Here is a 70,858-nt window from a genome sequence, read left to right as displayed (position 1 = left end):
AGCCTTCAAATAGATGAGCTATGGCGGCTGTTTTCATTTGGATCACCACAGTGAGTTACATAGCAACATGAGCCTCAGAACTTCACAGTTATTCAGTGCTCTGTAATCACTGTCCAAAGCAAGCTGCAAGACATTGCTGTCACCCGAGGAAGGCCTTGTTCTTTGTTCCTCTTTTGAAAGACTCGCCACCTTCTGATTGTTCTCACTATAGGGCAGTGCAGCTGATTGCTGAACCACATGGGCATAGACTCACAGGCTATGTATGCTCTTTCACATCTGCCTTGTCCCCTGTGAGGTATTGTTTGCTTTTGAGCTGAAATCCACATGGCATAAAAGTAATCATTAGCCAGGCATGGCGATTGATCCACACCTACGATATCAGTGCTCCGGAGGCAGAGGCCTGGAGGACCTCTAGTTCAAGGCCATAGCCTGGACTACATAATGAGATTCTGCCTATCTCAAAGAAACGCAGGGCTGGGGGTGTAGCTCACTGGGAGACCCAGCACACACAAGGCCCTGGCTTTGATCTCTGGTACCACTGCCACCAAAAAGAAACCATCTTAAAGTATGTGGTTAATGGCATTTAGCTCACAATGTTGGATAACCAGTGCCTCTGTCTAGCTTGAAAAAAATGTCCACACACCCCTGCTAGGAAAGAGTTTTATAGGCGGCCCCAGGCTGGGACTGGACACTTGCAATGGACCCAACAGGTCCAACTAGTACAGACTTTAGCTGGAGTAGTTGACTCTTTTTGGTTGCAGGAGGCTGGGTAGAGAATAAGCTACTAAAGCTGTAAACAATTAACTAGTTGAGCAATAACCAATTGAATGGACAAAGTGGACAGATGGTAGCCAACTCGTTCATTGTTTTCTCAGCTCTGGTTTTCTCCTCCTCCCTCCCTGTCCCCCCTCTCTCTGTCCCTCCCTCCTTCCTTCCATCCTTTGCAGTCCTGGGGATGGAACGCCCCCACCCCCACCCCACCCTTCCTGGCACATGCTAGTGAGCTCTCTACCACTGAGCCACATCCCCAGGTCACGTTGCCTCCGTTTTATTCTATAAAAGCTGTGGGCTGGGATTCTCAGAACCTGCTCTGATTCCAAGAACTGTTCAATTCATTTTGTTTTGTGCTTTGCTCAAATAAATTCTCCTGAATTTTCCCTTTGGCTCCCAGAGGAGACACCCCACCTGTTAACTGGGTCTTCCCCCTCACCCCTGCCCAGCACCTGGCAACCCAGACCCTGCTTTCAGCCTAGCCCTTCCTTTTTATGCTCTGTCAGTTTTCTACCTGATAAAAACTACACAAGAAGAGAAGAAACACTTAGGGCTTCAGGGCTCCCAGGAAGGAGAGTCAGACAAAACCAACATGAAGTCAAGGAAAACGTGTTAGCTGCTTCAGCCCAGAAGAAAACATCCCTTAAGTTAACTGTGGGAGGCTGCTCTTCATCTTGGGTGCAAGATCCCTCCTTGTCCCGGACTTGAAGGTTGCCCTGGTGCCATTGATGACAGCATGTTTATTTTCTTATCAACCAAGTAAAAGTCAGAGGCCAGGCTGAAAGAGAAAAGTCACCACAGCTGGCATTGACATAAAGACCAAAGTAAATGTCAACATCCTGGAAACACCGGCAGGTGTTTCAAATGCAGGAAAGGCCACGGGCCACCTGTTGAACTGCATCTACCCGGAATTTATCTAAACACTCATAAAATGTGCTGCTATTTCATTTTTAGGGTTTTCTGTTGTTTGTTTGCTTTGTGTTGTTTTTAGAGCTAGGGTCTCATATAGCCCAGGCTGGCCTCTACCTTGTTGTGTAGCAGGGGATAACCTTGAACTCATGATCTCTTGACTGCACTTCCCAAGTGCCTGGAGGGAGGGTGTTCATCATCACACTGGGGTTCACTCAGTGCTGGGGACTGAACTAGGGCTTTGTGCAGGCTAGTCAAACACTCGACCAGCTGAGTCCCAGCTCAGCTCTGGCCCTAGCCCTCAGCAAAGCTGAAAGGAAAAAAGAGAAAGAATGATAGAAAGAAAAGAAGGAACAAAGGAAAAAAAGAGAGAAAGAAAGAAAGAAAAGAAAAAGAGAGAAAGAAAGGGAGGAAGAAAAATGTCTGGGTCTGGAGAAATAGTTCAGTTGGGGAAGTGCCTGCCTCACAATCATGAAACTTGAATTCAGTCCTCAAGACGCATGTGCAAATTCCAGACATAGTGCTGAGAGCTGAGAAAATAACCACTGAGCGCCCAAGAGGACCACACAGGACACCTTATACACAAATGGTTAATCCTCACAATTACTCTTGAGAGTATCATGATGCTACATGTGTGTGTGTGTGTGTGTGTGTGTGTGTGTGTGTGTGTGTGTGTGAGAGAGAGAGAGAGAGAGAGAGGCATATATATTTGGGTGCATCTGTGTTTACGGTCTCGTATGTGCATGCATGTGTGGAGGGCAGAGGCCAATCGCCGGTATCTTTCTCTGTCGCTCCCCATGTTAGATTCTGACACAGGGTTTCTCACTGAACCTGGTAGCACTTCTGCTAGACTGGCCTGCCTTTGAGCTCTTACACCAGCCTGTTGTACTCTCCCAGCATGTGGGGTTACAGACACGTGCAGCCACATCCAGCTTTTATGTGGGTGCTGGGGATCCAAACAGACTGAAGACTTTATCCACAACCATCTCCCCAGTCCACAACAACAATCTAAAAATATTTGTTTTTATTTTATTTTATTTATGCATATAGGTATTTTCTGCATGTATGTAGATGCACCGTGTATCTGCAGTACCCTCAAAGGCCAGAGGGAGCTGGAGTTACACCTAGTTGTGAGCTACCATGTGGGTGCTGGGACTTGAACTCAGGTCCTCTGTAAGACTAGCTCTTAACCACTGAGTCATCTCTCTAGCCTCAAAATGTGTATGTGTGTGTGTGTGTGTGTGTGTGTTTTGGAGGGTTTTTGTTTGTTTATTTGTTTGTTTTTTTTCAAGACAGAGCTTCTCAGTATAACAGCCCTACCTGTCCTGGAACTCCCTTTGTAGACCTGGGTGGACTCAAACAAATAGAGATCCACCTGCCTGTGCCTCCCAAGTGCTAGGATTAAAGGCATGTGCCATCACCCCTGTCCAAAATGCCAATGTTTAAAGTTACATCTGTATTGTGTTGAGGGGCTTGTGTGTGGAGGTCAGAAGTCAACTTGTAGGAGTCAGGTCTCTTTTACTACATAGGTTTTGGGAATTGAACTCAGGCTGTGATGCCTGGCAGTTACCTTGACTTGCAGAGGTATCTCACCAGCCCACAATGCCATTAAATTAATTAATTAATTAACTAATTAATTAATTAATTTATTATCATTTTAGAAATGCTTCTTCAACATGTAATTTCTCTCGGGCTGGGGCCATAGCTCAGCAGGTAAAGCGCTTGCTCTGCAAGCGTGCAGGCCTGAATTTGAACCTCAGAACCTACATAGAGCAGGGCACAATGGTCAGTGTGGCCCCAGGGCCTCGGTGTAGAGCTGGGCGGCAGAGATAAGGATCAGCTAGCCTGGCCTTAGCCTCAGTGAATAACAGACCCTGTTTCCAACAACATGGAAGGTGAGGACCAACGCCCAAAGGTGTCTTCTCACCTCCACACATGGGTACCTGTATTCACACACATCATGCATACACGCACTCACACGAGTTTTTTTTTTTTTTTTTTTTTTTTTAAGAAAAGATACTATCAAGCCGGGCGGTGGTGGCGCACGCCTTTAATCCCAGCACTTGGGAGGCAGAGCCAGGCGGATCTCTGTGAGTTCGAGGCCAGCCTGGGCTACCAAGTGAGTTCCAGGAAAAAGGCGCAAAGCTACACAGAGAAACCCTGTCTCGAAAAACCAAAAAAAAAAAAAAAAAAGAAAAGAAAAGAAAAGATACTATCTTTGGGTTATTGAAGTTTGTTCTTTTGTTGTTATTTAAATTCACCCCTGTGAGTCTCACCCCTGCAGGACAGAAGGTGCTACCACCATGCCTCCAATACAGTTTTTAGGACCAGGAAGAAAAATGCCTGGTCATCTCCTGAACACCTGTGTGTGTGTTGGGTGGGGCGATCGCGGGGTCTCAAGGGTCCCCCCATGCTTACACTCTGCTTTCACCACTGGGGGTGGGGGAAATAAAGGAGGCCTGGGATGGTGCGGGGAGAGGAAGAGGAACTAGAGTGTCTTCCTGCCTGCTGCCTGAGGACCAGAACCCCAGCCGGTGGGGTGGATGTCTAGAGCGGCTGAGGTTAATTCCAGGCAATCAGCTTGGGTCAGAGAATCTGAGGAGGGGCAGCAGACCGGCATGGTAGAGCCAGACCCTGGGTGGATGCCTGCATTGCAGCCACCTCCTCCTTACCCCCTCTCTCCTCTTTCTCCTCTTCCTCTCTCTCCTTATCTCAGTTCTACCCCAGGCCTTTCCTGGCTGACAGAGGCCTGCCTAGGTCACCTGCTTTACCTGAGTTGACTGATGGTAGATAGGAGCCACATCCCCAGGACGGTTCACAGCAACACTAGGTTCGTGTTCAGTGGACAGCCTTGCACACGCCAGGTTGGTTCCCAAACAGGAGGGAAAGTACTTGGAGGGGTTGTGTGAACTGCCTGACACTGTTTTGAAGTTCACACTACACAGGGGTCTCAACCTACTCCATGTGTCTTGCTGTGAGTGGGTCTCTGGGGCAGGCACGTAGTCTCAGTGCAGGTTCCTGATGGGTGACTCACTCTGTGTGATCATCATCCTATGATGATCATCCTCCTGCACTGTGTTGTGTGTCTGTCTGCCATTGCATGCAGTGCCCTTGGAGACCAGCAGAGGGCGACTAACTGGAGTTACAGTTGGTGGAGTGTGAGTGCTGGGAATCAAACCTGGGTCCTCTGGAAGGGCAGCCAGTGCTCTTAACTGCTGCTGCTGTCTTCCCATCCCTGACTGTGCACTCTTCAAGACAAGTCCACAAGTCTTGTATCCCATGTCAGGCACTCAGCATACATTTAAAGAGTTAGAAGTTCTTTTAAGTAAGGGGCAGAGCTAGGGATTGAACCCGGGGTCTTATCCACAGGAGGCAGATGCTCTGCTCCTAAATTATACCTCAGACCTTGAAATCACTGGTAACTCTTAAGACAGAGAGTTCTCAACGTCTTTCTCCTGAATAAAGCTTCACTTTCTTACTGCTGTTTTGAAACAGTTCTCAAAGAAACTAGGCTGGTTTTCGTTGGTTTTAAATGTGGCACTTATTACCGTGCGAGAAAGGTCACGAGGCACAACAAACCCAGTATCAGAGCTTTAGGGGGGGGGGGCAGAAGAGAGTGACCAGGCCTATGAAAGACACACGCAGAGGGGGGAGGAGGAGAGAGCAGGAGGGAGGAGTCTCTGACCGGCTTTTTAAGGATTTCCCTGCACATGCGCATGTGGGTTTAAAGAGCAACGCTATGCGTGTGCAGATTGTGTGACCTGGCTGCACACGGATGTAAGAAGACAGACCCGCTACTGAACTGCGCATGTGCGGCCATGCAGCTGGAGGAGTGGCAGGATCCTAACAGTTTTCAACTCAACTGCAAAGCCAACGATGACTTTGAATTTATAATTCTCCTGCCTCTACCTCTGAAGTGTTGGGATTATGGATATGTGCCAACCCCCCCCCCCCCCCCCCCCCCCCCCCCCCCCCCCCCCCCCGCCTTGTGACAGCCTCCTTATATAATCCAGGCTGCCTTGGCCCGAAACTCACTATGTGTCGAGGATGGTCTTGAACTCATAGTGGTCCTCCTGCCTGAGCCTCCCAAGTGCTGTGATTACAGGCCTAAGCCGTGCACCTGACTCTAAGCTTTAACTTTTAAATGTTGCCTTTTTTTTTTCCTTTTTAATTTGTCATTTGTTTTAACTGGCTCTCGACTTCACCATTAGAAAAGAAAAAAGGGGTGGGAATCAAAAGAAAAGACCTGTGTGACAGTATGTTCTAGAATTCTATGAGTACTGCCCTGGAACTAGGCTGGCCCTGAACTCACAGAGATCCGCCTGCCCCTGCCTCCCGAGTGCTGGGATTAAAGGTGTGTGCCGCCGCCGCCGCCGCCGCCGCCACCACCACCCGGCTCCACGAGTGCTTTGAACTCTACTTGCCAACCCTAGGCAAGTCCTTCTGTCAGCCCTTGACGAGAAAACAGAGGTCTTGGAAAGCCAAGACAGTCGTGGGTCACAGCGTGTGGGCCTGAAGGTGCTTGAACCCAGCAATTAGAGTCTACCCTGGATCTAATGATCACGCTTCCACGTCCAATTGTGGCCTCTGTAGCCCATGAACTCACCTATCAACCAGCTGGTACCCTCCCCTTTGGAGATGAGCAGCACACAGGGGTGCTGGTTAGTCATAGCAGAACTAGAGATGCAGCTCAGTTGGCAGGGTGCTTGTCTAGCATGCAGGAAGCACAGAATTTGATTCCCAACACAGCACCAAGCCGGTGTGGAGGTGTAGTCCTGCTATCCCAGCCCAGCCGTGCCACACACAAGAACTTTTGTTTTTTTTCTTAAAGCAACGCTGGACCCTCCTGAACTCTTAGAAGACTTTGGGCACATTCTCTTGGTCAGCTCTCTAAGCCAGGCCAAGCCTGAGAGCTGGTAAGCCCTTCTGTGGCCTCCATATGCTGTTTGCTCAGCTGGGTGTGGACTCTGCCTGCTTCTGAACGTTTGTGTACTCTGCAAATGTCACCTGGGCCCCACCAGTCTATCTTTGCAACCAAAGAATGGGACCGAAGACTGAGAGGAGCCTTCTCTTGCTTGTTTCAGACCCCCTCGCTCGGTTTTCAGTTTCTGTCTAGCGGCATGCAAAGCAGGGGCTGGCCAAGGAGCCCAGGGGTAGACTGCCAGCCTGCTGAGCACGCATGGGACCCCGGGTCGGCTCCGTTCCTAGACCCCAAAGCCGGGGCCATTCGAGAAGTGTTGCCACCAAAAAGCAGTGGGACAGGCCCTAGTTCCTTCCATGTCCATGTAACCTGCAGGACTCTGCACAAAATCTACAGTTGCTGGGACCCGGGTTCCTTTGTGGACAGCTGGGGTGACTTGGTGTTTAACCCCTCAGAACCTCATTTTTCTCCTTTGAAAAGCATAGCCCAGGCTGGCAGCATCCCTGAGGGACAGGACTTTTGCCTAGCACGGACATGGCTTGGCCTTGCAGGAATAACAGGAAACAAGAATGCCAATGGCTCACGGTGCATGGCCTGTGTCCATATGTCTTAGACATTGCTCCTGACACCGACCTATTTCACACAGCCTCCTGCCTGCTTCTCTGCAAATGAAGACGCTTTAGAGTAAAGCGAGAAGAAACGGGGCTTCTCGCTCTTCGCCCCTGCTTCCTACTAGTCTCCTTTCCCTGGAGAAAGCTTCCAAGAACTGTCAGCCATGGGAAGTAAGCAAGCAAGGGAGATATGAATCTGTTAAAAACAACAGATTCCCTCTTTCTCGGGCAGTTGGGAACAAACCCACTGCTTGGTAACTCCCCCCCTGTTCAATGTCCAACCCAAGCTTCCTGTTCTGAACTGGTAAACAAGGCCCCTTACTGGAAGCCAGGCTTCCAGGCCTTCGGGATTTCGTCAGCTGCTCCCTCTCCCAGGAGAACCAGAACACCTGTCAAGCCTGCCGTCGGGTCCAGAAGGCAAGTCTGCACGTCTCCAGGTCCACCTGGCCGCTCCTCTTCGGCGGCGGTGGCATTTGTAATTCAAGTGTGGCCCATTTGAAAAAGACACCTGCACTGTTGCCAAGCCAAATGAGGCTTGGAAAGAAAACCCGAGCCTGAAGGTCAGCAGGCTCATTGTGAAAGAGAGGAGGGGGGAAGCCGAGGGTGGGGGCTGCCATCCCTCAGAGCCTGGGGCGCACAGTAGCCTCGCCTAACCCCAAAGGCCAGAGCCCCTGCAGGGATAAGGGAGGGTGAGGAGCTGGAGGCCAAAAGGAAGAGGTGGGGAGATTCTCTCTCTCATCCTTACTTCTGTTCATGCATTCATTTATTATTGAATCTCATGAAGTCTAGGCTAACCTCCAACTCTGTGTCATGGGGATGGTCCTTGAACCTCTGATCCCACTGACCCCACCTCCCAAGTGCTGGGACTCCAGGCACGGGCCTACACCTGGCTACTTACCCACTTTAAAAAGTTGCTGAGAAAAAGGAAGGCTGGGCCATGGTGTCCTGTACCTTCCTCGGAATCCTAGCACTGAGGCTGGGGCAGGAGGATTATGAGTTCCAGGCAAGCCTAGGCTGCTTAGTGATTTCAAGTCCATCTTGAGCGAGACCCTCCCTACTCGGGTCTCTCTTTATCCATTTATTCTGATCTGTCTACGGTTGAACCTTGAATGGTCTGTGGGTGAAATGCGGAAGGAGTTCATAGACGGACAAGGAGTCTCCTTGTGCTCTCTCGGGGACAGTGGCAGGTGTGAAGGTCTGCACCTGTCACTCTTTTGTCAGTTTCAAGTCACTTTTGGGACCAGATGAGCATTATTACTTCCTTTTCGAGATGCTGTCTTGGGTTCCAGATGGCATTGAGCTTCCTTACCAGGGAGAAGCCGAGCAGGAGGAAGAGCAAAGCTAAACCTGTGCAAACCCCTACCCATCCTTCAAAGCCCATTCGAATATGCCCTTCTTTACGAAGCCTTCCTTGATAGTCTGGGAATTTGGACCTTGTTCCCAGGCTTCTCGAGGGGCCTTTTACAATCATATGCTGCAAGAGAACTGGGCAGCGTCACACACGTGTGTGACAGTTACTCTGAAGGCTGAGGCAGGGGGATCACAAGTTCGGAGCCTGGTTGGACTACAGAGTGAGTCCAAGGCCTGTAACACGAACCCTAAATCATCTTATAATAAAGACCTGGAGCCAGATATTGGGGTAAGTGCTGAAAGATCAGAGAGACAAAGGAACAAGCCGCTAGAAAAACTTCTCACCACTACCAAATCCTGAGGCCAATGGAAGGTAGATTCTAACTCCACGAATCCTCTGACTGAAAGCCTCTGAGTCCTCAGCCAAAAGGGGCTCTAGTTCCTGTCTCCTCACACCTTAGATACCTTTCTCTGCCCAGCCATTTCACTTCCTTCCTAGTGCTGGGATTAAAAGCATGTGTGCTTCCCAAATACTGGTAGCAAAGGCATGAGATTTCAAGTGCTGGGATTAAAGGCGTGTGACTCATAAGTACTGGGATTAAAAGTGTGTGCCACTACTGCCTGGCTCTGTTTCTTTCCTAAACTGAATCAATCTAATGTAGTCTAGGGTGGTTTTGAACTCACAGAGATCCCACTGGATCTCTGCCTCCTGAATACTAGGATTAAAGGTGTGTGCCACCACTGCCTGGCTCCTATGTTTAATCTAGTGGCTTGTTCTGTCCTTGATCCTCAGACAAGCTTTATTTGATACACTATATATCACAACATTTCCCCTTTTTTGTCTAAAATAATAAAATTATAACTAAGACAAGAAAAACTATATACAATAAGGACAATAAGTATATACAATATATACAGTCAAGAATTACATTTACAGTGTCTAGTCCATTAACATTTGACAGATTCAGAGAAAATACTCCATTATTTATCCTATTTTGGTGAGTCCAAAATGTTGTACCTAATTTACTTTCTATCCTAACTTGTATTACCAACAAAAAACTATCTTTTGATGTCTTTCAAACTTATACACTTTACATCTCTTTAGTGAGTTTCTTTTCTGAATTTGTTAACAAGGAAACTATAACTATCTAATCTTCAACTCCCCCAAATACCCAAGAAGGAAATAATATTACCTAAGTGAACAGAAAGTATAAACAAGTGACTTCCAAAAAATGTGAGAAATGACAGAAATAGCTGGCTGCCTGGACAGTCACCCAAGGTTCTTTTGCAACGCTGGGACGTCCATCTTTGGCCTACAGGCCTATCATGTCTGATAGACTCATCTGTGAAGCAGGATTTTCTCAAGAGCCTTCTTGGTGGTAGAGTATGGGGGTGGTGTATGTGTGTGTGTGTGTGTGTGTGTGTGTGTGTGTGTGTGTGTGTGTGTGTGGTGGAGTATGGGGGTGGAGGTGGTGTGTGTGTGTGTGTGTGTGTGTGTGTGTGTGTGTGTGTGTGTGTTGGGGTGGGGGCTGGTGTGTCTCTCAGTTGTAGAGCATTTGTCTGGTCTGCACAAGGCCTTGGGATCGATCCTCAGTACAGAGGGGAAAACAGCCAGGTGTGGCTGCAGCTGTTCCCTCGCTGCTGGAGGTAAAGACACATCAAAGGCCATCGGCAGGTTCTGCGGAGGGACGTGACCATTGCAGAGGCGACAGGAAAGACTGAGTGAGTGAGAGTGATGGGGCTACTGAGGAATTCCTTCACTCATCCTGTCACTAGCTGCTTGGCCCCTGGAAGGATCTGCCCTTGGCTCAGGGTCTAAGACTCCGAGTTAGCATGTACCAAACCCCGCCCACGTGACCCTGTCTGACCCCGTGAGAAGGGGTCTCACAAAGGGTTTGCTCCATCACCTCTTTCATTGATTTATTCTTGGATTGTTTGTTTGTTTGTTCGTTTTGAGACAGGGTCTCATCTGTTTTAGGCTCCCTTCAGACTTCCTCCATAGCCAAGGATGGCTTGCCAATGGGACCCTTCTGCCTTCACCACCCAAGCTGGGATTAAAGTGGTGTGACACTGTGCCTGGGTGTGCCTGTGTGTGTGTGTGTGTGTGTGTGTGTGTGTGTGTGTGTGTGTGCATTTCCTTCTTTCCTTTCTTTTGAGACGGGATCTCCAGGGTCTTACTCTGTAGACCAGGCTGGCCCAACACTCATGACAAGTCTCACGCCTCAGCCTCTTGAATGCTGGGTTCACGGGTGTGAAGCACCATGCCAAGTTTGTTTGTTTTTAGTCTTATTTATTTGGGAGTGCTAGGTGTTAAGCCCACAGTCTAGGCACAAGGTCACAGTTTAATTTTAACTTTTTAAGATGGGGCCTCGCTGTGTAGCCCAGGCGGGTCTTCAATTCTCAGTCTTCCTCCTTTAACTTGGATTCCGGAGCTGGGACCATAGGGCTGCACCACCTTGCCCACCTGGAGGTCACACTGAAAATTACAGCTTCTGTCTTCATCATTCCCAGACCTGACCACCTCTGGTTTTTTTGGCATAGGACAGCTGTCAGAAGCCACCCACGACCGGCCATGGTGCAACCTCAGGTCTTGCGCTGGACTTCCCTGAAGGCTACGATCTGTGTGCTCGGCAAGTGTTTGTAGTCCTCTGTTGGACATTTTGTTTCAGGTCACACTACTGGGACAAATAAAGGGCAGCCTGGGAGCAGGAATGCCCCCACAAAGGGTGAGCAGACCTTTGAATCCCACACTGTGGGAGGGAGCAATTAGAGAAGAGCCACTGGTGCGTACCTCCTCTGTGCCGTGACCGATGATCAAGTTTTGTAGATATGGAGCTGGAGGGCTGGCTCAGTGATTAAGAGCACTGGCTGCTCCTCTTAGAGGACCCGGGGCCAATTCTCAGCACACTCACAAACATCTGTAACTCCTGTTCCAGGGGATCTGACTCTTCTTCTGGCCTCCTTGGGCACAAGTGGCACACAGGCATGTATGCAGGCAACACACATACACATACAACAAAAATAAACTTAAACATTTCATAGTCATGTTTCTCTTTTTAAAGAGGTAGATTCAGATGGGAGAGTTGGCTCACCGGTTATGAGCACTACCATTCTCACAGAGGACCTGGGTTCCCAGCACCTACATGGTGGTTCACAAACATCTCTAACTCCAGTTTCAGGAGATCTGACACATTTTCTGATCTCCTCAGGCTCCTGCATGCCCTTGGAGTACATGCAAACACTCAGGCACACACACATACCCAATAAATGAGCAAATCTTAAAGAAGCAGGGTGCGGGGATGTATCTAAGTTGGGGGTGCTGTTCTAGTACATGCCGGCCAGGGTTTCATACACAACGCTGCCCATGGGTGGTAGAGCAAGCTTGTAATTTCAGTATTCAGGAACTGGGGGCAGGAGGGTCAGAAACGCAAAGTTATCTTCAGTACACAGTACATTCAAGGCCAGCCTGGGTTACATGAGACCATCTCAAAATGCAGGGGAAGAAGATAGCTTAGGAGTAAAATGTTCTGCCTCACAAGCACCCATGAGAAAAGCAGGGCATGCTGGCACAAACTTGTATCCCTGGGCTGGAGAGGCAGAGACAGGCAGAACCCTGGGCTCCCTGGCTGGCCAGCCTGCTCTAATTGTCAAGCTCCGGGTCCCAGTGAGAGACCTTGTCTCATAAAAGAAGGGGAGGGGGTGTCCTGGAGAGAAGGTTCAGTGGTTAAGAGCACGGGCTGCTCTTCCAGAGGACCCGGTTTCATTCCCAGCACCCACATGGCAGCTCACAAACTGTCTGTGCTTCTGGCCTCTATAGGTATTGCATGTATGTGGTACACAGACATACAGGCAGGCGAACATCAGTACACATAAAAGTAAATGAATGAATAAGTCAATTTTTGAAGAATTGGCTATGGCATGTTCCCTCGGCCTACTGGGAAGCGCTCTATTTCTTGGCTACCTTCTACCTCCAGGATAGATGTGGAGGAGGTACAGCCGGAGTGCAGTGTTCTGCCCTGTGAGTACCAGGCCCGGATTCCATCTTTGGCCTCTGCCCAAGGACTAGAAAGAAAGAGGAAACCAAATACCAAAAGAGGGAGGAAAGGCTGGGATTGATGGGAGTCTGAGGAGAGGCGGGGATGCCTGTCGGCTGCAGGGGAACTGCTGTTGGTAATAACAGTAATTTACATGATTCCATGCTTTCTCTGACACACTCTGGGTGGAATGCACTCGCTTACGCAATCTCATTTTAGAGACAAGGAAACCAAGCTTGGAGAGAGTAAGGAACTTGTCCAAGCTTACTCAACCAGTATATGTGGGAGGCCTGACTTCCCGCCCTGTGTCTCCATTTCACAAGCCGACGCCCCACTGTTCCTGGGAGTGGAAGCCGAGTGGTTTCTCTCCCAGCGCCCTCTGAAGCAAAAGGAATTCTTCCTCCTCCAGGCCTGAAGCTTTTCCCTCTTCTCCCATCTCCTTTCTTCACCAAACCAGAGTTTGTTGCTTTCAAAGTCTAGAGTCCCTAGAACATTCTCAGGAAGTCTGGACTCCAGGAGGATCCTGACACCCCCCAAAGGCAGCAGCATCTTTGTCTTTGAAGGTGAACTTGAGTCGGTTTAACTGTCCACATCAATATGGTTTACCGGGATCAGTCCACATCCCACATCCCGCCAGGTGCATGTGCTTACTTAGCAGTCAGAGCCGATGCCTGGACTGGAGAAGGCTCATGACAGAGCTCTGGGGATGGTGGGGGGTCGGGCTGGATGGCAGAGAGCCTGGGTCAACAAACAAAGCAGGACCCCCAACAAGAGCCATTGAGAACAACGGCTCAAACCCACCTCAAGTCCAGTTCATTGAGCAGCAGTGTCCTGTTGCTTTCCTAGTTTAGGACGACTGGATCAAAATGATGCAAGCTGACAACAGTAAGGGGAACTGAGGCTGAAGAAGAATGATTACCAGACACAAGAGTTTAACACTAGCATGGGAAGCACACTGAGACCCTGTCTCAAAAACTTAAAAAGCTGCTAGGTGTGGCAGCGCACACTTTCAATTCCAGCACTTGGGAGGCAGGGGCAGGTGGATCTCTGCGAGTTTGAGGCCAGTCTGATTTTCAGAGTGAGGGCTACACAGTGAGACCCTGTCTCAAACAAACAAACAAACAAACAAACAAACAAATTTAAAAAGTCATTACTCCCATCCAACTTTGCCTTTCTGCCTATTTATATATATATAATATATATATATAATATATATATATATATGTTTTTGTTGTCTGAGAATTTCATACATGTTTATATAATGTGTTTGATTGAGTCTGCTTCCCATTCCCTCCCTTCTGATCCCTCGTCTATCCACTGTGATGGTTTGAACGAGAAGGGTCCCCATAGACGCATATACTTGAATGCTTGGTCCCAGTTGATGAAACTGTTTGGGAAGGATCAGGAGGTGTGGCCTTGTTGGGGGAGGGGTGTTACTGGGGGGAGGGCTTTGGGGTTGTAAAAGACTTTTGAGATTCCAAGTTTCTCTCTTTGCTTCAGGGTTGTGGATCAAGATATGGGCGGTGGTGGCGCATGCCTTTAGTCCCAGCACTGGGGAGGCAGAGGCAGGCCGATCTCTGTGAGTTCAAGGCCAGCCTGGTCTCCAAAGTGAGTTCCAGGACAGGCGCAAAGCTACACAGAGAAACCCTCAAAGAAACCAGAAAAAAAAAAAAAAAAAATATATATATATATATATATATATATATATATATATATATATGAGCTCTCAGCTACTGCTCCAGAATCATGCCTGCTGGCCTGCTGCCATGCTGCCCACCGTGATGGTCGTGGATCTAATCCTTTGAAACTGTAAACAAGCCCCTTGTAGGCTCTTTCTATATAAGACTTGCCTTGGTCATGGTGTTTTATCATGGCAATAGGAAAGAAACTAAGACGCCCACTGCCACTATTCTCCTCCAATTTCATGTGCTCTTTCTTTTTTCTTCAATAACACTGAGTGTGCTCGGTGCTGCCTGTTAGTGTCCGGTATAGGGCCTCCCAGGGCTGCTTCCCCAGAGAAAATGGGCCCTCCCTCTCCCAGTAGTCATTAATTGCCACTAGTTTCTCAGCTAGGGGTGGGACTTCATGCCCTCGGTGCCACTCCATGCTGGATTTTGATGTCTTGATCTAATGAATCCCTTGATCTCGCAGCTGCTATGAGTTCACAGATGTAACTGCCCTGCTGTGCCCTTGTGGTCACCCACTGCCTCTGGCTCGTGCAGTCTTTCCTCCCCTTCTTCCATGATGGTGTCTGAGCCTTGGGAGGACTGGGTATGATACAGAGGTCCCGTTAAGGGCTGGGCACTCTTTAGTCTCTGGTCCTCTGCACATGAACCAGCTGTGGCTCTTTGTGGAATTGACATAGATTGCAAACAGAAGCTTCTCTCATGCAGGCTGGGATGTGTCTAACCTTGGGTACAAGGATGAGTCTTTCGGAGCCAATTTACTATGTCCTATGTCTGTTAAGCAGAATATTGGTGGTAGGGTCTCGTGTGTGTGTGTGTGTGTGTGTGTGTGTGTGTGTGTGTGCGCGCGCGCGCATCATGTAGAACTCGGAGTAAATAACTTGCTGAAGTTTGTTCTGTCTTTCCACCAGGTCCCTGTGGGTCTTGGGTGTGGAACTCAAGCCATAAGGCCTGGGAGAGAGAGCTCCTGCTCCCTGAGCCACCCTGGCCCACCCCTCTGCCTACTAGCCAGCTCCTCTCCATTCTAGCTTTACAATTGTTGTTTTGATCAAATAAAAAAAATCAAATTAGGTTTTGCCTTTTTATCTGTAGTGTACCTACATGTATGTGTCTTGTCCTCCTGAAGGTCAGAAGAGGACATTAGATCCCTTGATTCTAGAGTTACAGGTGGGATGGTTGTGAACCACCATGTGGGTGCTGGGACTCCAACCTGGGTCCTCTGCAAGAGCAACCAGTGCTCTTAACCATGGAGCCATCTCTCTAGACCTTTTTGGGTAAAATTTAAATAACATCAAAACAAAAGATTTAAGAAATTTCAATGCTAGCAGAGTGACTTTTATGTCTTCCTAGTGATGAAGGAGGCCCATGATTGTTAAACTTCTTTCAAGAAAATAAAACTGGTTTTCCCTGATACTTTTGAACCTCGGAGTCCAGAATACTTAAGGATAATAGATAGCTTGTGATTTAAAAAAAAAAAAAAAAAAAAAAAAAAAAGGCAGAAATCCAATCTGGAGCCATCCTTTGTGTAGGTGGCAGCGTGTGACTGACACTGTCTTTTTCTTTAACTGCCCTTCCAGCCCCTGTACAGTTGCCTGGGAAAACCGATCGTAGCGTTCTGCAAACCCAACCTCCCGAAGGAGGGCTGAGCTTCTTGGAACCCTTAAATACACACATCAACTTCAGGAAGTAATGCAACTCTTTCCAGAAAGAGGCCCGTGGTCACAGAGTCAAAGGAAACACTTACGCCGTGACCCGGGACTTCCTGCCCCCACACACGCAGCATCTCAAAAGAAGTTCAAACGGCTCACGAATGGTCAGCCACCTGACATACCAGGAGTGTAGCTCAGTGGAGAGTACTTGCCTCACCTGGGAGAGACTCTGGCTTCTATCTCCAGGCCTGCAAAGGAAAAAAAAAATGAAATGAAGATGAAGCAGGCTAGAAAGACAGAGACTTTAAGGAGTCTGAGAAGAAGGAACTGCTTGCCCTGGGATCTGGTTTGTGGTTCCCAATGACCCAGAGTCCAAGGACTTCAACACAACGGGCCAAACCAAGATCGCCAGCAGAGACAGTGCGTGCTTTCCTGAGGACATCAAACAAGAATGCTGTAAACAAGAAATGAATGTACAGATGTGCTTACTCAGGACCAGAAGTCCCTGACTTCCAGTTCCACTGTATTAGTATTCCTCATTAGTTCACCTCATAAAACCAGTTACCCTACAATTTCATTTAAAAAAAAAAAAAAACCTCGGTTAGCAAGATGGCTCAGTGGTAAGGGTCCTTGTCACCAAGCCTGACGACCTGAGTTTAATTCCCTGGACCTACAAGCTGTCCTCTGACCAAATGTCAATAATTCTAAGGTGGAAACACTGACTAAAATGGAAAGAGGAAATGGGATTTGTGAGCAAAACCAGAGGGAAGGAGTGGTTGGAAAGACAGCTCAGCTGCTACCGTGGTTGCCACACGAGCACGGGGACCCCAGTTTAGATCTCCAGCCCCCGAGTAAGAAGCTAGGCACGCTGGCACACACCTGTGTGCACTGGGGAGGAGGGGGCAGAAGGGTCCCTAGGTTCGCTGGGGAGCAGTCTAGCCACAGTGTGTCAGTGAGAGACCCTGAGTCTAAAAATAAGGTGGAGAGTGATAGACGAGACCAGATGCCAGCCCCTGGCCTTCCAGCATATACTCCTGCACACACACTTGAGTGCATACACATGTGAAACCACACACATACACACACACAAACATACACACACCACTACCACCACCACACACACCATCACACACACACTTGAATGCATACACAGGTGAAAACACACACACACACTAAACACCCCCCCACACACATACACACCATCACACACACACACCACACATACACACACACACACACACCATCACATACACACACAGACATTTGAATGCATACATGCGTGAAACCCCACACAAACTTGAGTGCATACACACATGAAACCACACCCACACAATAATACCACAGCCACACAAAACACCACCCACAGAGAGACACACACACAGATACAGACAGACAGACACACACACACACAGAGGTGTCTTGGAACATGACAGGACTGCAGCTGGGACAGGGATAAATGGGAAAAGTCATCAGTAGTTCTAAGATGATTGCCTCTTCTCTTTCTTCTCACCCATAAGAGTGAGTCCTGATGAATGACTCATCTCCGTCCCTGGTATCAGAAAACAGGCTCCTGTCTCGGGCCACCTACTTTCAGATGGCCTGCTTAGGTGTAGTTCCTCTCAGTGCCGGTGACCCACCCATGAGAACGACAAAGACGCAGTGTTCAGAGACGCCATCACGGGCAGTGTGAAAAACAAGGACTGTGTTTTATGGCATGTCACGAGAACCCAGCTTCCCTGGTATTTACAGTTCTTACGTAACTGCGGCTGTGGGAGTGCTCAGTCCTTGGTGGATGGCCATGCTGCGAAGCCTTGAGGCATCCGGGCCCCCTCTCGAATCTTTAACATGCACGAACTTTCTTTCCTCACACTTGCAAAATGGCTGTTGAACCCTCTCACTTTACGGAACTAGGTCAGCATTCCAGGCAGGATGGAAAGGGAAGGAGGTGAAGCCAATAGGCAAGAGGTGAAAGGCTCCCGGTGAAGTCCTTGTCACTGAATACACTTCCTGGAATCCTCCGTGCTTCTGAACGTCTACTGACACATTGGCTCAAACTGTACTACTCAGCTATCTTTAGTTTCACAGGAATCTGGAAGTTGGGTGTTTTCAAACAGGCTCCTTGAACAAAATAGATTTGGCTGTCAGACAAGAAAGTAGACAAGAAAGTAGAATAGATACTCCATTGGCTCTGAGAAGGCTGTCAGGATGCCGTAGAGCGAGCGTATGCAGCGTTTTGTGTCCATGATGAGTCAGCCTGAGGCTGAATTCTGCCTTCATGAGAATGGTATGATGCACCAGTCTTCCGGGTGATTTAAAGAAGGTTCTCTCATTTAGAGTATATTGTAGGCTGGGTACAGTGGAACATGCCTGAAATCCCTGCCCTGGCAGGCAAAGGCAAAAGGATCGTCAGTTTGAGGTCAGTGACAGTATGGACCTCAAAGAAATGAATGGATGAGAGAAAGGAAAAGGGGAGGAAGGCAGGAAGGCTCTTCTAGGAAATCTGTAGGTCAGTCATCATCCAACCGGCTGGTGGTTGAGTGTGTGCTTAGGATGTGCATGGCCCTGGGTTGGTGCCCAAGTACCACGATGATGATGGTGATGATGATGGTGATGATGGTGATGATGGTGATGATGATGGTGATGATGGTGATGATGGTGATGATGATGGTGATGATGATGGTGATGATGGTGATGATGATGGTGATGATGGTGATGATGATGGTAATGATTATGGTGATAATGATGCAATCACTCAAAACTATTAATTCCCTACTGGGTGAGGAGATGCAAACCTGCAGTTCCAACCTCTTAGGAGGTTGAGGCAGAAGTCTTTGAGAGCAGACTAAACAATACAGCAAGCTGTCATCTCCAAACAAAACAACTCCTTTCCCCGAAAACTTGGTGTTTATTGGATGCCTAGGGGCACTCGGTACTACAATTATATATAATATATAATAAACTCTCTTCTAAGAAGAAACTATAATTCATCCACTTTTTATTCTTCTTCTAACTTTGTTTTATTTATTATTAGTGTGTGTGAGTGTGTGTGTAAGTGTGTAAATGTGTGTGATGGGGTACGTCTGTTTCATGTGTAGAGATCAGAACACAACTTTGTGGAGTCAGTTCTTAGTTCTCTCCTTTTCCTGTGGGTTCCAAGGATCAGACTGGGGTCATCAGGAATGCATGGCAATCACCTCTATCTACTAAAGCTGTTTTTGTTTTGTTTTGGTTTGGTTTTTTGAGTCAGGGTTTCTCTGTGTAGCCCTGGCTGTCTTGGAACTCACTTTGTAGACCAAGCTGGCCTCGAACTCAGAGATCTGTCTCCCGAGTACTGGGATTAAAGGTGTGTGCCACCACTGCCCGGCTTGTTTTGTTTTTTTAACACAGGGTCTCATATAGCCCAGACTGGCTTTGAAGTTATAACATATCAAGGATGGCCTTGAACTCCTGATCTCCCTGATTCCACCTCCTGATTACTAGGATCGTAGGCATTGTGCCACCACACCATATTATTCATGTTTGTTTTCTTTTTTGTTATTTTTATTTTATGTGGATGAATGTTTTGTCTTCATGTATGTCTGAACACCACTGGGTGCCTGGTACCCATGGAGGACAGAAGATGGTCTCAGATCCTCTGATAGTGGGGTTAAAGACAGTAGTGAGCTGCCATGTGTGTGCCGGGAATCAAACCCAAGACCTCTGAAAGAGCAGCCAGTGCTTTTAACCGCTAAGCCATAGCTCCAAGCCTCGCACTTATTTTAAAATATCGATGTATTTGGATTTATGTTTGCCAATTTATTTCGTGTTTCTAGTTATTCATTTCTTGTGGTTATTCTTTCTTTCTTTCTTTTTCTTTTTTTGTGGTACTGGGAATGGGGCTTAGAGCCTTGAGTTTAACTAAGCCCTCTTCGGCCAAGGTACACCTTTGCCCTCTCTTCCCTCTTTTTTTTTTTTTTTTTTTAAAGATTTATTTATTTATTTATTATGTATACAGCATGTATGCCTGCAGGCCAGAAGAGGGCACCAGATCTCATTACAGATGGTTGTGAGCCACCATGTGGTTGCTGGGAATTGAACTCAGGACCTCTGGAAGAGCAGTCGGTGCTCCTAACCTCTGAGCCATCTCTCCAGCCCCTCTCTCTTCCCTTTTACCTCCATTTGTGTAACAGTTTTTGTTGTTCTCGGTCTTCCAGTGTCTGACTCTTTCATTTCTGTTATCTTTCTTTCTCATAGCGTCTGGCTCCTGCTTTTCTAGTACAGCGCTCTCAAATGGTTTTGTTCTCATACTCACTAAGACAGTGTAGCAACACAGTGTACCCCTGACAAAGAGCCTTTGCTTGGTCCTTCCTCTAGGTCTAGTGTGCGGTTTTATGGAATGAAGAACACCTGTCTGTCACTTTATCGGGAACCCATGACTTGGATATCTGCTCACTGTCAACATGCCGTCAGCTCCTCTGCCTTCACTGTGTCGTGTCCAGCCTGTCCGGGCCATCTCCGTGTCCACCCCCACCCCCCACGGTCATGGCTGACTACCTGACCTGCCTGCACACACACATCCTGTTAGGTCGGTTTAGCCAGGATCTCCTTCACCTTTGAAGTTTCCTCTTTGTAATTTTCCATCCTCTGGCTTCCACCCTGCTCTTGAGCTGAAAAGCCCCACCTGGCCATGCTGTGTTTGGATTTGGACCCAATCTCTCTCCCCAGCTTCAGAATCCATTTCTCAACCCCTACATTGATAGTAAATAAAGTCTGTCTAGATGTCTTTAACAAATAGCCTGGGGTATGTTTTCTTGAACACCCCTATAGATTTTTAATTTGATAACTAAAATGTCTTGCCACAAATGTAAATATTTGCAAAGGATGTTGTTTTGTTTTTTGAATTAAAAAAAAAAAATGGCAGTGCTAGGATCCAAGCCGGAGCATGAACATGTCGAGTGCATACATTCTCAGGCCCAGTCTAGCAGGCCTTTTCCTCCTCCTCCTCTTCTTTCTCTCTCCCTCTCTCTGTCTCTCTCCCTCCCTCTCTCTCTTTTCTTTTTCTTTTCCTTTTTTTTGACACATAGGCTAGCCTCAAACTTGCTATGTATCTGAGGATGACCTTGAACTCTCGATCTTCTAGTTTCCACTTTCTAGATGTTAAGATTTACAGGCATGTGCCACCCAGGGCAGCTTCTGTGGGACTGAGACTTGAACCCACTAAGGCAGCCCTCTCACTACTGAATTCTCACTACCGGCACCTTTGTGCCACTCAATAGCAAACTCGGGGCCTCGAGGGTGGTACTAGTATTCCATAACTAAGTTTTGGAATATATAATAAACCCCAGGTTTATTATATAACTCAAAACACTGACCCTTTTTTTTTTTAATTTGAACCCAGGGACTCACTATGTAGACTCGGCTAGCCGCAAGTAGAGATCCCCCTGCCTCTACCTCCTGAGTGCTGGGGTTAAAGACATTCACCTCCATGTATGGCTTTATTTATCTTTAAACCTTGCTTGCTTGTAACTTTTCTTAATCTTTAAACCTTGCGGTGAGTGCATCCTCTGAGGGATCCAGCTGAGAAAGCCACAGGATCACATATGTAACCAACGTAAAAGCTCTCTGGAGCAGCCACACTCAGGTTTTTCATAATAAACTCACTGACTTCGCCTTGCTCCAGCTCCCCCTGAAATTCTTTTCCACAGCTGGCCAAGGATTTCCTTGAGTGGAGGCCCCGAAGAGGGGGGATCTCCTCAGGCTGGGAGGGGCCATGTTGGACTGTCTTCCTGCTACTGCTGACAAAAAGTTACTAATAAAACGAAACAAAAACCTGAGAACCTCGAGCCCTAGGAAACCAAAAGGCCTCCATCCGTTTCTAGAAGGTCAGAAACCCATATGCAGCCAGATGCTTTCTTAGCTGGAACCGATGAACCCTAATTTAGACTTTTTTTTTTTTTTTTCATTTGAGACAGGGTCTTACTGTGTAGACCTAGCTGGCTCAGAACTCATTACATCAACTAGATTGGCCTCAAATAGCCACCTCCCTCTGCCTCCTAAATGCTGAGGTCAAAGGCAACACCTCCACACCCGGCTGGTATCATTTTTTTTTTTAAGGTATATTTTTAGGGGCTCAGGGGTTAAGAGCCCTTGCCGCTCTTGCGGATGACAGGAGTTCAGCGCCAGCACCCACAGCTCACAACCATCTGTACCTCCAGTTCCAGGGGTTCTGACACCTTCTTCCCAGCAAACATGTGGTGCACTTACATACATACATACATGCAGGCAAACATCCATACACATAAAATATCTGAAAAATACGGAACAAAAGTATTTGTTTTATTGTTATTTATGTGCATGCCTGTGTGTCAGTGTGGGGATGTGCACATGGGTGCTCATGGAGACCAGAAGAGGCTCAGATCCTCCAAAGCTGAAGCTTTAGGGAGTTGGGAGCCACCGGATAAACTCCAAGAGAGCAGCAGGTGCTCTTCACACTGAGCCAACTCTCCAGCCCCCACTGTGACATCTTAATATAAAACTTCGGGGCTGGAGATGTAAGTGGCAGAGCATGTGTTTGGTATGTACAATGTCCTGGATTTATGCTCTAGCAACTAACTAACTAACTAACTAACTAACTAACTGTCTACCCAAGTAACTACCTAACACCAGTGAGATGGCTCAGTGGGTAAAGGCACTTGCCTCCAAGTCTGAGGACCTGAGTTCAATCCCTGGAATCCACATCATGAAAGGAGGGAACTGATGGCCACACATTGTCCTCTGACTTCTGCATGCATGTTGTGGCATGCTTCACACACCCCGATTTAAATGAATAAAATGTAATAAAATTTAAAAACAATTAAAACTGTTTACTATTCTTTTAAACCTGTTCAATGAAATGTAAGAACTGGAGAAGGTAAATGAGACCTCACCACCATCCATTTAAAATAGCTGGAGATTTATGGACTGAGTCTCATTTATGGACTGGGCTGAGGGTTTGCTGAGTCTGGTCGTAGTGGTACCTGCAATCCAAGCACTGGGCGTGGGGTCGGGCAGAGACAGGCAGCTCTCATAGCCCAGTGGCCAGCCAGCCTAGGGGTGAGCTCCAGGTTCAGTGAGAGACCCTGTCTCAAAAACTAGGGTGACAGGTGACAGAGGAAGACCCCTGACATCAATCTCTACGTCTGTATACATGCAAATGGGCATGTGCACCTACCCACATGCACATGTATGAATTGGTATGCACACTGTCACCCACACATATATACGTGTGTGTGTTTTCACACATTCTGAGGCTAAGATTGAACTCTCTCTTGATAATAGATTACATACATGTACAAACATAAGACTATTTAGCAAGTACATTAAAGTTAATGAGAGCTCTCCTGTCTTCCTTCTCCCCTCCCTCTCTCCCTCCCTCCCTGACAGAATTCCTGCCCCCTCCCCCCAGTACCCAGCTGCCTTTGTATATTTCCTGCCTTGGTCTCCCACCCCTTGAGATAACTGGCCTAAGGCACCACACTCAGCTGGAAGTATGCTCTCACTGTTAGAGAACAGTCACGAACATGAAAGGACAGGGAGCTGGAGAGGATGCTTACAGTTAAGAGGATGCACTGCTCTTGCAGAGTTTGGTCCGCAGCACCCAGGTCTGGCAGCTCACAACTGCCTGTAACTCCAGGTCCAGGAGATCCTAAGCCTCTGGCCTCTAGTGCACCAACATTTGCATGCTTGTGCCCAAACACATAAACATAACTGAAAATCAAAATCAAAATCTTTAGAAAGAGGACATGAAGGGAGAAAAGGTGAAAATATATCTTTTAGGTTGGCATAGTGGTGCACGCCTTTAGTTCCCAGCACTTGGGAGGAAGGGGCAGGCAGATCTCTGTGAGTTCGAGGCCAGGATAGCCAGTGCTACACAGTAAGACCCTGCCTCAAAAAAGAAAGAAAGAAAGAAAGAAAGAAAGAAAGAAAGAAAGAAAGAAAGAAAGGAAGGAAGAAAGAAAGAAAGAAAGAAAGAAAGAAAGAAAGAAAGAAAAAGAATGTAACTTTTGGTGTCGGGTTAGAATTGGAGCTCTTGGAGTGAACTCAGAGTTTTTAATATACAATGCTGACCAACACAGAAGTATAGCTATCTACATTGACATCTTGTTATATCTGTTGGCATGCAGCTAGTACATGTGCATTTATTTTTGAATCTGTCTACTAATTGAAGGTAGAAACAGTGGCATCCCACCAGCACTGTCAAATAAATGAGTAAATAAAATAAACAATAAACAGAAGCAATAAACTCTAGCAGCAACAAGCACACTGAGTGCTAGATCTTTCTCACTAAATAAGTCTCCGTTTTGTTTTAAACAGGGAAAAGAACATACACATTTTATAGTATGCCGAAGGCATTGGAGTATGAGGTCACACTCTCTGTTAAAGGCCGGAGGTTTAATACCCAGCACTGCCAAAAAGAAAAACAGACAAAAAAACAAAACAGGGAGCCGGGTGGTGGTGGTGGTGGCGGCGGCGGCGGCGGCGGCGGCGGCGGCAGCGCACGCCTTTAATCCCGGCACTCGGGACACAGAGGCAAGCAGATTTCCATGAGTTCGAGGTCAGCCTGGGCTAAAGAGTGAGTTCCAGGAAAGGCTCCAAAGCTACACAGAGAAACCCTGTCTCGAAAAACAAACCAAAACAGGATGGTGGTGCGTGCCTGTGATCCCAGTGAAGGAGAGGCCGAGGCAGGAGAATTGGTACAGGTTTGAAGCCAGCCTGTTCTACACATTGAGCTCCAGACCAGCCTGGGTCACATAGCAAAATCTTGTCTCATAAAGACAGCAAAAGGGCCTGGAGAGATGGCCCAGTGGTTAAGAGAACTGACTGCGGGCGCAGAGGACCTGGGTTCACTTCCCATCACCCACACAGCTGCTCACACCATCTGTAACTCAAGTTCTAGGGGGTCTGACGCTCCCTTTGGGCCTCTACGGTCGCCAGACAGGCACATGCTGTACAGATGCACATGCAGGAAGAACACCCCTCTAAGTTAAATAATAAAAGAAGTAAGACGGGAGGAAAGGAGGAGGGGAGGACCTTTTGGGTTCGGGTGTCCCTCGGCAGCAGAGAGCTTGTCTGGGATGTGCTCAGCCCTGTGTCCCATCCCCAGAGCTTGCACAACGGCTGATTACAGGCTAGGTCTGGACCAAGAACAGCCACTCCGGCGGGCATGGTTCAGTGGGTGAGAGCACTGGCTGCTCTGGCAGATGATCTGCACCCAGTTCCCACCTACAACTGTCTCTGACTCCAGTTCCAGGGGAGCTGTTGCGTTCTGGCCTTGGAAGGCAACGGGAACACATGTAGTGGACATACATGCAGACAAGACACCCGTATACATAAATAATTAAAAAAGGATTTTTTTAAAAAGATTTCCTGAAAAAACAAATATATTAAAAAATAATAATAATAAATGGTCAAAAAATGATGGAGGCAGCGGGAGTTGTGATTCCACAGTACAACAACTGCCAAGTATGTACAAGGCCCTGGGTCTCATCCCAGCACAGGGGTGGGAGAGTTATAGGACAGGTCAACAAGAATTCGTTAGGTCTGGAAAGATGGTTCAGTGGTTAAGCGCACTTCCGAGTCTTCCAGGGGACATTCAGTTTCCAACACACGTAGGACTGCTCACAACCACCTGTAACGCTAGCTCCAGCAGATACGATGCCTCTTCTAGCCTCCTCTGCATTGTATGCATGTGGCGAACATACTTACAAGCAGGCCAAAATCTCATACACATAAAATAAAAGTAACAACTGAGAGTCGTGATCTTAATATCAGCACTGGGGGGGGGGGGGGGGAGAGGAGGCAGGGGGATTTCTGTGAGTTTGAGGCCAGGTGGGTCTCCATAGCTAGTTTCAGGCCAGTCTGGGCTACACAGTGAGACCTAGTCTCAAATAAGTAAAATAAAAATAAGTTTTAAAATGTTCATAAGTTTAAAAATTAAATTAAAAAAACATATATATTCCATACTCCAAGAAGGGACTTCCAGCCAGGAATGGTTACTTATGTCTGTAATCCCAGCACTTGGGAGATCCCATTCTTGTCAGGCTTTGAAGACCATGACATGGTAGTATCCTTTGAATGCCTTTCTTGTTAGAAGCTGAGTCACATAATGATCCACCAGCAGAGCTCAGAATTCAGCTTTGTCTTCCATTAGCCTCACTGAGATGACGGAAGTATGTGAGGTGGGGAAGGAATGGTCCCAGTAATGAGGTGCTTTGCTTTCTCTGCTCCATCACCTACAGTGACAGGATCGGTGTCTGGAGAGCTTTCTGCCTTAGGATGCGGCTCCTCAGCCAGAAGCATGGCTGAAGAGGTCTTCGCGCAGCAGGGTGTGTGAACTGGCTCCAGGAGCGAGCCGGAGGAATTGCTTCATTCTTCCAGGCACCTGCCTCTCGGGAAGAGCTCATCTGCAGGCACACGTGGCTCTGTGCAGACGGTACACGCATCCTTGGCTTTGTTTAGTTTTAGAAATAGGCTCTCTGTGTGGTGCAGGCTGGCCTGGAGTTCTTGGACCAAGGGATCGTCCAGCCTCAGTTTCCACAGGAGCCATGCCACCTGACTGAAACCTTGTTCTAAAAGCACTCCATTAAACAGTGAAGTATGAAGAAACAGATGAAATTATAAACACATTTATTTATGTAAATAGGGTCTGGGATTAAACTTCTCCCCAGATGAGGCAGGAGCCCAGGGCTTTGCACCTGGTAGATAAGTGCTCATTGTTCCTACTGAACTACATCCCCATCTAGGCCACTTGCTTGCTTGTTTGTTTTTTCAAGACAGAGTTTCTTTGTGTATCAGCCTTGACTGCCCTGGAACTTGCTTTGTAGCCCAGGCTGGCCTGGAACTCACAGAGATCCGCCTGCCTCTGCCTCCTGAGTGCTGGGATTAAAAGTGTGCGCCACCACCACCCGGCTGATTTATTTTTTTAAATCGCAGTAAGATACATAGACAATTTAGCATTTTCAACATCTCTAAACCTACAGTTGTGTGGCATTAGCTACTTCCCTGGGTGCAGGGAAGCGTCCTCAGAGCAGCCACCTTTCAAGTGGCTGGTCAAGGTCTCCTACAAAACCAGCTGCTCCACTGTAGTTCAGGTAAGTGACCCCACCTCCAGCCTTCCCTGGGACTTGTCTTCTGACTCCACGTTTTACTTCTTCGTCACTGATTCTTTCGTGTCACAGAGACTGGGGAGTCTGCAGTTTATCTAGTTTGTATCAGTTGTGTCCTGTGGATGTTTCAAAACATTAATGGTCTCTTACGCAAGAGTTATCTAGTTAATCCTGCAGAGGATATGAAACCACGCAAGTGTCTGCACTCAACTGTTGAAGATTTCACCAACAGCAGCAGTCTGTAGTGGGTCAAGTTACTGTTTTCAGTATGATTTGAAATGCTGGCCGGAAAGATTAAAAAGCCTTGAAAAACAGCCATGGGAGTGAAAAATCAACATTCCACTTCTACCTCATTAACCAAGACCAAAATACAAGGCACTGAAATTCTCTCCTCTGTCCCACATCTTGTACTTTGTCCACCCACAGAATTACTCACTTTGCCCTGAAGGAACCGCTCACATCCCTCTTCTTTTTCTCTTGTTTCTTCCTCCTTCCCTCCCTGTTTTTTTTTTTCAGTTACCCCGCCCCCTCCTGCAGTGTTAGGAACTGAATGCAGGGCTCCATGATTGCTAAGCAAATGCTCTACCACAGAACTACATCCCCAACCCTGCATTGCTTCTGTCAAATGGTTCATATTAACGTCGTCGTCGTGTGGTGGTGTGTGTGGACACATGATGTGACCAGGCAGTGTGTTGGTGTGTGTGGACACATGATGTGACCAGGCGGTGTGTTGGTGTGTGTGGACACATGATGTGACCAGGCGGTGTGGTGGTGTGTGTGGACACATGATGTGACTAGGCGGTGTGGTGGTGTGTGTGGACACATGATGTGACTAGGCACGTACACGAATAACAGCCTGTGTGTTGGAGGTCAACTGTGGAATTGCTTCTCTCCTCCCACCTTTGTGTGGCTTCCAGCCAACAGCTCAGAGCTCCATCTCTCAGGAGCGGAGGCCTGGACTAAGTTATCTCTGTAACTCCCTAATGCTTTGAAGGTCACTGTGTTGTACCCAGAGTCCCCCAAAGACCACCAAGAGACCAAATCCGATGCAAAAACAAAGAGTCTTTGTACTATTACGAGCTAACTCAGGACTCTCTGTCCATCTGACACAGCAGCAGAGCGGGAGAGACCCTGAGTAGCGATGGGAGGCTTTTTAAAGCAAGGGGGGGGGGTTGGGGTCTACAAACTACATAGGAACAGACTCGGGATTGGTTTATACGAGTGGCAATCATGTTAGTAATTTTTACTTATTTATTTATTTATTTATTTATTTATTTATTTATTTATTTATTTATTTAGGTTTTTCAAGAGAGGGTTTCTCGGTGTAGCTTTGTGTCTTTCCTGGTTCTCACTCTGTAGACCAGGCTGGCCTTGAACTCACAGAGATCCGCCTGGCTCTGCCTCCCGAGTGCTGAGATTAAAGGCGTGCGCCACCACCGCCAGGCTTTGTTAGTAATTTTTAATTGGCTAGGGTTAGTTAGAGGTTACAGTTATCATTTTTGGGCAGCCTGGACAAGTTCCAGGATTTGTCCTTGAGCTGCCACAGAGGCTGGCTGGCCTAGCATGTACTGACTGTGGGGGCTGACTCAGTGGCCCAGGCTCTGTCCTTGACTCATGCACAGAGATGGCTCTAAGTTGGTGAAGGGTCCCAGACAGTAAACATCTGGCTGAACTTTGAGCAGTCAGAGTACATACAGAAAGGGAGCTCCTGCAAGGACTATGTCTTTTGTTCATGACCCTCCCAGAAACTGCTTGCTCAAGTCTCAGGAAACTGAAATTGAGGCCTGATCTCTGAGAGGAGACTGAGCAGCCTGTTATGGCATCTGCTTGGTCCTTTCAAATGTTCCTCTGGGATTTCTAGCACAGCACCAGACATTCTCTCGGCACTAATGAATCCTAATAAATAGAAGAGTGCATGCCATAGCTGCACGACTTTCCTCAGAGCCTCTCACAGATTTTCAAGGTCCTTTCACATGGATCTCTACCAGAAGACACCTCCAAAGACTTCTCTGGAAAGAGCCCACAGGTAGCAGCAAGGCCCTGTCATTGGAGGCATTTTAGAACCCAGCAGCTCACAGCCCAAGGGATGCAGGTTTCTCTTCCCACAGAAACTTCGATTACTCGCCTCTACAAACCCACAGACACGGGCTGTGCAGATCCTGAGCTGGACCTGCCTGTTTAGAGGAGTGGCCATTGGTTTCCCCTCATCGGCATGGGCAGGGAAAATGGATGCCAGAAGGCTCATAGTCTGGTTCCGGGAATAACAAAAACTGTGTTTCTTTAAAGCAGTGTTTCCCAGCCTGTGGGCCGTGATCCTCCTGGGGTGTGTGTGTCAAATGACCCTTTCACAAGGGTCTGATATCAGATGTCCTACATATCAGCTATTTACATGATAATTCATTACAGTAGCAAAATAACAGTCATGACGTAGCAAGGAAAACAGTTTTGTTGTCTGGGGTCATCACAACACGAGGAACTGTATTAAAGGGTCACAGCATTAGGAAGGGTGAGAACTGCTGTGTTAAAGGGTAGATGGAAGAGACCTTGCTTTTGGTTTTCCTCCCTGGGGGAGCATATTTACGGTTGGGAAGAGCTAATCTGATGCCACACCCCTGAACCTTTCCTGAGAACTCTTTGAGGTTTGGCGTAATTTCCAGTTGCCAGCTACAAACTTTACGCACCTTTGCACCCCTAGAACCAGAGATGTGCCAGGGACTGAGCAGGAAGTAGTGTCTAGGTGCAAAGGTTTTGTTTTGTAATCCGGGGAACTTGACACTTGTAGTTGCTTCCAGAAAAGGAGCATGCATCTGTGAGTCGTCTCACGTTTCTCCCTAGTCAATAATCTTGAGTCTAAATTGCTCTTGCCGCTGCTGGGTGGGTGACTCCTCTTCCACAGGAGCCTGGCTTCTCCTCCTTAAGTTATAGCCACCTGGCTTGGGTGGCCAAGAACCAGAGACTAGATAGCTCAGAGACCTAGGAGGGTAAAACCAAACACTACTGGTCTAAAAGTGGGAAAAACACAAATTCTAGCCACCCAACTGACTTTCCCACAGGCCAATGGATACATAAAGGGTACATAGAGTCCAACTCTGTTTTCACATAGAATATTTTATTTTCTCCTCATAAAATAATACTAATATAGGGGCTGGACAGATGGCTCAGTGGGTAAGAATGCTTCCTGCACAAACATGAAGACTGGGGTTCGAAGCCCTGCACCCAGGTGAAAAGTATGCATGGCTGAGCCTTCCGGGAGCACCAGTGTTGGAGGGCAAAGGCAGGCAGACCATCAGGCTTGACGGCCAGCCAGCATAGCTCCCAGGGCAAGCTTCAAGTACAGTGGGACACACTGTCTAGAGAGAATGAGGCTGAGAGCAACAGAGGAGGACACCTGACACCCCCTGCAACCTATCTCCTCCCAGCCCCCACACCCGCCGTCCCCAACGAAAGAAATACCAATGTCAAGGATGGGGACAACAGTTCAGTGGCATCTCTAATTTCACAGATACAGTGGGGCTGAAGAATAGCTGAGTGGCAGATCACTAGGTTCTGGGTTCGGGTTCCAGCACAGCAAAACAAAGACAACCACAGTGATATAAGCTCATACCAGGGAATTTAGAAATGCAAAGAAAAATGAAACTATATGTATTTGCACTATGCAGACATTATTTATCAGTCCCTTACTATGTGCTAAACAGTGTTCTGATGTTTTCTTTTAAACTTATTTTGTCCTCTTTTTTTTCTTTTTTTAAAATGGCTCCAGCTGGCCTAGACCTCCCTACGTAGCCCAGGCTGTCCTCAAACTGGCAACAAAGTGCTGAGATTACTATGTGCCAGCACCACCACGCCCGACTACATTTAGTTTTGAAATTATCTCATTTCCTAAAGACTCATTTTGCAATATTTCTCCAGGTGTGTGCGCGCGCGTATGCGTGTGTGTGTGTGTGTGTGTGTGTGTGTGTGTGTGTGGCGGGGAGGGTGTGTGTGTGTCCGCCCGACTACATTTAGTTTTGAAATTATCTCATTTCCTAAAGACTCATTTTGCAATATTTCTCCAGGTGTGTGTGTGTGTGTGTGTGTGTGTGTGTGTGTGTGTGTATGTGTGTGGCGGGGAGGGTGTGTGTGTGTGTCCGCTAACTCCAAACCGGATCTGCCACCGCAGCTCTAGTGGCCAACGTGGCGCAGGGCATTAAAATGTGGTCGGGCTGGAGTAAGGATCTTTAAGATTCCAGTCTGGAAATCTGGCCAGCGAGAAAAGCCTGGCATTCCCAGCGTCGGGGGGTGGGGACGCGTTTGCGGAGGACCCCGGGCTCCTGCAACCCGGTCTCGGGGGTCCACTGGCCCTCAGGCCCAGCACGTCCAGAGGAGACCAGCTGTGCAGCCACGCTGGCCACCCGCCCCGCCCGCGCTGGGCCCGCCCCCCCGGGCCTGTAGGACCAATGGGCGCTGAGACTAGCCGCGCGTCACGCGGCGCGGGCCTATCGCAGACGGCCACGACCCTAGAAAGGCTGGGCGCGGCGAGCGGCCACGGGGCGGTGGCGGCGCTGGCGTAGACGCTTCCTGGCCATGGTGGTGGTGGCAGCGGCGCCGAACGCGGCCGCGGCGGCCCCCAAAGTACTGCTCCTATCGGGCCAGCCCTCGGCGGGCGGCCGGGCGCTGCCACTCATGGTGTCGGGCTCGCGGGCAGCAGGGTCCGAGGCGGGCGGGGCGCCGCAGGCTCGCAAGCGGCAGCGCCTGACGCACTTGAGCCCGGAGGAGAAGGCGCTGCGGAGGTGGGCCCGGCCGGCGGGGCGGGGGCGCGGGGCCGCGGGGCCGGGCGTGGGACTCCCTCGGTGTGCCCGTCGGGAGGGCTCGGGAGGGTGGCCTCGATTCCTGGAGGGAGGCGCGGGGCCGAGGTGGCAGCCCCTCTGAAGGGCTGCTCCAGCGCAGTCTGTGTCGGGGGAAGCCGACCCTGGTCAGAACGTGCCCGGCGCCCCGTCCTCTGCGAATGCTTGCTCTTGGTGGTCCCCGGGCAGGGACCGCTCCGGCTCTCATTGCAGCCGCTTGGGGACTCAACCCTGGGATCCGAGTCACCAGCCTCGGGCAGCCCGAGTTGAGCTTGGGGAGGGGCGGCTGGTAAGCGCCCCCGCCGCCTTCCTCCACGGATGTCGCCCCTGCACGCAGCCTGTGGGGCGGAATTGGAAGCAGAAAGCCGCGGGGGAGGAGGGAAGATGCTTATGACGCAACGGGAATGTGTCAGCCCGGTGGTGAAATGAGACCCGAGTGGAAAGCCACACGGGAGAGAATCAAGCAGATCTTCAAGGCCCACGGACAGAAAGCTGTGATTTTTTGGTCTTGTTGGGAGGAGGAGCCTCAAAGTGTGTTTACCACTGTTTAGCCTTATTCTGTAAAGTCAACGAAAGCACCAGCTGGCCACATTTACAAGTGAAGATACAGGAGAGCTGGAGATGACCCAGTTCGTTATGTTCCTTGTCTTCCTAAAGGAAACTGAAAAACAGAGTAGCAGCGCAGACCGCCCGAGATCGAAAGAAAGCCCGGATGAGCGAGCTGGAGCAGCAAGTGGTGGATTTGGAAGAAGAGGTACCGCCTTCAGGCCATGCTTTCTTCCCTTCCACCTCAGCCCCTGGGGTTCCCTGCCCATCCTAAGCTGCAGCCCTTTAGAATCCAACTCTAAGTGCCATTTAAAGTTTAACTAGCCTAGCAGATAGGCGGTGAAGGCAGATGTGACTCACTCCTGGCAGCTAGATACTGTCGATAGACTGCTCAGAGATTAGCTGGGCCAGATAGAGCATTGCTTAACCTTCGGCACTCCTGGCTCTGCCAAAGGCTCACAGAGCTGCCTTTCCTTCTAGGGTTTTCTTGTTATCTAATCTGAGCAAGGGCCATTGTGCTTTTCAAAGTTTTAATCATCAGCTGGCTCTTAAATGAAATGTGGGTCATATCAGTAGCAGTTAAAAAAAAAAAAAAAAAAAAAACCAACTGTTTTGTTAGGTATCGCCCACCGGCCCCACTTTATTTTATACTCAGCATGCAGAGTATTAGGTATCATTAGGACATTTCCAAACAGCTTGTTTTAGTTGATTGACTGTTCTCCTCGGCTATTTTCCCCTCCCCCCTCCCCCCCTCAGTATTCTTTGACTTAGGGCACGTGTCCTCCATCCCAGCATCCTTTTGCCCTCTCTAGGACTTCTGGTTTTTTTTTTTAGGCGTTACACACATTCACATCCATTTATATGCACGTGCACCCGCGCATACACACACAAACACGTTAAGATCTACATATGCAAGAGAACTCTTGGTTGTTTCTGTGTTTGGGCCACCTCACTTAAAAGACTTAACAAACCTGTACATTTTCCTGCCAATTTCCCTTTTCTTTACAGTTAGTAACACTGTGTGTACATTTTCATGTTTCATTGATCATCTGTTGACAGGCATCTAGGCTGCCTCCATTTCTTTGCTATTGGACCACTACCACTTGCATTAACACCTGTCAGTTCAAGACAGGATAGTGGGTTTTTAAATTTTGTGGGGTTTTGTTTTGTTTGTTTTGTGTTTGTTTTTCGAGACAGGGTTTCTCTGTGTAGTTTTGAAGCCTGTCCTGGAACTCACTCTGTAGCCCAGACTGGCCTCGAACTCAAGAGATCGGCCTGGCTCTGCCTTGCAAGTACTGGGATTAAAGGTGTGCGCCACCACCGCCCCAGCTTTTTATTTTTATAATAATAATAATAATAAAAGATTATTTTGAGATAGGGTCTCAGGTTCGCCTGTCAATCCTCCTGTCTCAGCATGCTGATATTACAGGCATGGACCATCTTGTCATACTTTTTTTAAATAGTATATTAACACATGTGAATTAAGGCTGCAAGTCACTTTTTTTTCCTCCCTGAAACCTGGAAGTTGTAGGAATTATGTTGTTTCTGACACCATTGATAACACTTGTTTTCTTCAGAGACTGGCCTTGAACAACAACTCTTCTGGCCTCTACCTGCTGAGGGATCAGTGGCCTTTTTTTTTTGGAGACCATTTCATGTGTCCCAGGCTGGGCTCTAACTTGCTGTGTAGCCAAGGATGTCCCTGAATTTCTGTTCCTCCTGCTGATATCTCCCAAGTTCTGGGATTGCAGGCACAAACCACCCATGCTAGTTTTATGCAGAGCTGGAGGTTGAACCCAGGGCTTCATGTGGGGTAGGGCAAGCACTCCACCAACTGATCTAGACCATCAGCCACCAGTGGTACAGTAATTACAACAACTGCATAAGCATAGAGTTTCCCAGTTCAGCGAGGACACCAACTGTAGCAAATCACGTTTCAATAGCCTCTTCTGGATTTCCTTACAGAACCAAAAGCTTCTGTTAGAAAACCAGCTTTTACGAGAGAAAACTCATGGCCTTGTGATTGAGAACCAGGAGTTACGAACTCGCTTGGGAATGGATGTCCTGACTACTGAAGAGGCTCCAGAGACAGAGTCCAAGGTAACTCTTGTGAGAATTCCTCGATGTGACATGAGTGGATTGTACTTTCCTTTTTGAGACAGGGTCTTAAGCTCCTAATTTTGGCTGGTCTTGAACCTGCAATCACTTCTGCATCTGCCTCCAAAGTAGTGGAACTCCAGGCATGTGCCACCATGCCTAGCAGATCAGTTCTGAAAGTTCCCCTTAAGTTTCTCCACATTCCCATCAGGCAGCATGTTCTTTCTTCAGTGACACTCACATTTCGAGTGTATAATCAAGTGCTACTAGGCCCTAAGAATACAAATGATTTTTCCTTTTTGGAGATAGTCTCGTGTAGCCCAGGTTGGCCTCAGACTTGGTATGTAGCCAATAATCTTCTTGTCTCCCCTTTCCGAGATTACAGGCATATGTTACTTTATTTGGTGTAGTCATGTAGGCATGGTGTCTGTGCACGAGTGTGGGTTTGTGTGCATCTGTGCAAATGTTTGGATAGCTGGCCCTATCACTCTTCACTGTATTCCTTTGAAGCAGAGTATCTCACTGAATCTGGAGCTAGGCTGGTGGCCAGCAAACCCTGCTGGTCTCTTGTCTCTGCCTCCCCCAGTGTTGGGGTTACAGGCACAGTTGTCCTGCTCAGTCGTCATGCTTGCATGGCAAGCAGGCTCATGCTCTGGGCCACCTCCCCAGCTCCTCTCTGGGGTTCTGGAGAGCAGAGACTTCAGTTACCTGGTATGCATTGCCCTGGAGACTTTGGCTGTTTCCTCACTTTGGCCTTTCCTTCCAGGGAAATGGAGTAAGGCCGGTGGCCGGGTCTGCTGAGTCCGCAGCACTCAGACTACGTGCACCTCTGCAGCAGGTGCAGGCCCAGCTGTCACCTCCCCAGAACATCTTCCCATGGATTCTGACGCTGTTGACTCTTCAGACTCTGAGGTAGAGCTCATTCCGCCTTGCTAAAGCGCTATACGAGAATGGCTCGTTCTGTAGTAGCTGGATGATGTGTGACATGCCTACCCGGGCAAATGGAGAAGTTAGGGTTGGTAGGGTTGGGGTGAGCATTAGTCACTTAATCTCCATCAAGTGGGGAGAAGCTGTTCTGGTGGGTGGGTCCTGTGATCTGAGAGCATAAGGCCTAACTGACATTTTGGAACTCAGTACTAGTAAGAGTTCCTGGTAGACTGTCAATTCATTCTAACAGTGAACTCTTTTGTTTTATCTTTTGCAGTCTGATATCCTTTTGGGCATTCTGGACAAGTTGGACCCTGTCATGTTTTTCAAATGTCCATCCCCAGAGTCTGCCAATCTGGAGGAACTCCCAGAGGTCTACCCAGAAGGACCTAGTTCCTTACCAGCCTCCCTTTCTCTGTCAGTGGGGACCTCATCAGCCAAGCTGGAAGCCATTAATGAACTCATTCGTTTTGACCATGTATACACCAAGCCTCTAGTCTTAGAGATCCCCTCTGAGACAGAGAGCCAAACTAATGTGGTAGTGAAAATTGAGGAAGCACCTCTCAGCTCTCCAGAGGAAGATCACCCTGAATTCATTGTCTCAGTGAAGAAAGAACCTTTGGAAGAAGACTTCATTCCAGAGCTGGGCATCTCAAACCTGCTTTCATCCAGCCACTGTCTGAAGCCATCCTCCTGTCTGCTGGATGCTTATAGTGACTGTGGATATGAGGGCTCCCCTTCCCCCTTCAGTGACATGTCTTCTCCACTTGGTACAGACCATTCTTGGGAGGACACTTTTGCCAATGAACTCTTTCCCCAGCTGATTAGTGTCTAAAGAGCCACCCAGCACTGGGTCCCTTCCCTTGACCATTACACTGCCTTAGAGGATAGCAGAGAAAGAGTTCCTCTAAAGTATTCTTTTCAACTTCATAGATCACTTCCAAGTATTGTCTTTTGACACCCAGCCGTCTAAGGTATTCAAAAATATCGTAATTCTCAACTACAGCTTTTGAGAGATCTTAAAGGTGGTAGTTTGCCCCACAATACTGGAGGGTCACTTGACAGTTATCCCCAGGCTGGCTTCAAACTATGTAGCTGAGGCTAGGCTGAAACTCCTGACCCTCCTGCCTCCACCTCCCAAGTGCTGGGCTTACATAGGTGTACACCTTCACACCTGCCTCTTGACATGTCCGAAAGTGGACTTGGGGTTTATGAATGGCCTTTGATCATTTCTCCTCCCCGCTCTTGGCTACCCAGGTTTTTTAGTTTACTTCTACAAGCAAACACCAACCTGAGGGGCTTGTCTTTCCTTATGTACAGTCCAAGTGAAGATCAAGAATCTTTGTTAAAATTATAGAAATTTACTATGTAAATGCCTGAATCTTCTTGCTAGTGTAGCTTCTGGAAGGTGCTTTCTCCATTTATTTAAAACTACCCATGCAATTAAAAAAGCAACGCAGCATCCTTGTTCTGTGACTTCTAGGGTGTTGTATTCTCTCTTCATTGTTTGCTAGGGGAGAGTCATCTATCCACCTGAAGTGAACGTAGCACTTTGTAAAGTCACCGAAGGCTTTTCCATTTGGATTACTGCTTCTACTCCTGCCTATCATAAATGCCCCAGTTTCACTTTCAGTTTCCTCACGACACTTGACCAGTATCACAGCTACTAAGTGGCAGAGGTAGAACCCTACCCACCGGGTTTTTTTGGTGGTGGGTGGGCAGTACTGGGTTATTAAACCTAAGATCTCTGCATGCTAGGCAAGTGTTACACCACTGAGATACAGCCCAGCCTCCTTAACTACTGTTTTGCCATGAAATACCCAGATTTGCCATGAAATACCCAGATTTGCCACGATCAGGGCATACTCCTTGATTTCAACTCTTGACACTTTTCACCTGAGTAACCCAGGGGGACAGATAAGATGGACTCTGAAGTCTGAACAAGACTTGAGTTATATGTACCTCACATCTGACAGGTGTCATCCTATGCACTGGAAAGTTCAGTGTTATCTCATGATACACTTTGAAAGGTTTTAATTCCTCATGGAATCTCCGTATAGGGGCTTATTTCACAAGACTGGGCTGGGGGTACAGTTCAGTACAGTGCTTGTCTAGCACTCATGAGGCCTAGGTTCCATCTCTAGAACCAAAACAAATGAGCAAGTCTAATTAGGAAGAAAAGGCCTAAGGGTGTATATAAATCAGCTACCAAACTCCAGAGACAATGAAATCATCCTTTATGGTGTGTGCATTCTGTCCTGGGGAATCTTAAAAGATGGCAAAGAACTTCATTTCATCCATATAAGCAGATGAACTCATTTCACCTCCATTTAGCATTTAAATGTATCTTCCCTATTAAGGTTCTTTGGGGTGATCAAAGTAAACCTACAGCTAGAAGGGAGGATTCTGAGTCCAGTCAGCAGGGTCAAGCAGGCTACATACAGCTGTAGACAAATACAAGGTCATGTGTTGACTGCTATGACAGCAGGGGTTTCCACATGCACACTTGAGGGCAAGTCTAGATAGGACCTGGCTGGTAAGTCTGTCACAGCCCAATTCAGTGCTCAGCAACGCAAGCTCACTTAGGCTGAGAACCAGAGTGTTGTGAACACAAACAAGGACCACCTGCAACTAACTGCCCTGTGACTGAAAACTATCTCACCTTCTTCACTTTGGAATATTTAAGGACCAAGAATCTAAGGTTTATACAGGCAGGCATGTATGCCTCCATCCACAAGAGCACAAGTATTTGTAGGTTAAGACTCAGTCATCCACTTTTAATAGCATCACATCGAAGAATTTGCTGTTGTGCCAACAGGACAGAACAGAGCGAAGATTTGGGGGTTTCATTTCCTGCACAGATGGCCAAAAATGCCATCGGTTTTGAGAAAACACCTGGTTTTCAAAGGCATTTTCATATTGAAACACCAAACTGGCTAGATCCAAAAATTAACATTTTTTTCTATGAAACCAAATACTCTATTAAATGTAGTGTTATTCCAAAATTCAGACCAAAGGTGAAGTAATGGCTATAGGCAAAACCCCTGGGACTCACAAAACAGCTATGCATCTGCCTCCTTGCTTTTCTAGTAGATGAGATGGAACTAAACAGACACGTGGCCTACTCCAGGAGCACTTCAAAATATCAGTTCAATTCTTATTGTCTAGAACTTGAGAAACTGTCTTTACTCTTGTGAGTTTAGAGGTATCTATATTTTTGTATACATGTCCATGTATAGGTATGCATTCTCATGGGTTCCCCGTGTTGGGCCAGAGGTCAGCATATCTGGCACAATCAGTATCTACCTTATTTTTTGAGACAAGCTCTCAAAATGAACCTGAGGCTCACAAATTCAGGTAGACTAGTTGGCCAACCATCTCAGGGATTCTCCTGTCTCTGCCTTCCCAAGTGCTGGGATGACAGATATGCACTCCCCCCCCCCTTTAAAATGAGTGGTAGGGATCTGAACTCAGGTCATCCTGCTTGCAAGCCACACACTTTACTGACTGACCTACCACCCCCAGACCCTGTTTGAGATAGGGTCTCATGCAGCCCAGGCTGAGCTCAAACTCAATCAATATGGAGCAATGATTCTGAGCTTGGGATCTTCCTTCATCCACCTCCTCAAATGCTGGGATTATACAGGACTGTATCACCTCACGTTTTACTCTTTTGACTTAAATTTTTATTCTTTGACAACCTATTTATGTGTTTTAATCATATTCACCCCATTATCTTCATCTCCCTCCCAATGAACCTTCTCTTTCCAATAACCTCCAGTCTATCTTGTATGCATGTGTCCCACTGAGTTTAATTCGGTTGCTTATATGAGTATGGGTGGGTGGTGGGCAACTTACCAGTGGCCACACCACACAAGAAAACGACTCCCCCTTTCCTAGCAGCCTTCTTGACTTTATCATTCATGAAGTAGGATGAGTGGACTACCCACCAAACCAGTACAGAAAAGTCAACAGCAGTGTCTTACAGAAAGTCTGAGTTTCAGCACTGTTTAAAATGCCACTCTAAAATGCCACTGCTAGTCTAACCACTAGGGGACTAACAGAACCAAACCAATATACACAAACCTACATTTCCTTGAGTATCTATTCATCTTGTACTCACATCCTGGCCCCAATGAGCCGGTTAGATATTGAACTGTCACCATCTATTCTAATCCTAGTTTCCCACCTGTTATGTTGGACAACTTTTACCATGGTTTTCAAAATTTGGTTAAAATCAAACTGCATCTTGTTTTCTGTAACTGCAACCCAAAGATAAAACTCCCTCCTCACCAGTCAGAGATGTGGTTATCAAAGAACTGTAAATAAGCAGGCAATACTGCCACCCAGTGACCTGTCAGCTCTTAGCAGAGGAACACTCGGCACCAACATCACAGAATTTGCCTGGTCTCTGTCTCTAGATTCCAAGCCCTCAAACTCCACAGATGAACACAGTCATGAGGGTCAGCATCAGATGGTGCCCAGCAGTGACCTGCTCAGGCAGAAGAGGGCTGCTGGCACATGTAGGAAGGTAAAACAGCCTGCCTATTCTAGAAACAGCTCACTTCTAACCCAACAGTATCAAATTTCAGGACAAATATAAGTTTTCACTGATAGGAATCCTGCCTTAATTAAAATTTAAAGGAAAGCAAGAAAAAAAAAATCTTTCATTTCCATATGTACAGGATTACAGATACTTTAGAAAGTTCAAAACACTTATGTTTTATTGAAAATAACAAAATACAGAAAAACCAGATTCTCATTCTTAAAGTAAAATGGACAGCATCATCCAGAACATTCTTAGTACTGTACCATTCTTGTCACTATTAAAGTCAAGGTCCAGATGCAGAGCAGCAAATGAACCTGCTAGTTAATGTTCCCCTGTGGTTATTCGAAGTCCTGTCCTACTTGTTCTTAAATTTTACATTTTTATCTTTTCAAGAATGAGCAGTTTTTAACCGATTTAAATTATGAGAACTGGATTCTCATATTATTTCTTCATATTAAGAACAACAGAAAAAAAAAAAAAAACCAAAAAAAAAAAAACAAAACAACCAACCCCCAAACCAAGAACCCAAAAAGAAACAAAACCACCCCCCTCAACTCAAACTCAGAGAAACACACATTTGTTCAATGAAGCTCACCTGCTTTAGATAATTGCTGACCTTAACACATTAGCTTACTGAGCCAATGTCTGATCCATGCTTCAAAACTATGTAAGACGAAAAGACCTGTTAATTTCTTAGGAAAACCTTAAGGCAAAGCAAAAGCCTTATGCTAGAAAAGAAAACAGAACGCAGAGGCATCGGGGCTGTGGAGACAGTCAGATGAGTCAGCACCACAAGGATGAAGACGATTTTTGTACAAACATGTGCAAGAAGATAAAGTCCAAAAAGGAGCATGAACATCAACTTTCCTGCAGAAATAAGGATTATGTCAGATAAAGACTCCTGAAAAGTCTGTTTGCATCTTCGTTAAAAGCCACCTCTGTTCTCCAGTGGTTACCAAATGCATCAAAGCAGTTTCGGGCCTTTGAGAGGAGGCAGTCCTGGTATTCTGTGCCCTTTGGAAAGCTGCCACTTCCTTCCCACTCACACTGGCTAGCTAACTCCAAACTCTTGTGCAGTCCCTGCATGCTTCTAAATTGTACTAAACTTCTTAGCAGAGAGGTTTCTTTAAGGCTATAAACTTTGCAAGTTGGTCCCATTAAACAAGGCAGGAGTTTTCAAATGACATGAGTCAAACCTTGCACATTTCAACAGAAGACCGATTTCATTCACCTCTGAGTCTGAGATGAAGAAACAATTAGCTGGTTTCCAACTGGTTTCAACACTGGTTTGAAGCTTGAGTAATTTTATTGTGTAGACATAAATATTTTGTTTAAATATTAAACATTAAACCTTTTCCTGACATCCAGACAGAAATAGAGAGAGCAAGAACAATAGGCGAGAGAAGAGACAGTCTACTGAACAGACTTGTGACTCCTATGCCATCCACAGGAGGGATTTCAGCATGGGTTGCAAAAATGCCTGGAAGCTAGTTTCTAAAAATTCACCTCTACTTGGCATAAATCTTTCTTTTTTCCCCTACAAAGGGAGAAGAAACTCAGACAACGAAGACTGAACTGAGGTGTTCTGCTGTTGAAAAGGGCCAGCACACTCACCCCAGCTTACACAGACTGCTCTACAGCGCTGAAGGATTGCCAAGCCTTCAATTACAGGACCTGCCATGCTGAAGAGCTCTTCCTGAGAAATTAAAAACTTTAACCCTGGTTATTCCCAATGAACACCTTGAGCCTGGTTCGGGTACTAAAAGACTAAAGATATCCTGTTGGCAGGAGGCCATCTTCCATTAACTTCTAGGCTTATTGTACAACAGCTTAAGCACCAGACAATGAGCTATTTCAGTAACTCTCCTTAAGATGCTTGCCCGTTTATTCTCAGCTAATTCATTGTTTTCAAAACCAACATTAAAAAAACTCAACTTGCTAATAGACATACAACCTTCCCTTTTTAAACTCTAGAAGCTTTCAATGCTGGGTTTAGCTGACACTGCATGTCCTCAGGATTCATGAAGATACTTCTCTCACAGGCAGTTTACAGAAGGGTTCCCTCACACTAATAGTCAATTACTTAGTTAATTGAGGTGTAAACGTTCCTGACCAACGGAGCTCATCAGTCACTAAAGGAGACCAGGCTACTTACTGCTGGAGGAATACCGGCTACACCGACCTGACGCCAACACTACTTGCCTTGCCTGGTCAGCTGCTCCGCAAGAGACCGAACCATTCCTTTCTGCCCTCCCGCTCCCCAAGCCCAGTTCCCACTGCGAGCTCATACAGGACTCAGCTGGCAGGGTGCAGTGGCAATTAGGAGCATTCCTCTTTATAATCATCTTAAGAATGAATGGCTTCAGCAGTGTGACAGATGGTCACCATAACACATCCAGCGTCTATGGTTGTCTTTAAAGAGACTGTAACATTTCTTGGATAAGCCTGCTAGAAAACTGCATTTCCCTTGAGATAAGCTTCCTTGGCAAAAAGTTGAATTCAATAAATGGCTACCCACAATGACATTCCCACCCCAAATCACAGGTGGAGATATTACACCCGTTTCATAAAACTTTCAGGTCCCTCTACTATACAGGCAGGCTATTACTGAACACAGGAGCCTTCTAGAACTTGCCAAGCTGGAGCAGAAACTGGTCTCTAGAGCTCCATCTCTTCCTCTGTGTTAGCAGCGGTCTCCAGACTATGGTAAAGTGGCGTGTCTGTGTGCTGGGGCTCCAGCAGCAGTTCAGTTCTCTGTGGAAAGGCAGTGCTGGCAGCTGCACACTTCCTTTGGCTCTCTCCTGCGTAGTTCTTAGGGTTACATGATGGCTTTGGTTTCTCAGGAAGGAGTTCAGGGAGAGGTTTCCAGAGCACAAGCTCCATAGAAGGTCGGCTCCTGGGATGTAAAAATACAGATTTCAATAAAAACAAAAACAAAAAACCTTTAGGACATGCAAATCTGTCAACAAACTCCTGTTCACTACTTAAGACCTTCCAATTAAGAGCTAATGGTCCACATATTGCCAGTCTGCTGTTCTTTTATATCTCTACCCACTTAATTACTGCCAGTTTCACTGATATTTTGATCTTGATGTCTCATCAGTTCTCATTATATAAATTTTAATCTTTTAATTAAAAAATAAGTGCTCACTTCAGCAGCAGATACACTAAACTTGGAATGATATAGATTAGCATGGCCACTGTACAAGGATATACAAATTCATGAAGCTATCCATGTTTTGTTTTAAAAGAGAGCTAGAGCCGGGTGGTAGTGGCACCTTTAATCCCAGCCCTCGGGAGGGAGAGGCAGAGGCAGGTGGCGGATCTCTGTGAGTTCGAGGCCAGACTGGTTTCCAAAGCGAGTTCCAGGAAAGGCACAAAGCTACAGAGAAACCCTGTCTTGAAAAACAAAACAAAACAACAACAACAAAAAAGAGCTAGAGATATTTAGAATTCAAACTGGACTTAAAAAAAAAAATGATGCGCACATGTGTCTGTGTCTGTATGGGGATGTGAAAATGTGTGCAGTGGGTGCCCGAGCCCTGGAGCTGAAATTACAGGCAGCATGAGCATCTGATGTGGGTGTCAGGAATCAAACTCTAGTCCTCTGCAAGAGCAGTATGTCCTTTAAGGTTGAGCATTATTCATTCCCAGGTCCTCAAATACAGGGTTTCACACATAATTCTTTTTTCTGGGAAGTGCTGGAGATTGAAGTCAGGACTCACACATGTGTAAGTGCTCCACTTCTTAGTGATCTCACCAGCCCTATTTGTATGTTAAACCATGAACAGCAGCACTGTAAACATCCAGGGGAAACCAGGGCCCCTGAGCCAGGAGTAATGGTGCATGCCTTTAATTCCAGGACTCAGGCGATAGAGGCAGGCAGACTTCTGTGAGTTCAAGGCCAGCCAGGTCTACAGATTGAGTTCTAAGATAGCCAGGGCTATATACAGAGACGTGTCTCAAACAACAAAAAAGGAAGGAAGGAAGGAAGGAAGGAAGGAAGGAAGGAAGGAAGGAAACAACTAGGTCCCCAGATTTAATTTAAAGCTACAATTTGAAGTAGGGGTGCTGGAACTAAGGCCCCATCTATACTGAGGACCACTGAGTTACATCACTAGCTATAATGATGCATACACACAGACATGTTTTTAATGAGCAGATGTGGATGACTAGTTTTTTTGTTTTGACTTGTGGTACTGAGTCTCATATAAGCTGAGCAGTTGCAGTACTACACTATTTGCCTAGCGCTGTGGGTGACTGTTGTATATTAAATCATGATAAATAAAATGAAATCCTGGACCAGCACATTAATTTTGGATGCCTTTTGTTTCATATAGTTATGAAGTAGAATGCTTTGCAGTTAAACAATTACACTAGATATGCATAATCATGTATTTTCCCAACCACAGCTGGGATAGTGCCTGTAATCCCAGCACTTGGGTGGTGCAGGCAGGAGGGCCAGAAGTTTTAGGCTAGCCTGGGCTACATGAGAATCCATTTCATCTCCAAAGTAAAAAAAAAAAGTTCCTTACCCTTGGTATAGGGAAATCTTCTGGACCCAGAAGTAAATAAGGGGAAAAAAAAATTACAATGAAGAATATTCTCAAAGGCCCAGTTCTGGCAAGCTACTAAGAGCAGCAAACACTATTTTGAGCAGGAGGGCAATGTGACCTGCATACACAGTGGCTACACTATTTACACGCCCTCAGGGCTGAGTAGTTAATTATAAACTTAAGCTGGGGCCTGACTGAAAGCTTTCTGGATCTCCCAAGCAGTAGCTGAACTGATCCCACTCCACCTCTGGCCAGCACTATTGAGGTCTGGGTCCCGGGAGCCCTTTGGCCGTCCTGTTTCCTCCCTGAACCTCTCCCCTTAGTCACTACTCGGCCTGTCTTTTTTTAACATCCCACTCCCCAAAACAAAATGAGCTAAATGCTCTAAAATGGCCCCAAAAGGCTGTGCTATGGTTTGTGGGCTTTGGGATAACTACGTCAATTGTTACTCATTCGACACATCATTTTCTGTTTCTCAGGTCTCCATGCTACGTCTGAGTAACTAAAAGGAAAAGATAAGGGGTTGGAGAGATGGCTCAGAGTTTAAGAGCACTGGCTGCTCTTTCAAGGGACCTGGGTCCATTCCCAGCACCCACATGGCAGCTCACAACTGTAACTCCAGTTTCAGGGGATCTAACACCATCACACCAATGCACATACAATTAAATTAAATAAAAACAAAACAAACAAACAAACAAAAACAAACCAGAGGTTTTCAAAATGTGGTTTCTATTCCTCCTTAAGAATTTAAGAGATGGGCTTCTGACACAGACCCTTTCCCAGCTAGTGGACCAGTTAAGTGGTGTAGGAGCCCACAGAGGTTTCCTAGTGAGATATGAGCTTGTTTTACACAGCTGGGCTGCATAAGGGGATGAACTGACCACGTGTGTGGTTACCAGGTGTTTGGAAGGGTCTGCACTTGGCTGAGCTAGGGGGAGGTCTTTTGCACCACCCCTTGGCATTCCTTTAAAAAGCCCTTTAGAAGAGACAGAAGGGGCTGGTAGATAAGGATCCAGACCCTCCCCGGGGCTATCCTGTGTTTTATCTGTCTCTCTCGCCTCTATATTTCTATCTAAATCTCTTATCCCTCACTCCTCAAAAGTACCCTGGGGGAAGGTGGTGGTGGGTCCCCCACAAAGGGGAAATGTTATGCATCATACTTACATGGACTCAATCATCTTCTTTGTGAAGACTTCATCAAATTCCCTCTTCAAACCCGTTTTCATGGTATCAGAAAGGACAAGACTTGGGAGGTGGCTAACATTCCTGTCACTTTCAACCTCTTCATCTTCGTCAATTATCCTAAATAAATTAATGAAGCAGAAGCAGAGAAAGAAAAAGAATTAGTCAAATTTGTTCATTTGAATGAACAAAGTTTCAGACTCAGAGAGTAAAGTCACAGGCGCCATTGTAAGAGACCAAGCAAGGTATACCTCAGAGCACAGTGACCAGGAGGCCACTTTTCTCCTCCTGGGGGGAAGAGCTATGCAGTGATCACATAACAGAAACCTTTTGGAATGTGTCCTGGAGAACTGACCCCGACGTTGTCAGTAAAATGCTGAGTTGAGCTGTAAGAGCTCGCTTTACCACTTCCAAGTACTTTTCACACCCTCATCTCTAGAGTCACCCGATGACCTCCCGACCAGCTTAAGAGAGCTGTGACAGGGGGCAGCAGCAAGCCTTGCAACACATCCTCAGTACCTGTCCTCGATCTCCTGCAGCCGCCGGCGGGCAACCTCACACTGTGGTTCTGCAGCCGTCTGATCCATCTCTTCACAGACAGCATCTAGCATGCTGGGCACAGGAAGGCCACCGGGACACGCGTTTACCCCATGACCGTCTATCCCCTGGTGTGTGTCAAGAACCCATTCGTTAGCAACTGCAGAGAATTCAGCTTCAGTCAATCGCTTCTTTCTTATTGGACACCTAGAAGGAGGAAGTAGAAAGCAGTAGGAAGAAAGGGAAGGAGAAAAAATTAAAACCCCCATTACAGAGGAAATTTAAGTCGTTTCTCTAGTCCATTAAAATCATTCTTTTTTCTTGAGACAAAGTCTCACTACGTATCCTTAGTTGGCTTCATTCAGAGTTCTGCCTGCCTCTGCCTAGAGTGCTGGGATTAAGGATACATGTTACCATGCCCAGCTCAAATTTATTTGTTTTAAAAAGATCTATTTATTTTACATTTGAGTGTTCTGCCTGCATGTATGTGTACCACGTGTGTGCCTGTGGAGGTCAGAAGAGGTCTCAAATCCCCCGGAACTGGAGTTATGGGCATCTGTGAGAGACCATGTGGGTGTCTGGAATTGGATCTGAGGGTCCTCTGCAAGAACAAGTGCTTTTAACTGCTGAACCATCTCTCCAGCCCAATTTTATTATTATTATTATTATTTTGGAGACAGGGTTTCTCTTTGTAGCTTTGAGCCTTTCCTGGAACTCACTTGGTAGCCCAGGCTGGCCTTGAACTCAGAGATCCCCTGGCTGGGGTTAAAGGCGTGCGCCACCACCGCCTGTTTTTTTTTAAATTTATTTATTATGTATATATACAGTGTTCCCCTGCATGTATGCTTGCACTGTAGGCCAGAAGAAGCCACCAGATATCATCATAGAATATTATAGATGGTTGTGAGGCGCTATGCTATGTGGTTGCTGGGAATTGAACTCAGGACCTCTGGAAGAGCAAACCATGCTCTTAACCATCTCTCCAGCCCTTATTATTCTTTTGAAATCAAATTCTTAAATACAAACATCTCTAGTTGTTTCTACAGCTAGAACATCATGTCTTTTTCCCTCATAGCTTCCCTGAGAAATTTTCTTCTATTTTTTTAACCAATTTATGCAGCACCTCCAAGAAGACTTTAACCTTTTAGATTAAAGGAAAAGATCTGTAGGAAAGATCAAGTGGGAAGCAAAGCAATAAAAGACCAAGTAGAGCTGGAGAGGTGACTCAGCAGTCAAGAGTACTGGCTGCTCTTCCAGAGGACACAGGTTCATGTCCCAGTAGCCACAAATGTCTGTAATTCCAGTCCAGGGAATTCTACACTGTCCTGGCACATACCTGGTCAGTGCACAGACACACACACTGGCAGAACACCACACAGCAAAAAGACAAAGCAGCAAGTCTGCCCCAGCTGCATGCTGTCACTGCTGCATCACATTATCCCCTGACAAGTGTCTGGCTATCACCCCGTATCTCCTTACAGCAAACAACACCTATCTACTAAAGTAAGCTTCAAGTACCACAAGAACAGGCCATTAGTACAAACCTCTTGTCTTTGGCTAGCTGTCCTGACTAATAATGGAATCTGCCTTTCTCCTAGTATAACACACCCCATGTGCTTCCTAGATATATTAGTACTTAAGAGAGACTTGAGAATTCAAACCCAGCTTCTTCCTTTTGGAGATACTTGGCAAATAGGGGCAAGAAATGGTCAACTGACCTTCCAAAGTGTCTGTGCAAAGGAAAGCTTTGTTGAGGAGTAGAGCCAGAGACCCTGAGTTCGGCCTCTATGACTTTAGAGAGAAGTTAACTGCTAACACTTACCACGAGCTCCTGTGTCTCAGGACTACAATGTGCACACTGCTGGCTAACAGCAGAAAGCAGCAAGGAAGACAGCTGGCTGCCCTGCTTTCCTTTTGAACAAGTGTCTAGACCACAGGCTCTCGACTGCATGGCAGCAGTGGGTACAGCATCAGGACTAGATCACAGCCATGTAACCAAAACGCCCATTCTTTATTCCCACTTCAGATTCTCTAAACTGACCGTCAAAGAAAATGAATGAACATGTTCATAAGGGAAGAATTTAATGGGTCAAAGGAAATGAACACGTTTATAAGGGAAAATTTTAATCCATATTTACACTGTGAAAATCAATTATTAAAGTTTCTGGAATATAAAATCTGAGAATAATGCCCTCTTAAACCTGTATTTATTTAAAAGAAATCAGAATCCACTATATGTTTGCTTTAGAATTTTACCTCATTAGAAAGTACTAGAAATATCTAGGAGGATCTGAGTTTAGGGCCAGAATCAGCCATACAGAAGTTCTATTAGGACAGCCTGAGTTACATGAAATTCTATCAAAAAAAAAAAAAAAAAAAAAAAAAAAAAAAGCTTTAAACTGGGTGTGGTGATGCATGCCTGTGAAACACCAGCTAAGGAAAAGTATAAATCGAGAGAGAAGGGGCAATATCCCAGAGCACCTAAAAATCCATCTATGAAGCATTCTTTGATTTTTGGGTTATTTCATGCCTGTAGGTTTACCTTGCTAATAACTGAAGAGCAATAGTGACTAAATGCAAAGAAACCGTGAATTAAAAGGCTCCTAGGAGCGGAGAGACGGCTCATCAGTTAAGAGCCTCCTGCACCGCTTTTGCAGGACCCAAGTTCAATTCCCAGCACCCACATCAGGTGGCTCATAACACCCAACTCCAGTTCCAGGGGACCCAACACCTTCTGGGCTCTGACCATTAGTATACATGTGTGAATGCCTGTTAGAGCCGGGTGGTGGTGGCGCACGCCTTTAATCCCAGCACTTGGGAGGCAGAGCCAGGCGGATCTCTGTGAGTTCAAGGTCAGCCTGGTCCACAGAGTGAGTTCCAGGACAGACTTCAAAGCTACACAGAGAAACCCTGTCTGGGAAACAAACACAAAAAACAAAACCCAAAAACAATATAAAAACCCAAAAACCAAAACGGAATTATTTTAAAGAAATGCTTCTAGATAGTGAGAACAATAAGGTGGCAAGCTCAGCCATGTACAACTGGGCATATATCCAAATGTCTAAGCCAATGCCTTTAAGGCCTCAATCTCTCCATTCACAAATCAAAGGTAGTTAACTTTTTAAAACAATAGCTTACACCACTACCACCCCACCCCTGCTCCCAGGGTTCCTCTGTGTAGTCCTGGCTGTCCTGGAACTCGCTCTGTATACCAGGCTGGTCTTGAACTCAGAAATCTGCCTGCCTTTGCCTCCCGGGCACTGGGATTAAAGGTGTGTGCTGCCATACCTGGCTTAGTTTCTACACTTTAAGCAAACACTAAAATCAATAATTCAACACTCTAGAGCACTACAAAAGACAAAAGGAGCTAGGGCGGTGGCGGCGCCCGCCTTTAATCCCAGCACTCAGGAGGCAGAGGCCAGCCTGGTCTACAGAGTGAGATCTAGGAAAGGCGCAAAGCTACACAGAGAAACCCTGTCTCGATAAACAAAAGACAAAAAAGGTTCTTGTGTTTTCTAATGGCAACCCTAAGGCAAACCCCCACCCCCCCATCTAGGTAGGTGTTTTTAATTTAAGGCAATTCTTTGAACTGGGGTAAACAGCTGGTGAGAAGAGTGCTTGTCATGAAAAGTATGAAGACCTGGGTTCAATCCCCAGAACCAACATTAAAAAAGCCAAGAATGGTGACTCGTAATACTAGCAGCAGAGAGGCAGTGATAGAATATCCCTGGGCTCTGCTGGACCACCTCACCTCAGCTTACATAGTGAACTCCAAGCCAGTGAGAAACCTTGCCTCAAAAACCAGGTGGGCAGCTGGGAGATGGCGCAGTGGATAAAAGCACAAGCTGGCCAGAATGAAAAAGAGGATACTTGTAAATGACAGGCAGGCATAGTAGCCCACTGTAATTATAGGGCTCAGGAGGAGACAGGGGATTCACAGAGCAAGTTAAAATGCAAGTTCTGGGATCATCAAGTGAGATACCTTGCCTCAAAATATAACAGGAAGAGCGACTGAGGAAGATTCCTAATGTCAACTTTTGGTCTCCACATAAACTTGACAGCATAGTGAGACTCTGCCTCAAAACAAAGACCATGGATGATACTTAAAGGACATCCAAGATTGACTTCTGCTTCCCCTCTCCCAAGCCTACCTTCACCCACCCAGTCACAAAACATAAGGTACCCTGCAAGCATTGCATCAACATTTGCCAATTCAAAGTTTCTTTTAATTCTTTTTAAGCCAGGGTCTCCTATATCCCATGCTGGCCGCAAGTTAGTATGTTACTGAGGAAGGCTCTGAACGTCTGATCCTCCTGCCTCCACCTTCCTCCAAAAGCTGAGATTACCGGCTTTTGTTTGTTTTGCAGAGTCCAGGGCTGGCTGGGATTACTGGAGTGAGGCACCATTCTCAGAACCAGCTTCCAAATGCTGTCCTCTACCTTCCACATACCCACGATAGCATTTGTGTATACGGGTAATGAGTAAGAAAAGAAGACAGGTGTCCCGAAGCATGGTAGCATTTAATCTCAACAGGCAGAGGCAAGCAGATCTCTAAATTCAAGGCCAGCCGGCTCTACAGAGTGCGTTCCTGACTAGGCAGCGTTACATAGTGAGGCTGTCTTTTAAAACAAAACAAAAACCAACAGGTAGACCTGGTATGCACTTCTTTGGATTAAGCTATAAGACAGTAAAAGAAAACAAATAACAAAACCCTCACGCATTGCAGTGTGAACAGGTATCTAGCTACAAAAGTCAACACTGAAGCACACAGCCATAAACCGAACTATTTTCCTAAGGAAAAGTAAGAAACAGGTTACAAGGTTACCTCTGTCAATAACAGGAACCCTTTCCAATATATATTCTTTGATTTTCTTTTCTTTTTGTTTTAGGCTGTGTCTATAAAGACACAGTTTAAAATTCAAACAATACATTGGCTACAGAGTGAGTTTCCCGCTACCTGCCTGCCACCCGGTTCCGTCCCCTAAAAGGCAAACAATGTCACTTGTTTAAAGAGATACACATGCTTCACCTTGTTCTCTTAAAATAGGACACCCGCGTTAAAACTAACAGCGATCACAAAGAGGACAAATGGTCCCGAAACTTACTCATCATCCTCCGCCAATCGCTTGTGTTTCTTTCTACAGTGAATGGAAACACTGTTGGAACAAACAAAAACAAATCAGTCAACCAAGGCAGGAACTTAAATTGAAGGCTTCTGCAGCCCGTCCTTCTCGCTCTACTTATCGGCATCTCCCGCCACAAACTGCATATCCATCCCTTCTCTGGCCGTGAGGGACCAGCACCGTTCCCTGATCTCAGTCACGTCTCGCGGAGGACTCCAAACCACCCGACGGGGAAATCTGAAGTTGTCACTCTGTCGGGGCAGTGACAGTTGAGCACTCGCTCCAGGACCCATTTCTGTCCCCACACTGCCGACCAGGAACCGCCGTGTCCCCGAGGCTCTCAAAGTTGTCCGGGCCGGCGGCCGCGCGTGCAGAGGGAGCGGCCAGGCCGAAGGGACCCCTCGGTGGGTCGCCGGCCGTGCGACCCGGGACTCACGGTTAACGTCCCGCGGGCTTAACGGGCCCGCCCCACCTGCTCCTCACCGTCCGCGCGCTGCTCTCCCGCCGGGGCTGCTGGGCGCAAGGCGGGCGCCCGGCCGCGGGTCCGGGTCCGGGCCGGTGGCTCCTGGCGGGAAGGCCCGGCCCGCGAAGGCCGGCGGCGGCTGCAGGAAGTCCGCGCTGCCGCTCAGAGGGAGGCCGCTGAAGGGCCGGCCGAGCGCCGCCATGGCTGGAGACAAGGCTGCGTCCGACGCCCCAGTCGCGAGTGTATCCCCAGCTCCCGCAGTGGCGGCCACCGCCGCTGCCCACGAGAACCCGCCTCCGAGCCCGCTTCGACCCCCACGTCACGCCTTCTAGAACCCTCCACTCCGGACCGCCCAGAGACACGTCGGGATTTGTTGTGTATAGAGGGCCGCTGTCGCGAGGCATGCCGGGAGTTGTGGTCCTGGAGGACTACAAGCAAGATGGCTGGCGGTGTACCCGGCCAATCGCGGGAGAGCGTGTCGCCCTCACAGGTCCCTAGGCTGACCGAATCCCAGTTCCCGATACAGAACACTGAGCTGGGCGTGGAGGCTCATGACTGTCTTCCCAACTCTTATATGGTGGAGACAGGATGATCAAAGGTTCGCGGCCAGCCTTTGATTATGTCTCATGGTTTAGCCCAGCCTGGTCTACATGAGATTCTGTCCCTTCCCCCACCCCTCCCAAAAAGATTATATGCCTCTGTTTCTTCTGTAATAAAACAGGATAATGAAAATGTTTTCAGAGTTGAAGTGAGAAGTTAATGAATTTAAAAAAATCTAGAGGTGGAGTGGCACACGCCTTTAATCCCAACAGTCCCAGGGCAGAGGCAGGAGGATCTCTGTGAGTTCGAGGTCACTCTGGTCTACATAGCCAGTTCCAGGCAGTCTGGGTTACATAGAAAGACCCTGTCTCGGGGTTGGGGATTTAGCTCAGTGGTAGAGCGCTTGCCTAGCAAGCACAAGGCCCTGGGTTCAGTATTCAGCTGAGAGAGAGAGAGAGAGAGAGAGAGAGAGAGAGAGAGAGAGAGAGAGAGAGAGAGAGAGAGAAAAGAGACCTAGTTTCAAAACAAAACAAAAAATGTCTAGGAGTGGGACCTGACAACTGGAATACTATTAAAAAGTTGTTCTTTAACTTCCACCCCCAGGTACATACATTCACTCTCATGCACACATACAATAATAATAAATAGAAAATTAAAAGTCAATAAAAATCTGGGGGTGGGGTGTGGCTCAGTGGTAGGACACATGTACTGTGGAGGGGTCCCAATACAGCTTGACCACACAGCAGCCATGACAGGCTTAGGGGCCTAGACACAGCTTCTGTGACAGGCTTACTGGCAGGCAACACCCAGATCCAGGAAAAGCCTTAAGCCCAGGGATGAGGAAGTACCTGACATCCCAAACATTCCAACCATTAGATAATGCAGCCAGATGTCCTTGAGTCTAGCACACACCTATTTTTGTTTTATAGATAGCCCTAGGCAATTGTCAGTCAATCACTGTCCTAGACCCTGGAAATCCCCTCACCCCAACCTCTGCTATGATAAAAACTCTGCCCCACCTGAGCTCAGGGCTCTCTGCTCTCACCAATGCTTCAGTTAAGAGATCAAGCTCAGAGCTTGAAGAGAATAAAGGCTCTTTGCTTTTTCATGCAGGACTCAGTCTCCGTGGTGGTCTTTTGGGGGCCCCAGTGATCTGAGCATAACAGTACAACACCACAAAAATATAAGTAAAGTAGCTGGATGTGAGGGCACACACCTGCGACCCCAGCAATGGGCAGACTGAGGCAGGAGAATTGTTTGCAGTCAGTCAAAGCTTAGAAAACTGTCTACCACACATGCATACACACTTAATACTATCTTCCATTTCTTTCTGTGTTTTAGCACAAATGAAGTTACTGGATCCCATGGGCAATTAATAAGATCCTCGGGGCTGGAGAGATGGCTCAATGGTTAAGAGCACTGACTGCTCTTCCAGAGGTCCTGAGTTCAATTCCCAACAACCACATGGTGGCTCACAACCATCTGTAATGAAATCTGGTGCCCTCTCCTGGCCTGCAGAGACACATGCAGGCAGAATACTGTATACATAATAAATAAATAAATCTTAATAAAATAATATAAAAACAAAATCCTCACAGAGATTGGTAGAACAACTGGGGGTGGGAGAAAGAAAGTGCATCCTGGCATATCCAACCCTGCTTAACAATGTCTCCTGCTTAGGTTGGACACACAGGGTAGCAGCGTTGGTCAAACCCATTCCTCATTTTTTCTACTTCAAAGAATGATCTAATCTGACTTGCTTATGTCACTGTCAATGACATTGAGCCAAAGCCTATTAAGAAATAGAGTGGACTTAATAAAATCAGTCGGGGGGGGGGGGGGGGGGGGTGGCGGCGGCGGCGGCAGCGCACGCCTTTAATCCCAGCATTCGGAGGCAGAGCCAGGTGGATCTCTATGAGTTCAAAGCCAGGCTGAGCGAGATCCAGGAAAGGCACAAAGTTACACAGAGAAACCCTGTCTCGAAAAACCAAAAAACAAAAATAAAAAATAAAGTCAGTCAGTGTCTTACCCAGGGGATGTTAGTGTCAAGTGATTTGTAGGAAGGTTCACAAAAGCGACTTTGTACAAGCAGGTTGTGGTGGCACAAGCCTGTAGTCCCAGTGTTTGGAAGGAGGAGGCAAGAAGATCTTTGAAATGTAAGGCCAGCCTCAGCTATGAAGGAAATGTAATGGATGTGTGAGACCCTATTTCCAAAAACAAAAGAAAAGCAGCTTTGACTAGAATGAATTGTTAGGAATTGAGGTTAATTCTATAACTGGATATTTGGATTATGTTTTTTCCTTAGAAGATAAGTGTGGTGATATTTTGAACAAATAAAGTTTACCTGAAGATCAGAGGACAGAGCTAGCCACAGAGTTAATTCACATAGAGGTCAGGCTGTGGTGGCACACACCTTTAATCCTAGCACCCAGGAGGCAGAGGCAGAAGTCCATCTGGATCTCTATGAGTTCAAGGCCACACTGGGCTACACAAGATTAATCCAGTCTAAAAGAGAAACACAGCCAGGCAGTGGTGGCACACACCTTTAATTCTAGCACTTGGGATCACACACCTTTAATTCCAGCACTAGGAAGGTTGAAACAGGAAATGATATGGCTGGGCAGAGAAAGGAATATAAGGTGGGAGGAGACAGAAACTCATGTTCTGTCAGGATGAGGAGTTGGTGAGGTAAGAGGTGGTGGCTAGTGCTGCTTCTCTGATCTTTCAGCTTTCACCCTGATATCTGGCTCCTGTTTTTAATTATAAGACCATTTAGGACTCATGCAACAGTGACCTTTGCCCAAATCAACATAAATTTTGCTCACCTGTATAAATGTGATTAATATTCTGTTCATTATAACAGGTCCCCAGACCTTAGCATAACTGACACCATGATGGAAGTACCATTTAGGCATTGGAATTCAGCACATAGGCAGCAACATTTGCCAGAAGGAGAACAAAGATGTATTCCATCAAAATCTGTAGTTCTGAGCAATCTCTAAATGTATTGTCTTAGTTTAGGTCTTTATTTCTGTGAAGAGACACCATGGCCACAGCAACTCTTATTAAAAAAAACATTTACTTGGGGTGGCTTGCTTACAGTTTCAGAGGTTCAGTTCATTATCATCATGATGGGGAACATGGTGGCATGCAGGCAGACATGGTGCTGGAGCTGAGTGTGCCACATCTTGCAGGCAACAGGAAGTCAACTGACTGTTACACAGAGCAAAGAGACCTCAAAGCCCGCCCACATGGTGATACACTTCCTCCCAACAAGGCCGCACCTCCTAACAGTGCCACTTCCTTTGGGGGCCATTTTCTTTCCAACCACCACATCTACTTGTTGATGTAATCTACAGTCTTATTAAATAAGAAACACAGAAACAATGTAAAAGAGAAAGCCGAGAGGTCAGAGCTCAGAGCTAAAATCTCACCCTTCCACCTGCGGTGTCCCAGCTTCCTGAAAGAGAGCTATGTCCTGTCTGTTCGTTTTTTTTTTTTTTGTTTGTTTGTTTTTTTATAGTTTGTTGTTCTGCCTTCTCATTGGTTGTAAACCCAAACACATGACTGCCTCGTCACTGTTTGAATGTACAGCCCCCTAGGTCTTAAAGGCATATGTCTCCAATGCTGGCTGTATCCCTGAACACACAGAGATCTATGGGATTAAAGGCGTGTGCCACCACCGCCACACTCTGTCTATGGCTCTAATAGCTCTGACCCCCGGGGAACTTTATTTATTAACATACAATCAAAATCACATTTCAGTACAATTAGAATACCACCACATCTACTAACCTTGCTTTTTGGCTTCTGTAGTTCTGCTTCTGGCTAACTATTAACTATTATTATGTGAACCCAGGATGTGGTTTCTATGCTTAAAAGCTCACTTGGAGAAAGGCTGGGGGCTACACTGGGATCCCAAACACCCAGTGTAGTTGCTGGCTGGCTAAGAAAACTTTCTGTTGGCTTTCACCTGCGTCTGAGCAGTCTTCTCTGGTGGATACCTCACACCATTCACCTCTACTATTGTGGATGTCAAATGTAAAATGAGGCAATGATAAGCTACAATAGATTGTTTCACTTTTTGTATTTGTTAATTTTTGTCTTATAACCTAAAATTTGGTGTATTTTAGGGAGCCTTCCATGGTCTGCTGAGAAAATTATCTATGCCAAAACTATTGAATTGGACATTTGGTAGATGTCTATTAATTACATTTTATCTCCGATAGACTTTGGTTGCTATTTTTGTAGGAATTGAAACATTTTTAGGAGTACAGAGGTTTGCTTGAATGTGTGTCTGTGCACAACATACTGCCCGGTGCCCATGGAGGCCAAACGAGGGTGTTGAATGGCCTGGAACTGGAGTTACAGGCCGTTATTGTAAGCCGATGTGAGGGTCCTAGGAACTGAACCCAGGTTGTCTGAAAGTGCAGCCAGTACTAACCACAGTTAATACTTCTCAACCACAGAACCATGTCTCCAGCCCTGTAAAGTTTTGCTGTTTCTTTGGTGATTTTTTTTTCTTTTTTCTTTTTTTTCCCTTTTTTTGAGAAAGAGTCACTCTATAGCCCTGGCTGTCCTAGAACAAACTGTAGACCAGGCTAGCTTTGAACTCATATGCATCAACCTGGCTCAAGTGCTTAGATTAAAGGCCCAAGCCACTATGCCAGGCTTTGTTATTGGTTTTTTTTAAAGCAAATGTTGGTCTAACATACTGATAAGATTAGGATAAGATTGGAGTCACTATTAATGTATCAATCCTCTGATTTTCAGTAGTTTTTCTGTTTTTATTATTTAATATTTTGGTGTTTTTTCTTGTATAAAGCGCGCTCTCTCTCTGTATGATATATATATTTGCTTTTGTTTTTTTTTATATTTATTTATTGTATATACAGTGTTCTGTCTGCATGTATGCTTGCAGGTCAGAAGAGGGCACCAGATCTCATTATAGATGGTTGTGAGCCACCATGTGGTGCTGGGAATTGAACTCAGGACCTCTGGAAGAGCAGCCAGTGCTCTTAACTTCTGAGCGATCTCTCCAGCCCCCATGATATATTTTTTAAAGATAGGATCTTACTATGTAGCCCGATTGTCCTAGAATACACTATGTAGGCCAGACTGGACTTGAACTGACAGAGATCTGTCTGTATCTACCTCCTGAGTTCAGGGATTAAAGATATGTGCCAATGCACTGAAATAATCTACTCAAGAAATATACAGACAACCAATTAAGCGATTAAAAGTGCATGAGTCCTGTACTAGACAGCGCCTAAGAGGGGGCTCATGCCTCAAAGTTTCTTGGTGCAGAAGGTCAGGGGTACAGGGGTTTTAAAGGAAAAATCCACCAAAATCATCATTTACAAAAATTAGTTGAAGGTCAGAGTAACCTTGAGTCATTGGTTTCTGGCAGAACATAGCAATTATTTTAGATATAGCATGATAATTATTTTTGACATACCTTCAGGTATTACACATTATAAGTTTGTATGAGCCTTAATTATTTGGTGAATACGAATGGACCCTGGTAAAATACTTGGAATATCCAATGTGAGGTAAAGACAGACATTGTGAGGAAGAGAGCTAAGCAAACATCAATAGAATCAGGACGAGATGGCATTACCTCAGTCACCTCAACACCTAGCCTGTTGTATCTTGTTGATGGCTTGCTCACTGTGTTAATATGTACAGAACATCTTTATCTCAAACATCCTCTCTTTATCCCAGAATACTGAGGCAAGTAGTTTTGAACACTCATACCCCACCTAAGTATTCTTCAAGACATGGCATTACCCTTTCAACAATAAAGCCATACTTCATATTAAGTTAGGAGGGGGCTGACAGCTGGGAGACAGGAGGAGGGAGACTCAAGGCAGAAGATGGGGAGGATAGATGTAGGCTACAGGGGATCCACTCCTAGATTTCTGGGCATCTGCCCTCATCCGACTACAAAGGGAACAGTGAATGGCTCTGGCAGTTTTTGGTAAATCAGTATTTATTCATCACACTCTAAACACACAAATCTCTCTTCAGGCAGATATACAGAGAGGGCAAGTATCTGTCACAAATGCCACCCTGGAGTCCTAGTTCTCAGGAAACTCGGTCCATGAGCTGAGTAAGAATTGCAGATTCCTCCTGCCACCACTGTGCTTGTTATTGGTTCACAGTGTGGGAAAGCTCCAGGCTGTGGTGGGCAGGGGGATGGAGAAGTCCCTTGTTGTCCAGAAGTGTCACCCCTGCTGAGAAGGGCCTCATGGCCTAGGCTCAGGACTTGTCTGATGGGCTGGCAGTATCCGTGATCTGTCCTTCCTCCAATGAAGAACTCTGAGAGTCATTCCCAGTCAGCTCCTGGGGGTCAGCCATGGGGGCTGGGACAAGCCAGCCCTCAGCTGGGAAGGCAAAGCCAGCTTGGTTGGCCAGGCTGTAGAAGGTCTGCACCATGGCACTCAGAGACCCTGAGAGCTGTGTGAGCTTAGAGAGTTGCTCCCGGGTGAGCAGGGAACGACACTGCTGGGCTTGCAGCTGAACTATGTCTCCACAAACAGCCTCAGACATTGCCCGAAGAGAGAGCACCAGGCTCTTTCGAAGTGGTGGTGGACTTGTGTGCTGAGGTTCTGGGCAGCGGGCTAATCCTCCTTGGTGGCCATTGGCTTCTGCCTCTGTGTTCTTGGCTGGGGTCTTTTGTCTCTTTTCCGAGTGGGAGGTACCCTCATTTCCTATGGAAAACCATGAGCATGATGAGAGAACCACCAGAGAAGTTCCCATCCACCCTTGTTCCAGAACCTTCTCTAGAGCCTTCAGAACCCAGGGGTGGCTGTCTGCTCCTTCCCTCTGTGGCAAGCAGAGCTGAACCTCTTTTCACATCCCTACATGCTCTGAGAAGCCAGCCTCTCTTAGGTGCTCAGAGGCACCCAGCCACCTTCTAGTCCGAGCCTTATGTAAAGCACACGGGGGTTGGCCCTTTGGGGAAAGGAAGTACTTACCCATTTTGACCTGCTTGGAGTCCTTGGAACAGCGTTTCCTCTTCCTGGTGTTTTCCATCATCTGAGCTGAAAATTGATTGTGTGGATAAAGTGAGTGTCAGGAAAAACCTTCAGCTACACACTCCACACAGCTAGCCCACCCTGAACACACAAGAAGCTGAGCATGGCCCCCAAGCACTTGCTGCCCAGCCATTGTCCAGAGCCAGGAAGTCTAGGGACCAGGAAGCCTAATAGCTCTTGGGGCCATGTCAGGAGAACTCCGACCTCCCCACTTGTCACCCTGACCCTAGAAGAGGCAAAACCTACCTGATCCCCCCGTGTGCTCTCTGGAACTGCTCTTTGACTCGCTGGACTTGCCCTCAGTCTCACTTTGCTGTGATCCTAAAGCCAGAGAGAGTTTAGGTGGCAGGCTGCCTTGTCCCCAACAGTCCCTGAGCCTGTGACTGACCCACCAGGTTTATCATTCCTTCTGTGAACTCAGAATTTTCTGCCAGTCCCAAGGGAATTAGGGACTTATGTAAATCTGCTTCAGATGACCACTGTTAAGTCTTGACCTCCCACCCAATCTTACCCCCCCCTCTTGCTTCCTACCAATCCCTGTCAACCCTCTCAGCTCTGTGGCTGTGACACTGCCCTTCCTCCACCCCCATGGGTCTGGCCCCCAACATCTGTGCTTTGTTCGCAGGTCTCACTGCAGTGAGAAGCCAGGTTCTCCCCCTTTTCTCTCAGTTGGTTCTCCTCACCTGAGGTGCTGCTTTCAAAGGTGACCTGTTCATCTGTAGGTGGGTGCAGTGGAGGGCAGGAAGGGTCTGGGTCAGGGCTTCCTGATTCTACACTCATGCTGAAGTGAAAGGCAGAATTTCCTTCTTCCATGAACAGAAAGAATGTGGGTTAGTGTACTTGTCAGGAATCTCTAGAGCAACAGAACTTCCAGAATGAACCTCTCTCTACATATAGAAAGGAAATCCATTAGAATGACTTACAGGCTGTGGTCCTGCTAATCCAGTGATGGCTGCCTGCGAATGTGAGGTCCAAGAATCCAGTAGCTGTTCACTGCTCAAGGCTGGATGTCTCAGGTGCTCCTCAGTATGTGCTGAAATCCCAAACAAGTAGGCTCTGAGCCCAGTGAAGGAAGTGACTCGCTAGCAAGCAGAGGTAAGCATCCAAATAGAGACACTTGCTTCTCCAGAGTTCTTTTATAGGCTTCCAGCAGAAGGTGTGGCCTGGATTAGAGGAGGGGCTTCCACCTCCAAAGATCTGGATTAAAGGTGTGTCTTACCACCTCAGATGAATGAGAAGTCCGACCTTCCCACTTCCCTGATTTAATTAGGGAAAAATCCCTCGCAGGTGTGCCAGCCAGTTTTGGCTTTTATTGAATTGCAGATGCAGTCAAGGTGACAACTCAAATAGCCATGCCAGTTAGCCTGTCAGGTGCCTTTCGTAACACAAGTCCCCTTCTTGGGCAGTGTTCCCTCATTGGCTGTGAAGCTCCCTCAATCCTGTCACTCATGTGGCCTTGCCTAAGGAAGCACCTATTTTTGTTGGACTTGAGTCTCAGATAATGATGAGGTTTTTGTGGTGTCATTACCTGATGACCCAAGATGGATAGCAAAGCCAGAAACCCAGGGGACAGAAAGTCAGTGGTTCACACTCGTTCTTTCTCCTCTTTCCACCGAGAGATAGAGATAGGAAGTGAGAGCCAAGCCTTCTAAGATATGAATCAAATCATCATTCTATTGACAAGTATATGAATGTTCTGTCCAAGAGGATCATCTCCATAGCAGTCCCTTGTATATATGCAAATTGTAGACACATTTTAAATTTCTCATACACTTAGCAATGATACACAGAAGGTTGCAGAAGGATGTTTTAAATATACTGATATGATAATGTAAAAATACAGGGGTGAATATAAATGTCAAATGTCCCCACTCTTTTCTGAAACAGTCTCACAGTGTAGCCTCAGTGGGCCTGGAACTCACTCTCTGAACCAGGCTGGCCTGAAACTCACAGTTTCCTGGGTCTCTGCCTCCTGAGTGGTAGGATTAAAGACCTCCACCAGCACTCCCAGCCCACACTCCCCACATTGAAACAACTGGAGATGATTAGATCCAATGGGAGTGCGTTGAATTAAGTCAGCCACCATGAAGACCTCACTAAATATTGAGGACTGGACACCAAAACTCAAGCAGAAAGGTTGCAGAGGTTGGACAACCACAAACTGAGGCTAGCCTGGGCTACATAGCAGTACACAATTTCAAGAGAAAGGGAGAAAGGAAGGAATTCAGCCAGTGAGTCAAGGGAAGAGGAACACTTCCTCTCAGCTCAGTTCCACCCTCCACAGTGTTCTGGGAGGCCCATGCCCCACATCTTGTGGTGGGGTCTGCCATCTGTGTTCACATTTCTCCAGGAGTTTTTCATCTGATGCCTTTGGTCCTTTAGGCTGAAAACAGATTTTGAATGTCAGTACTTCGACATTCGTCTCTAGACACTTCACAGGCCACGTGTCTGTCTTGTTGCAGAAAATAATTCCCAATCCTCAAACCTGTCCTTTGTATAGTTTGTGGTGTCTACTTGATAACCAACCACGTTCCCCGTCAACCCAGGCAAATTTTAAATGTTTAGGTTTTCGGTAGTGATTGTAGTGTGAACCAGATCTTGCCCCATTAAGTATAGAGATGACTTTAATTTCTCCATGAGATTTGGGCTCCAGTGAAGAAACTTTAGAACCGGAAACCATGAGACCCACCCACACCACTACAGCATTGACCGCAAAGCTTCCTAGAGGTTACACGGTAGTGGTGAATACACACAGATGTTACTGCAGACCATAACTAAGTCGTGGGCCCATCCAGCTGTCTCGAGATGGAAATGCGCAATGAAGATGCGATATGTAGCACAATGAAATCCTTTCCACCCATGAAGAAGAATGACTTCATGTCCTGTTACAAAAAATGGGTGGCGCTGGGGATAATCACATCATGCAAATGAAGCCAGTCCCAGAGAGATAATACCAGGGTTTCTTTTACTGTGTGTGATTGTCTGTCCCTGAGTGTGATTGTCTAGCATTTATTTGATCACTTTAAATCATGCCTAGACCTATGAAGTGTAAGTATTTTGTTGTTTTACAAGAGGTGGTGTTTTTAAACTCCTTTCTAACCATTTATTTGTCCCTATAGATCTGTGCAGTTCCCACCCTTGGTCAGAGAAACTTACTGCAGAGGGTGATGGTCGATGCAGAGTCAATGCCGTTCAAATGCAGAGAAAAGAGACTGCCCAGCTGTGGATGGAACAGTAACACCCACCTCCCTCCTGACAAAGCTCAGGGAACAAGGAAGTGAGGGTGGAAGAATTGTGGGAGCCGGAGGATGGAGAAAAACGCTGTCAGAGGCTGGCTTCTGGGCAGGACATGGCCGATCCACAAATGCACACTCACAGCAGCTGTGGTTTTATGCCCACAAGACCTCCACGAGACCAAGAGAGTTAACAATCCCAGCCTGGGAGCTCGGCCTTGTCACACAACACTTTAATCCCAGCACTGGGAAGCAGAGGCAGGCAGATCTCGGTGTTTTGGAGGCCATCCTGGGCTACATAGCAGGTTCCAGGACAGCCTGGAAATCCAAGTGTCAATTTGTAAAAATCCAGCATGAGGCTGGGGAGATGGCTCAGTGCGTAAGAGCGCTTGTGGCACTTTGAGGATCTGAGTTCTGTTCCCAAGAGGCATGTGGCAGCCTCCAGCCACCTCTAACTCTGGCTCTTCTGGACTCTTTAAGCACCTGCACGTATTGACATACACTCACAGACACACATAAAAATAATAAGAATTAATCTTGAAAAACATTCCAGAATAGAGGAGCGGGACTCCCAGTGCCCAGACTGAGCTGAGGAGCTAATGGAAGTTAACAGCTTGGAGGGGCAGCGTCGTCTTTTTTGGGGAGGGGCAGTGAAGTGGTTGCCTAACCCACACTGGATGACCCCACAGCGATGCGCTGGCTGGACTTAGTGGGTTATCAAAAACCAAACCAGCAAAGTGGGGCTGCAGAGATGGTTAAGAGTGAATGGAGCCCTTCTAGAGGATGAGAATTCAGTTCCCAGCGTTCACATTGGGCAGCTCACGACTACCTGTAACTCCAACACTAGGGATCCTGCACCTTCTTCTGGCCTTGCAAACCCCCTTAACACCCATGACATACACAGGTACATACATAAAAATAAAAGTGAATCTTTTTAAAAAAGATATGAAGTTCAGAGAATGCTAGATATGTGGGGAATGGCAGATGGAGAGAATTAACGAGGGTGGGAATGACGATGATACCTTGTATACCTGAATGAAATTAAGAATTGAAATTAATTTTTAAAAAATTTAAATATTTTTTATTTAAATAAAAAATTATAAAATAAGACTTATAAATTTTTATTTAAATAAATTACAAACAAATATGTGGTGGTATTGTGCTCCCCAAAATGTTGTGCACTCTAATAAACTTATCTGGGGTCAGAGAACAGAACAGCCACAATATTAAACATAGAGGTTAGGCAGTGGTAGCACACACCTTTAATCCTATCACTTGGGAGGCAGAGATCCACCTGGATCTCTGTGAGTTTAAAGCCACACTGGAAACAGCCAAGCATGGTGACTCACACCTTTAATCCCAGGAAGTGAGCCTTTAATCCCAGGAAGTGATGGCAGAAAGCAGAAAAGTATATAAGGCGTGAAAACCAGGAACTAGGGGTTAAGCTCTTAGGTTTTTGAGCAGCACAGTTTGGCTGAGATTCATTCTGGATGAGGACTGAGAGGCTTCCAGTCTGAGGAAACAGGATCAGCTGAGGAATTTGTGAGGCGAGGTGGCTGTGGCTTGTTCTGCTTCTCTGATCATTCAGTGTTCACCCCAATACCTGGCTCCAGGTTTGTTTTTATTAATAAACCTTTCCAAGATTCGTGCTACATAAATAACTTTAAAAAATGTATTCTTTGTGTCTTTTACATCATGCCTCCCCGTCCCACCCATCTCCCTCCCCACCTCAAAATAAAACAAAATAAAATTTAAGAGAAAAAGAGGGGGGAAAAGAAAGAAAAAAGGAATAAGGGGACAATCTCATCGTGGAAGCTGCAGTGTGACATAGTGAGTCACGCAGTGAACCCCTTTCTCCATGTGTTTTTACACGCGGGCGTTTATGGAAAAGAATCATTGGTCTGGTCTCTGCTGCACCATCGACAATGGGCCCTCACTGGGACTCTTCCTGGACTTCCTGTTGCAGCTCTGGGTCCACAGGACTGCCCTGCTTCCTCCCCACCCCCACTGCCATGCTCCAGCAGGTCACAGATGGCCGTCAGTATGATGAGTCTAACGCAGGGGCAGAAGCAAAACAGAGTGTATCAAATCATGGTGCCCACCCTCGAGTCTGGTTTGAGAAATACCCCCCCCCCCACATCAGTTCAGCTGCCCTCTTGCCTGATGACCCAGGGCTTGTCCATGACTGTCACGAGATGAAAGATGAAACCAGGTACATGGAAAATACAATAGTTACGTTAACCCAAATGATTTGAGCCCAAACCAGGTACCTTGGCCCGGAGAGCAGAACTGATTCATCTGACCCAGGCTCTCAGACAGGGCAAAAAGAAAGGCCACCACCATCTACATGGACTGCCAGTACTTTTTACGACTGGGCATGTCCATGGCAGGATCTGTAGAGAAAGAGGACTTCCCACTACTGGGGAAAAGGACATTAAAACATCTTGGCCTCCCAGAGGCTTTTTCGCTTCCTCTACAAATGGCTGTCCTCTCCTCCTGGGGTGCTGACCTGGGTGCCCAACAAAAGGCCCTAAGACCAGTGTGGCCTATAATATTCTGATGACATACCAGGACCCAGTGCTGCCTGGGACTCCATGGTGTAACCAGGAGGAATTAGAAGATGCCGAAGAAGGAATGGACAGCTGGAGCCCGCAGGTTGGTGGAGGACACCAGAGGGGAAGATCATTCTCCTAGAAACAAGTGGCAGGACTCTGGTAACTGACCTTCACCAGGCCACTCAACTGGGGTCCACAAAACATATGAGATGCTCAGACCAAGATAAACCTACACTGGACAGCCTGGTGTAAGATATCTCAGCCAGATGCCAGGTCTGTGCTCAAGTAAATCCAAAACAGAGGATCTTGACCCAGAAAGGGGTCTGTATGAGAAGCCGTCACCCTGGCAAATGCTGGGAAACTGTCTTCACTGAGATCCTGCCTGCCAGGAAAAGACACAAGTACTTGCTAGTTTTATACATACCACAAAATACTTTTTCTGTGTGGGTTGAAGCATTTCCCACCATGATTGAAATGGCTCAAATAGTAGCTAAAAAGCTCCTCCAGAAACTAGTCCCTGATTTGGCCTTCCCCTAGCAATTTGGTCCAACAATGGCCTGGCTTTTATAGCCAAAAATCTCTCAATTTATGGGCTAAAGCTTTAGATATAGATTGAAAACTTCATTTATATATATATATATATATATATATATATATATATATATATATATGTGTGTGTGTGTGTGTGTGTGTGTGTGTGTGTGTGTGTGTGTGTGTGTGTGTGTGTGTGTAAAACATTGTTTTTTAATATATAGACCTCTGAATCTGGCCAGGTAAAAAGAATAAAAGAATAAACAGGATATTAAAAGAAGCTTTAACAATATTCTCATTAGCGTCCACCAAAGGATGGATAGGCCCCCTTCCTTTGCTTTACTTAGGCCTACTGCACCCCATATAGGGAGGGACTTACCCTTTCCCTTATGAGATTATGTTTGGAAGACCTCCTCACTGCTTCCCAGGTTCAGAGAACAGCAGTTGGCAGAACTGTCTAAGCATTCCGTTCTCAAGTCACTGCAGGCCCTCCAGTCCTCCATAAAGGCTAGTCATTGGACTGTCCTAGAGACCCAGCGGACCTCGGAGGCCACCACCAGTTTCCCCTTGTTCCAGTCCAGTGACACCGTCTGGGTCAGGCAGGTAGCCACAGGGGCACTGAAACCAACTTGGAACGGACTTTACCCAGTCATTCTCTGCACGCCAGTGGCTGTGAAGGCAGCTGGCATCACACCATGGATTCACCACACCCAGGTCAAGAGAGTGGAAGCCATGGATGCTGCCAAATGGGCTGTCTTTGAACTGTGGACCCATTGACATTAAGGTTTCACTGGGCCCCTGGGTCTGTCTGCTCCCTGCCCCTCTACCTCCTCCTGAGATTTGCGTTTAGTATGAATACAGGGCTCTGTCCCAACCCCCACTGTCCTCAGGCCTGGATCTGGGAACTAAGAAAACAGATACAGGGAAGAGATCAGCTCTTGTGACTACAGACCAGTAACCCATGTTCATCTTGACCTTTGCTCACTGAAGCCCCCTTTACGTATCTGGTTGTATTGTGGGTGGGGGGACACACACACCATGAGAGTTCATCTTTTGTGATAGGAATATAGATTATAATTCTATGCATGTCCAGTGGCTGGGTCCCACGGTTGCCAGAAACACAGGAGTTTCTGTTACAAAAATTGGGGTTGTAAAAGTGAAGCTTATTAAAAAAATTCCTTTAAAAAAATTCTGGCTTTTGGAAGACCTGGGGAATCAGACCCTGCGCCACAGGAAAGGATCCTGAGGATAGAGTCAATCATTCCCAGCCAGAAATCAATCAGAATTTCTGATTAGATTGTCAGCCCACCAACTGACAAAACTCACTGTGACTAGAGGTAGCTCAAATTAATATTAAATGATTTATAAGGGACTAGAACTTGTCTAATATCCAAAAGTTTTAACCTATACACTTCCTCATATTCTGATGCCTGCGGTTCTGCCTTATGGTTTAATTCATCTGGACAAGAACAATATTACTGAGCCCCTGAGACTACTTGGTGGGCATTTATCAATGGCTTAACTAAATATGCCTCTTCTGATGCTTTCTAAAGTAAGTAGACAGGTTGATCAGGACCCAAAGGTATTAAAACAACAGTTAAGTTCCCTTGCAGAAATAATCCTACAAAATTAAAAAGGCTTAAACTTAGTTTTTTTTTAATTAATTTATTTATTATGTATACAGTGTTCTGCCTTCACATTTGCCTGCAGGCCAGAAGAGGGCACCAGATCCCATTATAGATGTTTGTGAGCCAACATGTGGCTGTTGGGAATTGAGCTCAAAACCTCTGGAAGAGCAACCAATGCTCCTAACCTCTGAGCTACCTCACCAGCCCCTAAACTAACTTCTTATGACATAAAACAAAACAAAAGAAAAACCTATGTCTGCTTTTGGGGGGAAAAAAAAACATTGGTTCTATGCTAATTAATCAAGAGTAATTAAAAAATATTGCCATGCTTAAAAAATAACTCAGGGAAGAGAGAGAGAGAGAGAGAGAGAGAGAGAGAGAGAGAGAGAGAGAGAGAGAAGAGAAGAGAGGAGAGAGATCGGTCATATAATTGATACCAGTTTCTGTTCTCTTAGTCTCCTGGCTAACTATTCTGCGATCAGCTCTGTCTGGGTCTTTAATTCTCATTCTGATTGCATTAACCTCTGGCCCCTGCATCTTAAACTATATGGCCAATTATGTATCAGTTCAGTAAAATTCATGTTCCTTTTATCACTACATCTCTTTAGAACATGATGTATACACATTTGACACATTCACTAAGACCATTGGGAATATAACAAGGCCCAGAACTTAGTAGGCCTGAAGACCTTAACACAAGACTCCATGATTAAAGTACCATCAGACAGTAAAACTCAGCAGGTAGATAGCACCACACACCAAAACTAAAACAAAGACCTAATCCGTCAAAGCCTACATTTCTGGAAAGGCTCTGAATGTACTAACCTTGCTTTTTGGCTTCTGTAGTTCTGCTTCTGGCTAACTGTTCTTATTAACTGAGTTATGTCAACAGAGGACATGGTTTTCATGCTCATAAACTCACCTTGAGAAAGGCTTGGAACTACAGTGGGATCCTGAACACACAGGGTAGTTGACAGCTGGCTAATAAAGACTTTTCCTATTGGCTTAAATCCATGTCCAAGAAGTCGATTTCTCTCTAGAGAAATCTACAACACTATCCTCTGCAACAAGAAACTTCTCTGACCAAGGATGGGAACTGCACAGATCTATGGAGACAAATAAATGATTAGTAAGGAGTTTAACAGCACCACCTCTTAGCAAAACAACATAATACTTACACTTCACGGGTTTATGCATGATTTAATAAATGCTAGAGAATCACACACAGTGATAGAAACCATGATATTTGTCTCTCTGAGACTGGCTTAACCCCCCCCCCCCCCGCCCTGAATTGGTCTTACTGCACATCGCTATCTTTTTCTGACCACGCGAGCCTTTAAACTGCTAAGTGGCATGGATAAGACCTCTACCTTTGCCCTGGCTACTGGCTCCACCATGCCTGGTTTCTCAAGAGCCCAGCTTCATGGTGGAGGCATCAGCGAGAGCCCTGTTCACCTCCACAGCTCTAGGTAGCTTCTGGGTCCACGCTGCCATGGAGCAGCAAGCTGCACACTGCTCATAAACCCCATTTAAGTGTTTGGCAGCAGGGCCTCTTAACAGAGCCATGCATATTTTGTCACCAGCACTGAGTCAGGAAGCCGTCTCTTAAAGGAGCAGTGCCTCTGCTTGCCGCTAGCAAACAGCCTGCCCAAGAAGAAGCAGTTACCAAGAAACAGAGCTTGATTCCGTTTTTTGTGTGTTTAGAATCCTTCTTAAAGCTTTCTCAGGCTTTATGTGGAAATTCTTGCCCCATGTTGGGGTGCCATATGACGTGCAACCCTAATTAGTCTTAACAATCAAATCCTGGAGTCAGATATTGAGGGTGAAAGCCGAAAGATCAGAGAGGCAGAACAGCCAGCCACTAGAGACTTCTTCCATCTTTGAAATCTCTGACTGAATGGGGGCCCTGTCTCTACGAATCCTCAGACTGAATGAGGGTGAGATCCTGTCTCCACCCGCCTTATATTCATTCCTGTCTCCATCTACCTCGTATTGGGATCAAAGGCTTGAGCCTCCCATAGGCTGGGCTTAAAGGCCTGTACCACCACGGCCCAGCTCTGTTTCTCTTTTAGACTGGACCAATCTCCTCTAGCCCAGGGTGGCCTTGAATTCCCGATCTTCCTGCTTCTTCCTCCCAAGTGCTGGGATTAAAGGTGTGTGGGACCACTGCCTGGCCTCTATGGTTAACTAGTGGCTAGCTCTGCCCTCTGATCGCCAGGCAAGCTTTATTTGTCAGAACACAAACAAAATATCATTCTACAGAAGGCTTACCTCGTAAAGAGCAGAAAGGGAGCTTCAATTCTGTACTCATACTTTAGCTCCTCTCTGTCCCTCTCCTCCTGTTCTCTCATAACTCCAACAAGTTCTTTTCCGTCTCCATCCTCATCTTCATCTTCGTTCTTCTCCATCCTCGTTCCTTCCCTTTCCTCTTCCCGTGACCCAGTCTGCAAACTCTGCCCTGCTGCCTTCTGGGCTGGTGAGGTAACTCTGCTCTGAGCTAGGAAACCTGCCTCATGGCTTCACTGCACCTGGCATGCAAAAAGCCCTTTGGTTCTGAGTCAGTGGCTCCGGAATGTCACTTGGGCTGTGAGAGAAAGGAGGGCCTGAGCTTCATTGGCACAAAAAACAAGGTTACGCACCTAAGTCCACCTGTCTCCTAGGCCTAATAACAACTCATCCACATAGTGGAGTACAGTGACTTTTGGGTATTTTTGAGGAACCGAGGAAGCAACTTATGTCTTGGTTAAAGGGGTTCATTGAAGATGGCAGGGGAATTCTTGAATCCCTGAGGTAGTGGAGTCCAGCTCAGTTGTTCCAATATTCCTGGTTCAGGAGAAGCCCATTCGAATGCAAAGCTGGGCTGACTTGTTTTTGACAAGGCATAGGAGAAGAATGCGTCTTTTAGATACAGCTGAGTATAGACCTTATGCTCAGTGGCAGCGTGCTGAGAATAAGGATTGATAAAAGTTGGGTAAACAGTTTCTCTCCACTTGTTCACCTCCTTAAATCCTGTACTAGTCAACAGTCTTGGGTGCCAGGTTTTGAACTGGTAATAAGGTTAAATAGCATGAGGTAAATATGCCTGCCTCGAGGAGGTGTCTGATATGGTTCCTGATCCCTTCTTTACCAACTAAGGTGATGCAGTACTGTTTGACTTGGCTGGGCATGGCCACTGAGGTCACTTGTACTATGACTGGGAGCACAGTTTGCAAGGTCAGGGGAATTGTCCTCATCCCGGACAACAGGAACATTATCTTACTTCTTTGTTTTACAGCTTGGGTCAGTCCTTGGAAGAGGTGATATTCCTCTCTCAAAGGGCAGCTGATGGTCAGGGCTTTGGCTAGGTTCCCTAGATGCAACTTGGGCATCTCCCCTGAACCTGAGAATCAGATAATTGCTTGGCCCTTGTGTGTGTGTGTGTGTGTGTGTGTGTGTGTGTGTGTGTGTGTGTGGTCATCTTCGAAATTATGAAGGC

General features: G+C 46.7%; 3 protein-coding genes and 1 pseudogene across 3 annotated transcripts; 2 read left to right on the top strand and 2 right to left on the bottom strand.

Annotated features, from left to right (window-relative positions):
• Positions 1–31,585: 31,585 nt before the first annotated feature.
• On the top strand, positions 31,586–36,922 carry Xbp1 (X-box binding protein 1). The gene is given in 6 exon segments (XM_028870604.2): positions 31,586–31,822; positions 32,534–32,630; positions 34,388–34,522; positions 35,286–35,345; positions 35,348–35,431; positions 35,724–36,922. Coding segments are annotated over 6 exon segments (1,140 nt in total). The 5' UTR covers positions 31,586–31,616; the 3' UTR covers positions 36,282–36,922.
• A 3,221-nt stretch (positions 36,923–40,143) lies between these two features.
• Positions 40,144–52,372, bottom strand: Ccdc117 (coiled-coil domain containing 117). The gene is made up of 5 exons (XM_028870603.2): positions 51,877–52,372; positions 51,376–51,426; positions 46,253–46,477; positions 45,716–45,853; positions 40,144–42,891 (listed from the first exon to the last, which is right to left on the bottom strand). The coding sequence occupies exons 1-5, from the start codon at positions 52,056–52,058 to the stop codon at positions 42,654–42,656; spliced, it is 834 nt and encodes a 277-aa protein (XP_028726436.1). The 5' UTR covers positions 52,059–52,372; the 3' UTR covers positions 40,144–42,653.
• On the top strand, positions 43,139–43,237 carry LOC114694108 (annotated as a pseudogene).
• A 6,028-nt stretch (positions 52,373–58,400) lies between the features above and the next one.
• On the bottom strand, positions 58,401–69,879 carry LOC114694088 (protein FRG2-like-1). Its single transcript, XM_028870856.2, has 7 exons — positions 69,655–69,879; positions 68,306–68,489; positions 60,360–60,469; positions 60,120–60,242; positions 59,683–59,757; positions 59,377–59,442; positions 58,401–59,109 (listed from the first exon to the last, which is right to left on the bottom strand). Exons 4-7 carry the CDS (start codon positions 60,214–60,216, stop codon positions 58,658–58,660), a joined length of 690 nt encoding a protein of 229 aa, XP_028726689.1. The 5' UTR covers positions 60,217–60,242; positions 60,360–60,469; positions 68,306–68,489; positions 69,655–69,879; the 3' UTR covers positions 58,401–58,657.
• Positions 69,880–70,858: the final 979 nt, after the last annotated feature.

The sequence above is a fragment of the Peromyscus leucopus genome, chromosome 7 (assembly GCF_004664715.2).
Source record: "Peromyscus leucopus breed LL Stock chromosome 7, UCI_PerLeu_2.1, whole genome shotgun sequence".
Lineage (NCBI taxonomy): Eukaryota > Metazoa > Chordata > Mammalia > Rodentia > Cricetidae > Peromyscus > Peromyscus leucopus.
This window is presented reverse-complemented; position numbering and strand designations above follow the sequence as displayed.

Coding starts and splice junctions, on each gene's coding strand:
- Ccdc117 (XM_028870603.2), bottom strand. CDS start 52,058: ATGGCGGCGCTCGGCCGGCCCTTCAGCGGCCTCCCTCTGAGCGGCAGC. Junction 51,427..51,876: donor GGGAGAGCAGCGCGCGGACG/GTGAGGAGCAGG, acceptor TTGTTCCAACAG/TGTTTCCATTCACTGTAGAA. Junction 42,892..45,715: donor AAGAAGATGATTGAGTCCAT/GTAAGTATGATG, acceptor TTTACATCCCAG/GAGCCGACCTTCTATGGAGC.
- LOC114694088 (XM_028870856.2), bottom strand. CDS start 60,216: ATGAGTGTAGAATCAGGAAGCCCTGACCCAGACCCTTCCTGCCCTCCA. Junction 59,758..60,119: donor CTTTGAAAGCAGCACCTCAG/GTGAGGAGAACC, acceptor CTCTGGCTTTAG/GATCACAGCAAAGTGAGACT. Junction 59,110..59,376: donor CTCCAAGCAGGTCAAAATGG/GTAAGTACTTCC, acceptor GGTTTTCCATAG/GAAATGAGGGTACCTCCCAC.